At 39.8% G+C, this 72,089-nt stretch overlaps 1 protein-coding gene, 1 long non-coding RNA gene and 1 other non-coding gene across 5 annotated transcripts; all 3 read right to left on the bottom strand.

Moving 5' to 3' along the window:
* Nucleotides 1-5,312: 5,312 nt before the first annotated feature.
* On the bottom strand, nucleotides 5,313-6,277 carry LOC121977546. Its single transcript, XR_006110912.1, has 3 exons — nucleotides 6,034-6,277; nucleotides 5,829-5,906; nucleotides 5,313-5,431 (listed from the first exon to the last, which is right to left on the bottom strand). It is a non-coding gene; the product is annotated as an uncharacterized LOC121977546 (long non-coding RNA).
* A 13,361-nt stretch (nucleotides 6,278-19,638) lies between these two features.
* LOC121978940 lies at nucleotides 19,639-19,744 on the bottom strand. The gene has a single exon (XR_006111258.1). It is a non-coding gene; the product is annotated as a small nucleolar RNA R71 (small nucleolar RNA).
* Nucleotides 19,745-44,918: 25,174 nt separating this feature from the next.
* LOC121975069 (auxin response factor 16-like) lies at nucleotides 44,919-54,586 on the bottom strand. 3 transcript variants are annotated; one of them, XM_042526441.1, is made up of 14 exons: nucleotides 53,962-54,586; nucleotides 53,182-53,294; nucleotides 53,009-53,104; nucleotides 52,872-52,928; nucleotides 52,616-52,771; nucleotides 52,442-52,526; nucleotides 49,789-49,879; nucleotides 49,537-49,710; nucleotides 49,259-49,454; nucleotides 49,019-49,157; nucleotides 46,378-47,906; nucleotides 45,614-45,804; nucleotides 45,353-45,533; nucleotides 44,919-45,291 (listed from the first exon to the last, which is right to left on the bottom strand). In XM_042526441.1, the coding sequence occupies exons 1-13, from the start codon at nucleotides 54,005-54,007 to the stop codon at nucleotides 45,353-45,355; spliced, it is 3,054 nt and encodes a 1,017-aa protein (XP_042382375.1). In that variant the 5' UTR covers nucleotides 54,008-54,586; the 3' UTR covers nucleotides 44,919-45,291. The 3 variants fall into 3 exon arrangements, with proteins under 3 accessions (XP_042382375.1, XP_042382374.1, XP_042382376.1); XM_042526440.1 differs by having other exon boundaries at nucleotides 44,919-45,270; XM_042526442.1 differs by having other exon boundaries at nucleotides 44,919-45,270; nucleotides 49,546-49,710.
* Between the last annotated feature and the right edge of the window lie 17,503 nt (nucleotides 54,587-72,089).

Raw genomic sequence — 72,089 nt, 5'->3', positions numbered from 1 at the left:
TGTTCGGACACTGCTTAGCCATATGCCCTTCTTGGCCACATTCGAAGCATCCTCGTGTGCCCCTGCGACATACTCCTAGGTGGAATTTTCCACAAGTGGCGCACTTGGGATAGCTAGGCTGTTTATTGGCTGGTCCCCCTTTTGGGTAACTCCCTGGTTTACGTTTGTTACTGGAGTTCCCTTTCCAGTTGGAGCTGTGGCCTTGGTGTTTCTGAGTACCTGAGCCTCCTTGGCCTTTAGGCTCTGAAAAGGCTTGCTTCTGCTGCTTGATGCTGTTCTGATAATGCTCGGTGGTCAGAGCACTGCTTACTAGTTCTTCTGTGGTTTGTGGCCTATGAACGTCGCTAGCTACGTTCATTGCTATTTCCGGCCTTAGCATCTTGAGCATCAACCGGACTCATTCTCTTTCAGTGCTGACTAGTTCAGGGCATAGACGAGCCAGTATGTTGAATTTCTTCACGGCTTCCTCAACCGAAAGGTTGCCCTGACGAAATTCAGTGAACTCGTCGTAGTGGCGGTTTGTGACCCGCATGTGAAAGAACTCTTCAAAGAATTCTCTCTCGAAGTCAGCCCATGTCATCTGGTTCACTGGGCGCTTCGCTTTAATTCTCTCCCACCACATACGTGTGTCTCCTGTCAGGCAGAATGAGGCACATTTCACCTTTTCAAACTCTGGCCAGTCCAAAAGCTCCATCGTACTCTCCAGTGTTTTGAACCAGGCTTGGGCATCCCATGGTTCACTGGTACCTGAGAAGTTCTCTGGCTTGATCTTCTGCCACTAGATCAGATAGGCTTCTCTCCTTGCCCTTGCTGCTGGGGCTGCTGGTGTTGTAGGCTGGACTGGTGGAACCTCTATCACTACTGGGGTTGCTAAGTTAGGTTCTGGAGTGATAGTGGGAGTGTTCTGCTGATTAGCCCTTAGGGTGGCTATCTCCTATTGCTGTTCAGCTAGTTGTTTCTGTAACTGAGCCACTACTGCTATAAGGTCTGGGGGAGGCACTGAGTTGTCTGCCTCATGAACTGGTGTCTTTCTAGCTGGGCGTCCTCGTACCATTTTCTAGAGGAATAAAGGACATACATAACTAATACAATAATGTTTATTTAATTACTACTATCATGTTAGATGTTATCATATATGAACATACTACAGCTATCCATAAACATGAAAGCCAAAAACATAAATAAAGTGAGAGGTATTCTTACTTGGAAGCTGCAAGTTCAATGTTGATGTGTGTGTGGAGGAAAATATGGAACTTGCTCTGATACCACTCTGTAACGCACCGCCTTCTACTGACTAGGCTGTAAGGCCGGGGGTTACATTATGCTAAATTGTTCTTGGAATATCACTAGATACCAAGGTGCGGAAAAATTGTAATAATTTAAAATTTCTACTAATTGCTATCAAATCTGGAATTTATATTCCAGATACACTTTTATTATTGTACCTATACTAAAGAAGGAAACTTAACTTCCTATTTGGTCGAAAACCTATAGTTAGACACTTCTAGCTGAAATCAAACATTCCAATCGATCGGCTGATCGATTGGAGTTCTCTGATCGATCCACTGATCGATTCAACATGCTACTGTGCACGAAAGTCCCGTCTGGATCGATCGGCTGATCGATCCATTCTGGCCAATCGATCCAGAGATCGATTCAGAAGCTCTCTGTTAGCGGGATTAATATTCCCGATCGATCGGCTGATCGATCCATGGCCGATCGATCAGCTGATCGATTCATCAACTTTCTGTACATGGCAGATCGCTTCCCAATCGATCGGCTGATCGATTGGGGACCCTCCAAACGATCGGCTGATCGATTGGAGTTCTGATTTCTACGATTCCTGCTACATTTCACCTCTATCCCACATACAACACAATTGTATCAACTTAATAGCATTACTAACTTGCTAAGCATGTCATTACTCTCATCATACCTAATTATTTAACCAGCATCAAGACAACTAGTGGTCTAAACATAATATAGTGCACACATTCATAAGTCATGGCCCATAATACTCTAGAAGTATAGAAATTAACCAAAACTGAAATACTGAGTCCTTAGGTGGACTACTCCCCAAGGATCTTTATTCCAAGTTCCTGCCCACACACATCTTGACGCATTGCCCTCCAGCCTCCGCTAATCCATCTTTCCTTTGCCTTTATCTGCAGTATAAGGAGAAATGAAACTATAAGCTTGGGAGCTTAGTAAGAAACCATCTACCTCACAAAAACATTCATTCGATGAAATCATGCTTTCAAAAGATGCTATTTGAAGTACATGCTGATGATCATGCTGTAAGTGCTAAAACAAGGCATATAGACAATTAAGTCATGCTAACAAATTCTGAATAAAGGAAAACTAACCTTTGTATCAACAAGCTAACTGAATCGATACATAAGTTATGATATTTGTTATAACATTAAGAAAACTAAACTGGAACTAACCTGTATTCACACATCTGGTTTGTGAAATTTGAAAACTATTTATATACATAGATAAAAATACTAATCATGCTGCTGTTGGGCCCGGCAACTGTACTTGCTATGCACGCATCCCTAACTAGACCCGAGGTTGCAAGTCCCGAATCTAGTAGGGTTACTAGGTTATCTAAACTTAGGGATGACTATGGGAGCCCAACCCAAGGACATCTGAGAGTCCAGTACAGTGCCACTGATAAAAGTAAAATACTATTTATAAACTGATTTATCTTACCTTGCTTTTACTAGGTTATCTGAACCTAGAGCTAGGTTATCTGAACCTAGAGGCGACTATGGGAGCCCACCCATTGGACCGTAGTCCCATATAACTGAAGCAAGGCTATGTATGCTATTTAAAATGCATCTATGGCATTTATCTGAGTTATTAAAATGACTACCGTGGCATTTAACTAAACTAGTCATTTTGTCGAACACCTGGTGTGCTCTAATTCTGCATATGACTGCACTAAGAACATAAGAACTAACTAAAGACATAAAAACATGCTATCAGCTACTTATACTACAGGTGAGGGGTTACTCACTTCCTGCGCTAAATATTCTTACAATCCGATCGAAAGATTTCCAGAGAAGATGATCGTTTCGACGATCTTCTTGCGTCTACGCTTCCTTCTCGCGGAGGGGAGTGTCCTCGTATCGGAGTGGTCGCCGGAATGTGCTCCTACGCCCTAGGGATGAAACCCTAGGTTTCTTGGACTTGGCGTGAAGAGAGGGTGCGGGAGAAGAGATGGCGTCGGGTGAGGGTGAGGGAAAAGAGAGTTGTCATTTGGAAAAATAATAACTCCTCTCTTAATTTTCTATTTATATTAAGTGGTAAATACACTCCAACTAAACATTAAATATAATTGCTCCCCTTTCCTTTCAGCACACCCCTACTGGGGCCCCTGGTTATTAAAGTCATCTATAAGTCGTAGGGTTCGGTAGGTCTCGGGTTCAATTCCCGCTTAGGCTATTTTACATTTTTACTTAATTTTGCTACTTCCACTACAACAAAAACAGCAAACGACAACGGATATTATCCGTTGTCGTAGGGTCAAAAAATCATTGTAACTGAGGGTGTTGTAGAATGTATTGCCCTACGACAACGGTTTTGAATCCGTTGTCTTTGTAGACATTTGACAACGGTTTTTATCCGTTGTTATTTATATGCCCAAAATTTGGCTACGAAGGATATGACAACGTTTTAAAACCGTTGTGGTAGATAATTTTAACAACAGAAATAAACCGTTGTGGTAGACATTTTTTACAACGGATATAAACTGTTGTGGTAGAGAATATTTGACACGTTTTATTTTTTTTACAACAGTTTTAATATATTTTACAACGGATAAAATCGTTGTCTTTTATCACTTTTTACAAAAAAATTTCGTTGTGGTTTACCTGATTTTTACAACATTTTTAACTGTTATCTTTAATGTTCATTAATACCAAACAACCAATCTTATTTTACTATAAGCAAACCACCAATGCAAAACTAAATATTTACTACATTAAATCCAAAATAAACATTCGTATATAATTCATCTTGTAGCCACATATACAACATATACAAAATGAGTTGTTACTCATCAAAATACACATGTTTTCCATTACTCTCCATATACATTAAATTACATGTTTTCCATTTGATGTTCTCCATATGGCTTTTAATTTACAAATTAGCAAGGCAAGCTACATCCTAACAAAACTCACTTCTTGCATCAAAAAAACTCAAGCCTCACGAATTGCCTGACCTGCAAGAGAAAATTTAACAAAACTTATCAAATTCCAGAATTCCAAAAGGAGAATGTAATTAACCAATCTGTAGTGCATAGAAGGCAAAATCAAACCAAATGAAGGAAACAAAAAGAGGTGTTTATTAGAGAATAACAGTACATGGAATCTACTAGGAGCAGTGATACCTAGCTTAGCATAGTTTATTAAATAATTAGCACTACATGCAGCTAACATTATTTAAGTGAACTATCATCCAAGATCAATAGAATCCATGCAAAGCGCATTACATCCATTAACATCTTGAAACAAAATATTCATGCAATTTTCTGTGCCATTTTCTAGACTGCATTACCTTTAAGACCTGGTAGGCATAATATGCTTTTCCATTTTGGAAGTAACAAGTTGCCAGGAGCTGCAAATTGACATAAGGAGAGTACAAACAAGAAAAAATAATAAATTATAGGAGGAAAAACAAGATTAAGTCATGGCATATAGATGAAAACCATAAGGAGAGTACAAACAAGAAATTTGTAGAGCAACTCATAAGATACAAAAAGGTCATCATCTAACAATTCACAAAGAGATAACTTCCACATTGTCAGTCCTTGCATAATTCGAAAACAACTAAATAAGCTACTCACACAACCCAGCCATTATTAATTTTGGACCACAAAGAGAGGCAATAAATAAGGGAAATGTCAGTTAATTCTGCTCATGGTAGAAATGCAAGAATGAAGTATTGAGCAAAGGAGATAGCTAGCTGTGAACAAACAAATTATTAGCACTAAGGAATCAAAATCAATAAGTCATGGAGTCACAAACAAAGTGTTCAACCATCTTTTGAAGTCTAGTAATTTATACCTAGTAATGAATATAGTCTAGTACGCAATCCGCTCATTCGGATCGCACTTCGTCAATTTCTTCGTTGGAGTAAATTGTTTTCATGAACTGTTAACAAACCCAGATTATATTAGTAAAAAAAATCAGTAATAAAGAAGCAAAGTCAAATAAAAGAAATTATTTGAGAAAATTGAGAATATGTCAAATATTACCATTGACAACTACTCACATTAAAATCCAAATTCAGAAGAAAAAAAAACTACATCAAAGAAAAAAGGGAGAAAAAAACAAACGAAATTGTCCCTTCTTATTCCCCTTCACTTTGAATCCGAGTCCATACTCTCCATTCCCTTCAACCCTCTTCGCCTCTTCTTCTTCTGTTCAAAACCAATAAAAAGATACTAAATAAATGTTTCTCAATAGAAAATATAATACCGATGTAATTGCTAGAATAGATATAGATATTTCAAGGTGATCAAGAGGGGAAAAATGAACAATAAGTGGAGAGCGAGCCACTGCACCAATGGAACATAACATACGTGGACCCGCTCGAAAGGGCCAACAAAGACATGCTGCATTAAAGACATGCAACAATGAAGGAAAACCAAGGAATATTGTCAAAATTAATAATAGAAGAAAATGGTTGAATACTATCATGCAGCACAACAGCAGTGAAAGCAATCAAAAAAGGTAGAAAATGTTGAAAATTAAGATGAAACAAATATCAGAGCATGAGATTTAGAAGAATGGAAGCAAGTGGACGGAAATGGATACCTTCCTCGTGCATGTCTTCTCCCTCACTTCATACCTTGCCCTTGTCAAATTTGTTAGCCATATACCTGGATAACAGTACTGGGATCCAAATTCACAACAATTAGGAAAATAAAGTTTAAATTTTGAGAAGAAAATGAGCAACAAGTTGTGATTTTGCTGAATCCAAAGAATGGAAGAATGTGGAAGTAGTGTGACCAACACTTACCTGATAGTCCAAAGAAGAGGGCAACATCACCATCTTTGCCCATATTGTTGCTAGAGTGCAGGGAGAGAATGTTTCTTTTAGGCATTAGATAGTGCATCACACCGAACAAACCTTCTTCATCTCCCCGGCATACTGTGTGCCAAGGATGACCATTTCTTTCCTATCAAGATTAAGATCAATGCTGGTGGAGGTAGTCATGTAGTGTGTGTATCGATTACATGGAAACTGGCCAGCATTGTAAATTGTGAAGCAAAAGAGATCCGTTTCAGCCCAAGGCAATAGTACATTACGTATTCTAGTTGTAAATCGGACCAGAATTTCAATAACAATAGCAACAACAACAATGGCAAGTCTTGTATAACCAGTAAACCTCTTTGGGCGGATCAAAACTTCATCAAGAAAAAAAAAAGGGAAAGGAAAGATATTTAGAAATTTAGTAGAAGGAAAAAAGGATTTCTTAGAGAAAAAACATTCCAATGTGATGGCATCATTTGGCTCAAATATACCAACATGATCTGCATATAGAAAGTTTCCAAACTGATGTAGATCCAATTACCGATAATTTCAACAATTGATATATAATTATTATGAAACTGCAGTTGCTTAACTTGGATAAATCAAGGAAAAAATAACAAATAAAACCAAAGTGATGATGTCAAGACCATAAATTAGCTATTGGAAACATAGAGAACACCTATCAAAAAAGACTAAACAAAGAGAACTATGGTAATGTTAAGTAATGTGCAAGCATCCATTAGCAAGTTGTAATGGTATCATTAAAATAAAACATACTACTAGCACTTTAAGATACTATATAGAAAAAACTTAGAAGTTCACAAAAAAAAAAAATCAAGTGCATCAGCCAGATAGGAATACCTCAATGTTGTACTAAAGAGTTATTCACAAATTGAGTTAAGAAACCATATAATTAAATTATCTTCAAAGAGTTATTCACAATAAAAGGGGGAAAAATAGAAAACACTAACCTTCCCTCCTTCTTGGCAGCAAAATCTTTTGTTATAGCACCTTGAATTGTCCCTACAGCTAGTCCCAGTAAAGAAAATTCTGCTGCTTTGTAGAAGAAAGAGTAAATTCTCTTCTGCAAGTCAAATTCTCTCATAGGATAGCTATTCTCAAAAATATTATTGGGAAGTTTCTGAATTGTATTTTCCAAGTCAAAGCGGAATGTATTCCCATATGAATGACAAGGTGCAAGGGACCAAACAATTATTCCATTACAAGTCATTGCAGTAAGGACATTGACAAGTGCCAATTGCCATTCTTGCTTGATTCTACATCACGGAGGAGAACAGATTAATAATCAGAACATATAAAAACATCTCCCTTTTGCAGACAATGAAATTTGTCTAGAACATTAGCATATTCTGTGCCAAGTCAGTCATATCATATTTATGTAAATTCAGATGTGCAAATATATGTCATAAGGCACGTCAAAATACTACAAGTTCAGAAAAGCATAGAAACAGGGATGATTCTTGTGCCACTATCTAGCAAGTAGCACCTAAATTCGGAAAAAAATGAATAATGGACAAGTTCAGTTGCATGTCGCATTAGATCAAATGCGATGTTTCCACTTTATTGAGAGACAATTCTATGAAAACTAAAATAGAATGGAGCTCGACAACACTATACATATAAATATAAAGATCAAAGTTTCTGAATGGATAAGTGTGAGAGGGTGAAGTGTAACAAAATTTCAAGATTTTGCAGGCAAATCTTGCTGATATGCTAGAGAAATGAATTTACCTTGTTGGAAGATGAGCTTTACATGAAAATGTAGTTCTAGCATCTCTAAGCAATTTCCACCACCTTCGAAGAAGACAGTGGAATAAGGTAGTCTATCTCTGTTTTAAATCCCATGCTCAAAATGCATAGTTTGAAATGCTATAGATCCAGGTTAACATTTTTGTTCCACACATGAGATAGTAAACATACTTATGTGAATGATTCTTATTATGCTTCCCCAACACAAAATTATATACCTCGCTCCCTATTTCCATCAATCTCGGTTCTATCACGCACAGAGTGATACTATTACCATGACATATTTATCTCCTGTAAGTTGAATATAAATCTACAAAACACACTAACCTGAATACAACTAGGAAGATTGAGTATCGGACAGATATGGAAACCACAGAAAAGCAACAAGATGAAGAAAATATGAGTATGTTGATAAATATGATTGTTATTGCACTTGCATGGCTATACCTGCTGCGGGGAGTTGAAACCTTCCGGAATAACAAACGCTTCATTATCTAGAGGGATATCGGTAGATGGATATTCTGAACGTACGTATGGACTTGTACTCCCACATAAAACATAATTCGCAGAGCAAAGAACAGCCAGATATAACAAGAGGAGCTGTGAGCTCCAACCACCCATAGGCTTCCAGGAATCGATTGCAATTCTACCCTAAAAGCACGAGACAATGGATCAGTTAGTATCGCCGCCTCTGGTAATCACTTCAAAATACACTTTTTTTATATATAAAAAACAATATAGTAATCTCCAGATCGAAAACACTCCACGAAGTAAAGCAACGAACTCTCCGGATCCAATGAATCCAATAAAACAACACAAAACTCCCGAGCGATTCATCATATGGTTGCATGACAAATTCCGAAGCGATTGAACATCGATTTGGAAAAATTAACAGAGATTTGAAGGAGGAAAACACATTCTTACACGGGCGATACAGAAATAGCGCAGATCCATGAGAAGCAAACTATGAATCCGAAGGCGGAGGAACAAACTGCTTACCGGAGCAGATCCAGAAGCGAAGGAAAAAGGATCGAAGAAGCCAGCGCCACTAAACTGCGATTTCTTCAGAATCGAGAGACGGCTCAAGGAATCTGCAGCTCAAGGAATCTGCGGCGTTCTCCGGTTTCTCCCTCTTGTGCGTCTGGATCTTCGACAGCCCATTGGAGAACGCCTCCGCTCACCAGGAAACGAGAAGGAGCACAACGTCGTATGAGGAGAGGGAAAGATAAATGGCTTAGGTTTGGGAACGCGAAAACACGGCGCCGAAAAGAAAACAGCGAGGGAAAGGAAAAAGGCGAAGGGGGAAATGACCAAATTCAATTACAACGGTTTTTTCAAAACTGTTGTCGTAGCCACTAAAAACGCGGATAAAGACAACGGTTTATAAAACCGTTGTAAAAAGTGTTGTCGTTTTAAAAAAAAATCGCTCAATGACAACAGTTTTGCCAAAACCGTTGTCTTTTATATTTAATGGGAAGTTCAAAGACAACGGTTTTGGCAAAAACCGTTGTCTTTGAGCAAATACGCAACGCTTTCTCTTAAAACCGTTGTCGTAGGGGTGTTGTCGTTTGCAGTTTTTGTTGTAGTGAATTCTGCTATTCCAAAAATTTCATAAAAATATTCTAAAATTCTAGAAAAATCATAGAATATTTCTAAAATTACTTTGAGAATTTTCGGGCGTTACACCCCTTTGATGTTTTAGGACACATCTCTTTAGATAAAGGTACTCCATGCCAAAAATGTAGAAAACCTTTTTTGGAGTTTTGAATGCAAAAACGAGCTAGGAGAGTATCGATGTATGAAGCTTGGGATCGGCACAACATCCTTTTTTTACAATCCCTTATTACTTTGATCCCAAGAATTATGTCCACATTCTCACAATTCCTTCATATCAAACTGCTTGGATATCCATACCCTTACGTCTGACAACACTTTGACATTATTGCCATCTGAGCAAAATGTCATCTACATATAGTACAAGAAATATCATCATGTTTCCGTCACTTTTCTTGTATACACAAGACTCATCCTGACATTGAATGAATCCATAAGATTGGATCACTTCATCAAACCAAATGTTCCAAGATCTCGAAGCTTGCTTCAGTCCATAAATGAACCGATTGAGCTTACATACAAGATGCTCTTTGCCCTTCGCAATGAACCCCTCTGGATGCTTCATATAGATGTTTTCTTCAAGACTTCCGTTAAGGAAAGCTGTCTTGACATCCATTTACCAAATCTCATAATCCATATGAACAGTAATAGATAAAAGAATCCAGATTGACTTAAGCATGGCTACCTGCGAAAAAGTTTCCTCATAATCGATTCCCTCTTTTCTGAGCATACCCCTTCGCAACAAGCCTCACTTTAAAGGTTTCCACCTTTCCGTCTGTTTCTCTTTTCCTTTTGTAGACCCATTTATATCCAATGGCTTTTACACCATTTGGTGGTTCTACAAGCTCTCAGACCTGATTAGAATACATAGATTCTATTTCAGAGTTCATTGCACTTTGCCAAGATGTTGCATCTTTATCTTGGAGTGCTTCATCATATGTCCAGGGATCAGCTTTATGTTCACCAGGGATCAAGTCCGAAGACTCTCCCAAAAATATGAATCTATCAGGTTGCCTAACAACCCTCCCACTACGATGAGGCACTACCTGTAATTGTGCATCATTTGTGACACGTGTTGCAGTTACTTGTGGTATCTCATCTTGTACCGTTGGTATTAAAGTAGAAGTGTCCTCTCTTATTTTCTCAAGAACAATTTTACTCATGGGCTTGTGGTTCATTACATAGTCCTCTTCTAAAAATTGAGCATTGGTGCTAACAATGACCTTCTGATCTTTAAGACTATAAAACAAACCACCTTTCGTTCCTCTAGGATATCCCACGAACAAGCAAACTTCTGTACGTGATTCCAACTTATCAGTGTCTCCCTTCAGCATATGTGCTGGACTACCCCAAATTTAAATGTATTTCAAACTAGGCTTACACTCATTCCATAATTTTATGGGAGTAGAGGGTACTGACTTAGAAGGTACCAAGTTCAGAATGTATGATGTCGTTTCCAGAGCATATCCCCAAGACGAATTTGGTAATTCTGAATAACTTATCATTAATCTAACAATTTCCATAAGAGTCCTATTTCTTCATTCTGCCATACCATTCTGTTGGGGTGTACCAGGTACAGACAATTGGGATTGAATCTCGGCCTCTGATAAGTAACTCCTAAACTCTCCTAAGAGGTACTCTCCACCACGATCAGACTGTAATGTCTTGATACTTTTACCATGACGTTTTTCCACATCAGCCTTGTACTCTTTGAACTTATCAAAGCACTCAAACTTGCGTCGCATCAAGTAAATGTACCCATATCTCGAATAGTCGTCTATAAAAGAGACAAAATATTCGAAACCACCTCTTACCTGAATAGTCATAGGCCCACACAAATTAGAATGAATCAATTCCAAGACTTCTTTGACTCTATACCCCTTTACCTTAAAAGGCCTCTTGGTCATTTTTCCTTCCAAGCAAGACTCGCAGGTCGGAAAGTTTTCCACTACCAATGAACCCAAAGGTCCATCGGCTATTAACCTTTGAATCCTACTCAAGTTAATATGACCCAACCTTAGATGCCAAAGATATGTTTGGTTCATTTCTGAAGGTTACTTTCTCTTATTAGAATTAGAAGATGTGTTATTAATTTCCATTTGTTGCATCATGGGAGTTATTGGATTAAGAGTATACAAATTTCTAACCAACGCACCAGAACAGATAACCACCCTATTTTTCTTGACAACCACTTTGTCATCAAAAGAAATAGAATATCCATCTATAAATAATTTAGAAACTGAAATCAAGTTCTTTCTAAAATATGGTACATAAAGATAATTTTTCAAAATCAAAGTTTTATTCCTATCAAAATATAAATAAATATCTCCCACTACAACAGCCGCCACTCTCGTAGCATTGCCCATGTAGACAGTAATCTCCCCTTCATGTAGTCATCTGGTTTCCTGGAACCCCTGCAATGAATTACAGACATGATTAGTGGCTCTCATATCTACACACCAGGTACCGATAGATAACACCGCTAAACATGTTTCAACAACTAATGAATAAGATATACCATTATTATTTTCCTTTCTACGAGGACAGTCCATCTTCCAATGTCCAGACTGCTTACATGTGAAGCACTTGCCTTTCGGCTTCTTCACACCTGATGCGGTCTAGTCCCTTAAGGTCGAATCACTTTCTTTGTCGAATCAACTTGTTTCTTCTTCTTCTTTCCGCCTTTCGGCTTAGAGGCAGAAACGTTTTCAGCAATATGAACTTGAGAACTTTGATGAAATAGCCCTTCTGCCGCTTGGAGTTCTGTCAAAAGTTCCACCAACGAATAAACCCTTTTGTTTATGTTGTAGTTCAGGCAGAACTGCTCAAAACTTTTGGGCAGCGTTTGGAGAATGATATCGACCTGGGTTTCCCCATCGATTTCAGCTCTAAGGACTTCCATCTCATTCAAATGAGTCATCATCTTGAGGATATGATCTCTCACGGGTGTCTCTTCAGTCATGTTGGTCCTCATTAAGTTTCTCATGGCCTCCTGCCTGGCAGCCCAATTCTGGTGTCTGAAGAGTTCCTTGAGATTGAGCATCATGTCATAGGCAGTGGGTAGGACCTGATGCTGATGTTGTAACACATTTGACATAGAAGCTAAAATGTAACACCACGCCATCTCATCTGCCTTAACCTATTTCCTATGTCTCTCTATCTCCTTTTCACTAGAATATTTATCAAGCACGCTAGGACAAACCTCAAGAAGTACGAACTTGTATTCTTCAGCAGTTAAGACAATGTCTAAGTTTCGTTTCCAATCAATATAATTTGGACCAGTAAGTTTATTTTCTTTTAAAATAACAGCAAAAAGATTGAAAGCCATTTTGAAATCCTGAGAATCATAAAATAAAATATTTGGTCAAAACTTTAGAATTTAAAATAATATTGATTCCTCAAACAATATAATTTAAATTCACCAGCACCTCAAAACACCGTGAATTTCGTATGGTAGATAGTGTAGACGTATACTAATTCAAACATTTGTAAGAGAAGGTTTTACCTATTAATTTTATTATCTTGTCAACCTAACTTTATAATAAATAAAATTAATAGTTGGTTCATCTTTGGTCACACAAATAATAGCAGTGACTCCAATGGGGAGGATACTATTAAATGCACCTAAGTATATATCATTATTTGATACTTAGTCCATTAATTAGGATTGTGCCCCTTCAAATGGAGAAGATCACACATACCTAAATAATTTCCTATAATCATCCATAGAGGAAGTTTGATCTAGTAATCTGCAAACAAACTCATCCGATATGGAGGAAGACACTTAAAGCCAACACGCAAGTTTGAATGCATCACTTACAAACCAGTAATGGAGACCGTGGAATTTATTTAAATAATCCCTCTCCTACTTAGTTATTTAAATTGAGGAATTTTAACATACACACACATCATAGCACGCACATCACATGTTAAATACCGAAAAATGGAGAATAACCATAAGTAAATTTTTTGAAATTTTTAGAAATTTTTTAAAAAAATTTCGGAGCTCGTATAACGAGTTTAAGGGAATCAAATATTGGGCCCTAGGAAAGTCGATTTAGGCTACTCCATTTTAACGAGGAAATGTTTGATTGTCTTTTTATTTTTCCTTTTCTTTTTCTTTTCCTCCCCCGCGTGCCCGAGCCGTCCCCGACGCCATTCCCTTTTCCTTCTTCTCCTCTCACGCCGTCTCTTCCTTTTCCTAAACAGCATCTCACTCGATGGTTCCTCCTCTCCTCGCGATTAAAGTCGTGGCCAAGGGAAGCCTCACACCTATTCTCTTCTCCTTCTTCCTCCCCGAGCCGATCCTCTTCTTCCCCTTCCTCTCCCTCTCCCTCTCACGACGCCGAGCTCCGCGGCACCGGCCACAGCATTTCTTCTTCCCTCTACCCTAGCGCTGGTAGATTGATCCCTCTCCGACTCCACCGCTCAACACCACAAGAGGTTCGCGTCAGCTCCGTTCAACCCAACACCGACGCTGACCCCCCTCTGCCCTAATATTCCCGGCCGGTCTCACCATGAGTCGATTGACGCGTCGATTGCCCATAGACCTCGCTAAATAGAACCTTAGCCGACGATCCACCATCGACGATCTGCCCTTGCCGAGCCTAGTTGATCTACCCACAGCCAATTGATCCTCTTCCATCTACTTCATATACCTTAGTTTCCTGGTGCTGAGCCTTTCTTCCTGCATCACAACAACATCCAAAATGCATCAGAGAGGAAGCTCAAGTTGGAATTCGAGTAAGATGTGTTTGGTTCTAGATTAGCAGGATCTAGATGTATTTTTTGTTTTGTGATGTTAAGCATAATGGTGTGACTTATTGTTGTAGCTCTGGCGAGGAGATTGGTCATTCGTGGATAGCCACTGCTACCATATCCTTTTCTCCCGCTGGTTCCCTAACTTTAGGGTCTGTACTGGACTTCTCCTTTAGTTCAACGTGAAGCCTGGGCCAAATTCCCAAACAGCACTAGTTTGTCCACTATATCGACAGTGATCGCGCTCCGACAGTGGATAAGCAAGTAACCTTTCAGAAATTTATGGTTTGTTGGAGATCAATTCATCGTTTTGTCGTAACGATGTTAATTGATTAAAGGATAGTTGGGTTTATGGTGGAACGACTAGGGTTAAGGAAATTAACCCTAGTTGACCAAAGGATATAATTTAAAAAGGGGTAATGTCAATGATCGATTAGGGTTCTCCCTAATTAGGTTTGGGTATTTTGTTTAGCTGTTAAATTTATTTGAATTTAGCTAAATAAAATATACACATTGATTGGTACAGGACTTTGATTTGAGACGGTGTCTCAATGAGAGATATATTTCGGATACAATCCTCTTATTGGAGGTGGGTACATTGATTTATCTATTTTGATATGTCATGTTGATATGCATAGCAATATTTAACGAGTAGTAATATTTATGTTCATTTCTGCATTGGTATGTCATTATCTATTACCTGAGCATGCTGTAATTTATTTCCTGCTATTGCATTCTTGTTCCTTTGATTATATATGACCTTAGGTAATGATATACCATGCCTTATTATGTTTAGGACATTGATTTATTTTGTCATACCTGGCATGTGTACCTAGATCATATTATTTGATCCATATATCTTTTGGTACATATTTTGGTAGAGATGGATAGGATTAGGATATTTTCATGCTTAGTGTCATGCATTATCTCGCATGATTGCATGCTGTGCGATTGTTGGCTCCATTATTATTGAACACATCGCCAGTTACATGGATCTGCACACACAACCACTCATGGATTAGTGATTTTTATCAGGCAGGGTGTGTTTGTTGGGGTTGCAAGGTTGCAAACATAGTCCCATATTGAAAACACATGGGAAAGATCATGGGTTTATAAGAGAAAAAATATCTTCATTGGCATGAGGCCTTTTGGGGAGAGCCCAAGAGCAAAGCCATGAGGGCCTAGGCCCAAAGTGGACAATATCATGTCATTGTGGAGATATCTAAATTCTTTTCGTATTTTTATGAAAAATATAAATCTGTAAACTTTCTGTAAATTCATGTTTTTATAGTTTGAATGGGTATTTTTCTCGTAGAAGCGAAGCACAAGTGTTTCGGCACTTGTAGGCTTCGACTACCGAGAAGAATTTTCCAAAACGGCAAAGTTTCGTCCCAAAATTTTTTGGGACAGCGGGCTATGGCGCTCTTGGATCGCTTAGGAGCAACTCGCGATGGTTAGATTGCGGGTAGGGGTAATGCCCCTAACCCCGCAAGGGGATTTTCTCCGCGATTGCGCCCGAAATCGCTAATCAGGACCGCCGGGAAAATTTTACTCATAAAATCTGTAAAATTATGAAAAATTATGAAAAATATATAATTTTGAATTATATATTATTTTTGTGATAGTCATGGCCCAAAAACCCAATTCGATTGGACAATTGTGTTGTAATTCATAATACGGCCTGCGTGCCGTTATGTGATGTGTGTGCTTGTATCTTATTTGTATTTATTTTATTTTTATTTTATTCACGACCTGCGCGTCGTGCCTTTCTCTTATATTCTGGTTGTAAATTAGATTTAGACTCGAATGTAACTCGAGTTTCAAAATTGTAATGTACAAAATTGGAGCTGTGGAAGGTCCACTCGAGACGGAGTTACGAGGAGGACGCGTGCAACACAAGGTGGTCAAAGGACGGAGCTTGAGAAGATGTTGACCTTAGGTTGACCATCCGATCTTCTCATTGGCTTGAGAAGATAGTAGTAGGGCCATGACATAATCACAAAATTTAATTAATTGCTTTTGTGTGTATGTGATGCATGCTAGTTAATTAAGTAATTAATTAGTGCCTAGCGATTAGATTAGATCTAAATCATGCACATGATGCACCCTTCGATTAGATTAGATCTATCGAGTATATGATACGCATCATCGTTTAGATTAGATCTAAAACGCGTCAACTCGTAATGCCTACCATGCCGTGATACCTACCACTACCTCGATCGCATGTTGTTGTTGAATCTGCCAAAGCAGAGCAACACATACTATCTTGGTAGGGTACGGAGGGACAATGTTGGTCCCGCCTATCAACGCATGGGTGAGTACAACTCAATTAGATTGAGTATTCCTAGTTTACTCGGTTGGATCAAGTGCAACTATAGGCATTCTTCCAACGGTTGGAAAGGTAGGTCAAAATCACGTTTATATTAACTCTCGGGCGTATTAGCCAAAGCTAACTCGAGTTTTAATATAAATGCGGATATTGATCCTATAAACAAGAGTTGCATAGAGATGTAATTGGTAATCGTTACCTACCGATCATACTAAGTCTTGGGCATATTAGCCAAAGCTAACTAAAGGGTTAGTATGATGTGGATCTTGTCCCACATGAATTATAGAATTCAGTGGGAGCATCAATTAGTTAAAGGCCTAATTAAATGATTAAGAATATGATATATATTTCTGCATTTATTTCTGTTGTAGATTACCATGACGTCGAATACGAACACCTTCTCTCTGCGATCTGTCCTTAAGAAGGACAAGCTCAACGGAGAAAATTTCCTGGACTGGTACAGGAACCTGAGAATAGTTCTCACCCAAGAACGTAAACTGTACGTTCTGGAGCAGCCCATTCCGGAGGCTCCTCCTGCTACTGCCACGCGAGCAGACCGAGATGCTTACAAGAAGCATCAAGATGACGCATTAGATGTGTCCTGTCTTATGCTTGCGACCATGAACTCTGAGCTTCAGAAGCAACATGAGTTGATGGGTGCTTACGATATGGTTGAACATCTTTGTCACTGATGTGCGTAGATTATACACTCTTTTATGCATGTTTTTATGGACATTTACATACTTTGAGCATGCTTGATCTATGCATTTTTATACTTCCAGCTTTCCTTTTAGCATATTTACTCTTTTGGTTCGGATATCTGCTTTTTGTGCATTTTCTGTACACAGGAGTCGATTTGGTGAAGAATCTACATCCTTGGGCAAGCATTGGAGGAAACAAAGGGAGAAAGCACCGGGTCGTGTACCTCACACGGCCCTGCACTGGTATGGAGCTCGGGCCGTGTGGAGTTTGGCACCAACAGAAGTGGAGAATGACATGGCCGTGTGAACTTCACACGGCCGTGTCAAGATTTGAAGCCAACCAGAGCAGAAGCCTTACATGGCCGTGTGGATCTACACGGCCGTGTGAGGTTTCCAGAGACTAAGCAGGCTGTGGCCGTGTGCACCACACGACCGTGTAGCATTTCCAGAGACTAAGCAGGCTGTGGCCGTGTGCACCACACGGCCGTGTAGCATTTCCAGAGACTAAGCAGGCTGTGGCCGTGTGAACCACACGGCCGTGCAGTTTTGGCAGAGAAGGAACTGGACATGGCCGTGTGAATCTCACACGGCCGTGTCACGGGGCCGTGTGGCGCCCGATTCCCTCCTCTATTTAAACCCTCCTTCATGAATTGAAAGGGGATCTCTCCCCCTTTGGGAGAAGACAAGATTTGGTGGTTTCCTCCCATTCTTGGGAGGATTTCTGGGCGATTCAAGGGGAGTTCTTGGCGATTTCGGCTCCGGAGCGAGGATTGGATCCGAAGACGAAGCTTCTTCGTAGATAAGTTTTCTCTTTTCCCCCTTTTCTTGGTTTCTTGGATTGGGGATTTAAGGAATGCTTATATTCTCTATTTCTTCGGGTTTTCTTCCTCGATTCATGGAGTAGATCTTGTATTCTAGGATGAAGGGAGTATTTGTATGATGGATTGATGTAATCTCTTATGGATTTGTCATTCTCTTGTTTCAATGACATTATCTTGCTTGTATCAATTGGATCTTGAACGATTAAAGATGATTTGTGCTTAATTCTCATTCTTGATTAATTGTTTGAATTTCTTATGGACTTTGTAAAGATAAACTCTCACTCGATCATCCGAGGGATCCACGTGACAGGTGCAAGCCCGTGTAAGGACGTTTGAGAGACAATCTTGAAGAGGAAATAGGAATATTCAAGAGAGTAGGATGGATTTTGTGATTAGTTTCTTGTATCTTGATAGATTGATAAGTCGTGGGCTTCTACGTTGATATCCGAGGAAAGCATAGTAATAGGTGCACTTCTGTGTAAGGACAACATAGGTTCATGTCTAATTAATCCTATTTAGATACATTTCTCAGTCCTTAGCCGGTTGTCTATTGCAAGAGAGAACCGGCAACTTTCTACATGTTTAGCAATTGAGGGATAAGAATTGGTGAACCATTTACATTCGAGAAATCATACAAAGAAACCGAAACTCCTAGAATCTCCCTTTATCATACCCCAAAACACTAAACTCTTGTTAGTTGATCTTTAAGATTAGATTTGTTTACCGTACTTTGCTTTTGAAACGATTGGATAGTTGTTTGGCTAATTCGCATTGAGACATTTCTAGTGCTTATTCCAGTCCCTGTGGATACGATAATCTTTTATATTACTTGCGACATTTCCGTACACTTGTGGAGAGCGAACAAGTTTTTGGCGCCGTTGCTGGGGACTGCGCTATAACATTAGGAATTATCAATTGAGTTAGACTAAACATAACATTTGTTTTCCTTTCATATTGCATAGTTGTAACTAATCATTAGATTTCTATTTTTACCTTCTTGTATAACTTTCACTTCTTGTTAGTTCTTTTTGTACAAATTCAATTCTGCATTTTTGATTCTTTTATTTTTCTTTTTCTGTTGAATTGTCATTTGCTATCTTGTTCTTGTGTATGCGAAGATCTAACTTTGTAGGGGAATTCTTTCCTTTTGACCCTGAGATTGATAGAACCTTCCATAAAAGAAGAATTCTGCAAAGGCAAATTGAAGAACAGGAACATTTGAACATGGCAAATAGACCACTTAAGGATTATGCAGCACCCTATGCAAGAGGTTTTCGATCTAGTATTTCAAGACCTTCAGTGGAAGCTAACAACTTTGAGATCAAACCCGCAATCATATCTATGGTGCAGCAGAACCAATTTGGTGGAGGACCTCATGAAGACCCCAATCAACACTTAGAGGTCTTTTATGAAATATGTGGGACCATGAAAATGAATGGAGTTCCTTCAGATGCAGTTAGATTATTATTATTTGGGTTTTCTCTAAGAGATAGGGCAAAACAATGGCTGAATTCTTTAGCCCCTAATACCATCACCACTTGGGAGCAGTGTGAGCAACAGTTTCTTGATAAGTTCTATCCACCAAGCAAAACAGCTCATATGAGGAATTTAATTGCGAGCTTCAAGCAAATTGACTCAGAATCTCTTTTTGAAGCATGGGATAGATATAATAGTATGCTCAGACAATGCCCACATCATGGGTTGGAAAGATGGTTAGTGTTGCACACTTTTTACAATGGTATCAATTATCATACCAAAGTATCCCTTGATTCAGCTACTGGAGGGTCACTTATGAACAAAAGCTTAGATGAAGCCAAAGAAATCATTGAAAGTGTAGCACAAAATCATCATCAATGGGCAAATGAAAGAAGTGGTGGCTATTCCTCTGTAAACCCAACAATTAAAGCATCAGGGAAGTTTGATGTAGATGCAGTCACTCTTTTGTCTGCAAAATTGGACGCTCTTACAAAGAAATTTGAAAATATGGGGACTAGTGCTAATATGGTCAATGCTATTAGTACATCTTGTGAAGTATGTGGAAGTTCAGAGCATTCAAATGACTCATGTCCATTGGGAGCTATCACTGCACAAATCAATCAACTTGAACAATGTGATGCAATCATGAGTTACAATCAAAGGCAGAACAACTCATACTCAAATACTTATAACCCTGGATGGAAGAGTCATCCAAATTTTTCTTACAGAAATAATCAAGATCAAGGACCATCTATGGGGGCAAGACCAAATTTTCAAGCTGGGCAACAAAATTTTCAACATCTATCTTCTCAAGGCTTACCAAAGTCAAATGTTGAAAAGATGCTTGAAGAAATTGTCTCAAGTCAGAATGAAATGAAGCAAGATATAGCAAAGCTCATTCAAAGAATGGATAATTCTGATAAGCATCAAAGGATCCAGGATAGTCAAATTGCCCAACTAGCTTCCTCATCATCCAGAGCACCAGGACAGCTTCCAGGAAAACCTGATGTGAATCCTATGGAGCATTGCAATAGGATTGAGCTTAGGAGCGGACGGACCTTGGGAGACTCCCAAGTGACTGCTTCAAAAGGGATACAAAAAGAAGAAGAGCTCTCTCCTCCTATACCAAATCATATTCAAGCTAAAGAGGAGAGTACCATTGAGGTTGAAGAGACTCTTCCACTGAACCATCAGAGCAAAGCTGTCCCTTTTCCTCAGAGACTTACAATGCTCAAGAAGGATGAAGAATATGGCAAGTTTCTAGAAAAGGTTAAGGAAATTTGTGTAGAGGTACCTCTTATTGATGCTATTCTACAAATGCCTAAATTTGCCAAATTCCTGAAGGATCTCATGTCAAATAAGAGAAGAAGAGGAGAGGTCGAGACCATTGCGCTTAGTGAGGAATGTAGTGCTATTTTTGAGAAGAACACTTCTCCAAAACTGAAGGACCCAGGGAGCTTTTATATTCCTTGCAACATAGGAAAAGAATTTTTTGAAAAAGCTTTTTGTGATTTGGGGGCGAGTGTTAGCCTCATTCCCTATTCAATTTGTAATAAATTAGGTCTCAAAAACATTAAACTTACTACTATGGCACTTCAACTTGCCGATCATTCCTGCAGGTACCCTTTGGGTATTATAGAAGATGTGCCAGTAGAGGTGGATGGGAATGTCATTCCCACAGACTTTGTCATGTTGGACATGGAAGAGGACCCTAGGATTCCTATCATATTAGGAAGACCTTTCCTTGCTACAGCTGGAGCTATAATTGATGTCAAAAATCATAAGCTTTCTTTGGTAATTGGTAAGGAAAAGTTGGAATATGATTTATCTAATATCTCTAACCATGTCTCGTCTCTTTTAAATGCTTGTAGCAGGACAAGCATTTATAAACTTGAGGATTGGAATTTCCATCCTCATGGAAGGCCACCAAATGAAGGAGACAATATGGTGGAAGATGTTGGGAGAAGATCTCCCAACAAAAATGAAAAGTATATCTGTCCTCCAAGGGCGAGGAAAAGAAGTGAATGATAAAGTTTGGTCGAGCTAAGGACCTTAAACAAGCGCTTCTTGGGAGGCAACCCAAGGGTTCTTTTAGTTAGTTTTGATTTGTATTGTAATTTCTTTTAGTTTGATGCATTCTTTTGATTTTGTTTTCAGGTTAGGTGCAAAACAGAGTCAGGCCGTGTGCTATACACGGCCAGGCAAAGGTTGCAGAGAAGGGAAGTGCTTGGGCCGTGTCATCCAGACACGGCCGTGTGGGATCTCCCGAGGAGAAAAAGGTATAGGCCGTGTCCTAGACACGGCCGTGTAAAGAATCCCGAGAGGAAAGATGAAGAGGCCGTGTCCTAGACACGGTCGTGCGAAGAAACCCGTGAAAGAAGAGGTTTAGGCCGTGTCTCAGACACGGCCCGTGTCTGGAATCCACAGAAGAAAGAGGGGGAGGCCGTGTAGATCTACACGGCCCGTGTAGGAGAACTATTAAAGTCTTCCTCCTACCTCGCACGGCCAGATCTTGGCCGTGTTCCACACACCCCCAGCTCTCCAAAACATATCTTTCTCTCCCAATCTCTTAAAAACTCCTCTCTAATCTCTCGAGATCTCTTAGATCCGATTCTCCTCCTCTCTAAGACTTGAACTTTTTGTTCTCTTATCCTAAGATCTTTTGTTCTTTGAAGTTTTGTTCTTTGAGTTCCACAACTCTAGATAATTCTTCCCCTATCTAAACTCATCAAGATGTCCAATATTTTGAAGAGACTTCGCAAAGGAGGTGGTGGATCTAGTGGAGACAAAGAGAGGGAGCCATCAAGGGACAAAGGAAAGCAACCAGTGAAGGGCAAAGGCAAAAGGACTTCATGCAACGAAGGTAATGACAATGAATTCAATATTGTGTTTAAAAATGATGATCAAGAAACTAGATTTGCAATTCTTGTCAATAGAAAGATAGTGTGTACTAGATATATGGACCCAACTGTTCTTGATATGCTTGGAATTAGGGAAGATGTAGATTTGATGATTGGGTTTTTGGATTGGAGTGATATTATGTACACCCATTTGCCTACATATCCTCGTCTTGTTTTGGAATTTTTGAGTTCATTGGATGTCCATTTTACTAATGAAGATGATTATTTTGGAAAAATCTCTTTTAGACTAATGAATCAAGAATTTCTATGGGCATTTAGTGACTTTAATTCTTGTTTTGGATTAACCACCAGTAGCCCTCGTAGGTTTGATCCAAGGTTTAATTGGAATCATTTTTGGAATGCAATAACTGGGTTAGATCAACCTTATGAGCCTTCAAGAGCTAAGGCCTCCCATATGCAAAACCCCATTTTTAGGTACCTACATAGAGTCATGGGTAAAACTATTTTTGGTAGGGGAGAGAGTGATGGGGTGGTTAAAAAGATAGAGCTTTATGCTTTATGGGCTATGCTTTATAAGGTTGAATTTGATTCTGGTTTTCATTTTGTTCAAACCTTATTAAGATCTGCTAGGGCGTCATCGGGATCAATTGTTTTTGGTGGTTTGATTACCCGAATAGCTTGTAATTTAAATCTTGATGTTGATGGGTTGGAAATAATTCATGGTAATGACATGATTGACATTGATGCATGTCTTGCTATGAAAATGATCGTTCGGGATGAGAATGGTTTTGCGTTTCCTAGGAGGAGTGGTTCTCCTCTACCCCTTCCTTTTCCTGAACGAACTACTATTCGTAACCCGGCTAATTGGGTAATTTCTGAGTTAGATTCTGAGGATAACCCTTCTATACCTGGAGACACTCAGCCACGTCATGAGCCCTCGTCATATGGACACCCGCAGCCTTCTAGTTTTATGGAGCCCGCTAGGCATTCTTTTGCATATGGCACGGGATCTTCTAGGTTTGATTTTTCAGATTTTCATACGTCTCTAGAATCACTTCATGAGAAGTAAGATTCCCAACGAAAAATGTTGGAGGGGCGCTTCTCTTTATCTGATGATCAGTTTAGGGAGGTATAAAATCATTTTCAGTTTACGAGGAATTTCCAAGGTCAAGTGGCTGAGTTTGTGCAGGATTATGATACTGATCAGGCTAGGATGAGAGATTTTATGCAGAGCATGATGCTTACTTGCCAACAAGTAGATGCTTTATATGAGTATCATAGATCTTTGGGTGAGATTCCAGGTTTTCCTAGTTTTCCTATTGGCCAACCACGTCGTAGACCTCCTTTCCCTCGTCCACCTCCACCTCCACCTCCTCCACCATATTGATTTCATCGGGACGATGAAAAGTTTAAGTCTGGGGGGGTGTTATGTACTGTTTAGTTTGGTTTTCAGTTTCTTTTTGTTTTTGTTAGTTTTTCATGTTGGTTCTTATTTTCATTGCTTGTTGCTTTATTTTTCTTGTTTTTGAAATAATCATGGCAAAAAAAAAAAAAAATTTTTGAGAACATCAAATCTTCACTTATATGCTTTCTTGGATTCAAGTGAAATGTTAGCACGAGTATTGTCTTGATTCATGATGTTCGAATGATGCTAGTAGTAAACTTTATGTACTTCTTTTCTCTATCTTGGGTAGCATGAAACAAGCTAAGAATCTTATGGTGATGAGTTTTAGTTTTGGTTCAACCTTAAGGATTTTATCTTCACTACACTTGTGCTTGATGCTTGAATAGTTGATGTCATTGAAATAGTCATGATTCATCTTGTTTGCTTAGTACTTGGTTTCCATGGTGATTTCTCAACTTTCATTTTGGTTACTGGATGAGGCTCAAATCATTAAAGCTCATTTGGAAAAATCAAAATATCCCAACATGTGTGCTAAAAATTACATTTGTGAATAAGTTTTGCACAATGCAAACACTTATAAAAAAAAAAGGAAATAAGGGATATAAAAAACAGTTGTCATGAGTGGAATCTAGCAAGTCACCCCTTTGAGACCGAGTTAGGTTACTGGGGAAATGACTGTTTAGCTTCTCTTGAGATTGAGCACACCTTTGAGACCTTGGGTTAGTTGAGAAATATGAACCAAGTGAATGGTGAGTAAGTGCCTATCACTGGTTACTTGTCTTTCACTGGAAACACTAGGAATTCAAATTTGATGACGACTTGACTAGGACATGGATTGAAACTTGAAGAGTGTTGAGTTACTTTTACACTGTGCATAGGATTCTTATGCTTGAACCAAACTTTACTTGTTTCTATGATCATGCTTTCTAATGAAACTTTTTGATAGAGTTAGGAAAGTGCACTAGGTTTTATGAATGTGTTGTAGAGCATATGAATTTAGACTGCGGCATTTTGCTTGAGGACAAGCAAAGGTTTAAGTCTGGGGGTGTGATGTGCGTAGATTATATACTCTTTCATGCATGTTTTTACGCACATTTACATACTTTGAGCATGCTTGATCTATGCATTTTTATACTTCCAGCTTTCCTTTTAGCATATTTATTCTTTTGGTTCGGAGATCTGCTTTTTGTGCATTTTCTGTACACAGGAGTCGATTTAGTGAAGAATCTACATCCTTGGGCAAGCATTGGAGGAAACAAAGGAAGAAAGCACCGGGTCGTGTACCTCACACGGCCCTGCACTGGTATGGAGCTCGGGCCGTGTGGAGTTTGGCACCAACAGAAGTGGAGAATGACATGGCCGTGTGAACTTCACACGGCCGTGTCAAGATTTGAAGCCAACCAGAGCAGAAGCCTTACATGGCCGTGTGGATCTACACGGCCGTGTGAGGTTTCCAGAGACTAAGCAGGCTGTGGCCGTGTGCACCACACGACCGTGTAGCATTTCCAGAGACTAAGCAGGCCGTGTGCACCACACGACCGTGTAGCATTTCCAGAGACTAAGCAGGTTGTGGCCGTGTGAACCACACGGCCGTGCAGTTTTGGCAGAGAAGGAACTGGACATGGCCGTGTGAATCTCACACGGCCGTGTCACGGGGCCGTGTGGCGCCCGATTCCCTCCTCTATTTAAACCCTCCTTCATGAATTGAAAGGGGATCTCTCCCCCTTTGGGAGAAGACAAGATTTGGTGGTTTCCTCCCATTCTTGGGAGGATTTCTGGGCGATTCAAGGGGAGTTCTTGGCGATTTCGGCTCCGGAGCGAGGATTGGATCCGAAGACGAAGCTTCTTCGTAGATAAGTTTTCTCTTTTCCCCCTTTTCTTGGTTTCTTGGATTGGGGATTTAAGGAATGCTTATATTCTCTATTTCTTCGGGTTTTCTTCCTCGATTCATGGAGTAGATCTTGTATTCTAGGATGAAGGGAGTATTTGTATGATGGATTGATGTAATCTCTTATGGATTTGTCATTCTCTTGTTTCAATGACATTATCTTGCTTGTATCAATTGGATCTTGAACGATTAAAGATGATTTGTGCTTAATTCTCGTTCTTGATTAATTGTTTGAATTTCTTATGGACTTTGTAAAGATAAACTCTCACTCGATCATCCGAGGGATCCACGTGACAGGTGCAAGCCCGTGTAAGGACGTTTGAGAGACAATCTTGAAGAGGAAATAGGAATATTCAAGAGAGTAGGATGGATTTTGTGATTAGTTTCTTGTATCTTGATAGATTGATAAGTCGTGGGCTTCTACGTTGATATCCGAGGAAAGCATAGTAATAGGTGCACTTCTGTGTAAGGACAACATAGGTTCATGTCTAATTAATCCTATTTAGATACATTTCTCAGTCCTTAGCCGGTTGTCTATTGCAAGAGAGAACCGGCAACTTTCTACATGTTTAGCAATTGAGGGATAAGAATTGGTGAACCATTTACATTCGAGAAATCATACAAAGAAACCGAAACTCCTAGAATCTCCCTTTATCATACCCCAAAACACTAAACTCTTGTTAGTTGATCTTTAAGATTAGATTTGTTTACCGTACTTTGCTTTTGAAACGATTGGATAGTTGTTTGGCTAATTCGCATTGAGACATTTCTAGTGCTTATTCCAGTCCCTGTGGATACGATAATCTTTTATATTACTTGCGACATTTCCGTACACTTGCGGAGAGCGAACAGTCACCTATATCAAGGACAAGCAAGGCACTGGAAGAGGAACTCCAAAGAATACTTGGAAGATCTTACGAAGAAGAGAAATAATATTTCTACTTCAGGTATACATGTTATAGAAGTCAACCTCTCTTTTTCTTCATCGTGGGTATTAGATACCGGATGTGCTTCGCACATTTGTACTAATGTACAAGCGCTGAGAAATAGCAGGGCATTGACGAAGGGTGAGATAGACCTACGAATAGGCAATGGAGCACGGGTTGTTGCTATTGCTGTAGGAACTTACCATGTAACACCCACGAATTTTTATAAATACATGAGTATTATTCTCATTAAGAGCATGGAAATAAATAAAAAGAATAAGAGAAAAAGAAGAGTAAGAAACAAAATAAAAATAAGAGGTAAGAGGTGGAGGCCAAGGATTGAACCTTGAACCTCCCACCAATAATGGGGAAAGATTAATGGCATGATCACCACTAGGATAGAGAGTAACATATGCATAGGAAGGAATAAAAATGTTAGTTAAAGGAGAGAAGAAAAAAATAAAGCAAAGAGCAAGAGAAAACCAAATTGCTCACCTCTTCTCCCTCTGGGTTAAGAGAAGGAACAAGAAGAAGGCAAGTTGTCTTCCTCACCCTTCCCTCTCCTTATTTTCATGGGAATCAAGAGAGGAGTAATGGATGAATTAAGGGAAAGATTAATGAAGGCATAAATTCCTCTCATGATGAATAAATAGAAAAATGAGAAGTAAATCTCTCATTTTCCTCATTCTTCCTCCTCCTTCCTCCTTTTCTTTTCTTCACCGAGACTAGGAGATCCTCCCACTCTTTGATCCGAGCACTAAGTCAAGTTCTTCTCCAAGGAAGCTAATTTCCAAGAAGAAATCTTCAAGTTCTAGCCCTCTCAAGCAAAGGAAATCAAAGGAGGCACAAGAAGAAGAACCTTCTTCCTTCCTTAACAACTAGAACACTTTCCTCCTTAAGAAAAACCACAAGCGAAAGGATGTAAGTTCCCCTCACTTGTGGTACAATAGCTATGTGATTGTTATGTAAAAATATTGCTTAAAAACCTAGGGTTGTTTCATGAGGGTTTCGGCCAAACAAAAAGAAAGAGTTTAAAGAACCTTGAAAACCAACTAAGATATGTTCATGATGTTGCTTATGTTATGTACCTTATGGTAGGAGGGTTAAACTAATATTTTCATGATAGAATGTTTGGTTAGAACATAAATTGATGAACTTAGATTTTCGGCATAGAAGGAACAAAAGAACTAGAAGAGCTCTAAACCTAAACCAAGCATGTTCCCTTGTTCTTATGATGTGTACCTCATGATAAATGGTGTTGTTAATGTTTTTCCCCCTTGTATGTCAATTTAAACTTGATTCCATATTCATGTATATTCGACCATGATAGAGTTGAGGGCCTAGAAGGGCTTTAACCTAAAAATTTAAGCATGCTATGATTCTCATAAGACAAGATATGAAGCTAATATGACATGCCATGATCTTAGGTTAAGTTGAACAATATTTCTTATGTATATGATGATTCGGCCATTTTAAGACTTGAACCCTAGGAAAGTTTAAATCAAGTCTAAGATACTTATGATCTACTTGATGAAGAGATATGAAATAAATTAATGTTCACATGTTGCTTGAAACTTGAATCCTTGTTCTTTAGCATTCGGCCACAATTGTTTTTAAGACCTAGGATGCTTAAAGTTCTAAACTAAGTGGTCCATGTTATTCTTTGAAATGAATGCTAGGAAAGTTCTTATGGTCTTCATGCTAATATGCCACTAGAAACTTAATTCCCATGCTTACAAGATTCGGCCACATTAGGTTAAAAGGCTTGAGAAGATTGAAACTTAGACTAAGTACTTATGGTGATTCTCATGATATGCATTGATATGTTAGTATGAAGATCAACCTTTTCATGTTGCTTGTAACCTAGAAACATGTTGCTAGGGTTTCGGCCATGTTAGGGTTAAAGGCTTAGAGAACTTAGAACCTAAATCAAATATGCTCAAGTGGTTTCTTATGGAATATGATATGAAAATTGTTAGGGTTGTTCATGCTTATATGTTGTTAATAACCCAAAAGGAGGCTTAATGAGTTTCGGCCAGGTTATGAAAAGGGACCTAGAAAGCTTGGAACCTATACCTAACATGCTTAAGATGCCTCTTATGTCATAAGAAATGATAGATGTTTAGGGTTCACATGTTCTTTTGTTGCTTGATAACCTAAACCATCTCTACATGTTTCGGCCACCACTTGTTACTAGGGTTAGAGACCTAATTGTGTTCTTCCATGAACTTCACATGCAATGCTTTATGATATGTGGAGAGTATGACATGCTGTGATGTTCATTTATATATGTTAGGTCCTATTCATGACATGCTGTGTGCTTGATTTCATGATATGTTATGTGCTCATTTTCATGATATGTTGTGTGCTAAATTTCATAATATGCTATGCGCTTATTTTATGATATGCTGTGTACTTGATTTCATGATATGCTATGTGCTTATTTTCATGATATGATGTGTGCTCAATCTCATGATATGCTATGTGCTCAAATTCATGATATGCTATGTGCCTAAACTCATGATATGTTATGTGCTCAAATCCACGATATGCTGTGTGCTTAAACTCATGATCGGTTGTATGCTTAATTATGCATGTGTTCATGATATGCTGTGTGCTCAAAATCATGATATGTTGTGTGATAAAATATACATGCTTTAAGCTATGCCTAAAAGAGTTATTTCCCTATAAGTGGGATCAAGAGCACTCTTCATGACATGAATATGACATGAGTGATATGGACTATGTAAATATGACATGCTATTTTACTTTTAAGGCTTGTACCAAGGGTGGGCTCCATAAGCGCCCCGGGTCGATGGACTAAGAAACGGGCCTCGTTAGGGATGGGCTCCTAAGTGCCCCTAGGTCGATGGACTAAGAAACGGGCCTAGTATATGCCTTGTAGGGTTCAAGACTTGCTACCTTGGACCTACTAGGACGCGCGCATTTATGTACGTGGTACAAGCCGGGATCCCCTCTTATGTTGAGATTATGTTTAAGTATCTATACTATACGTTTTAACAAGACATGATGCATGTTTTAAAAGTTCACCTTGCATATACTTTTTGAATATGCCATGATGAGTATGATGATCATGTTATGATATGTCATGCTACCTTGTGTTTATGCCATGATTATGCCATGATATCTATGATTGTGCTCATGATACGTATGATGATCATGTATGATATGCTATGATACTTTATGCTTTGATATATGCTTTGTGATTGTTGACATGCTATACGGATTTTGTGAGTAGGAAAGGAACTTACTGAGCCATGAGTGCTCACAGCTTACTTTCTTGTACCACAGATAAGGGCAAAGGTTGGATGAACTAGGGGAGCAGCAGGAGGGGCTAGCAGGATGTGTGTGGTAGTGACTGGCTAAAGAAGAAAAGACCTGCTTTCATTAAATATGAATTGTGCTTAGTTGATATTTTTTTTATGATTGTAACTCCATGACATTTTATCATGTTAACTCCTATATGTCTTGAAATAATGTAAAGTATGACATATGGATTCTATGTTTAAAAAAAATTTACAAGTAAGACTTCCGCTGTAATAAGTTAATAAGTTGCTAAGTAGGGTAAAGTAACCCCCGTGGCCTTAGCAGGAGGGGCGGGGCGTTACATACCATCTATCTTTGCCCTCTGGGCTTGTACTAGAATTAGATAATTGTTGTTATATGCCTGCTTTAACTAAGAACATTATATCTATTTCTTGTTTGGACAAGAAAGGTTTTTCATTTATAATAAAGAACAAATGTTGTTCCGTCTATTTAAACGAAATGTTCTATTGTAGTGCACCTCTGATAAACGGACTCTATATTCTAGACCTTGAGAGCCCTATCTATAACATAAATACCAAGAGGTTCAAGTCAAATGACCTGAACCAAACCTATCTCTGGCACTGTCGCTTAGGTCATATAAATGACAAGCGCTTATCCCAGCTCCATAAGGATGGTTTGCTGGACTCATTTGATTTTGAATCATATGAGATATGCGAGTCATGCCTACGAGGCAAGATGACCAAGACTCCCTTTAGTGGGCATAGAGAGAGAGCAACTGATTTGTTAGGACTCATACATAGTGATGTATGTGGCCCTTTCAATGTTGCTGCTAGAGGCGGTTATAGATACTTCATCACATTTACTGATGACTTCAGTAAATATGGTTATGTGTACTTGATGACACATAAGTTTGAATCCTTTGAAAAGTTCAAAGAATTCAAGAATGAAGTACAGAACCAGCTTGGCAAGAGTATTAAGATACTTCGATCCGATCGAGGTGGAGAATACCTTAGCCATGAGTTTCGTGACTACCTAGCTGAGTGTGGGATTCTATCCCAACTCACTCCTCCTGGAACACCACAGTGGAATGGTGTATCCGAAAGGAGGAATCGTACCCTATTAGATATGGTACGGTCTATGATGAGTCACACTGATCTTCCGATATTCCTTTGGGGCTATGCTCTAGACACGACAGCTTTTATACTCAACCGAGTTCCATCCAAGGCCATGATAAAGACACCATATAGGATATGGCCTGGGAGAGATGCTCAGGTGTCTTTCATGAGGATTTGGGGTTGTGAGGCTTACGTTCGACGTCAAGTCTCAGACAAGTTAGGACCCAAATCCGACAAGTGCTACTTTATTGGATATCCCAAGGAAACTAAGGGATATTACTTCTACATTCCCAGTCAGCACAAGGTAGTTGTGGCAAAGACTGGGGTCTTTCTAGAAAGGAACTTTGTTTCTAGAAAGACTAGTGGGAGCGCGTTCGATCTTGAATAAGTTCAAGATGCGAACAATAGCACTGATGCCTCGATGGAAGTTAAACTGGAACCACAAAGTGTCGTGGATGATGTTGTTCCACAAAGAGTTGAGGAACAACAACCAGTTCAAGTAGACATACCTCTTCGCAGGTCTGATAGGGTACGTCGTCAGCCTGAGAGATACTCATTTCTCTTATCTGACCATGATGACATTATGCTCATAGATGATGAGTCTACCACCTATCAGGAAGCTGTGATCAGACCAGATTCCGAGAAATGACTAGAGGCCATGAGATCCGAGATGGAATCCATGTACACCAACCAAGTATGGACTTTGGTTGATCCACCTGAAGGGGTAAAACCCATTGGGTGTAAGTGGGTCTTTAAGAGAAAGACTGACATGGATGGACTTATCTATAAGGGTCGCTTGGTAGCTAAAGGTTTCAAGCAGATTCATGGTATTGACTATGATGAAACCTTTTCTCCAGTAGCGATGTTTAAGTCCATTCGGATCATGCTTGCTATTGCAGCTTACCACGATTACGAGATCCGGCAGATGGATGTCAAAACCGCGTTTCTAAATGGAAACCTACTCGAGGATGTGTACATGACACAACCTGAGGGTTTTGTAGATCCAAAGTATACTAGCAGAGTATGCAAGCTGCATAGGTCCATTTATGGACTAAAGCAAGCTTCTCGGAGCTGGAATCTTCGATTCGATGATGCAATCAAACAGTTTGGTTTCATCAAGAACGAAGATGAACCTTGTGTCTACAAGAAGGTTGTAGGGGGCATAGTTGTCTTCCTCATATTGTATGTGGATGACATACTGCTCATTGGGAAGGACATCCCTATGCTTCAGTCTGTCAAGACATGGCTAGGGAGTTGCTTCTCAATGAAGGACTTAGGTGAGGCATCCCGCATTCTAGGGATACAGATCTATAGAGATAGATCTAAGAGATTGCTTAGCTTAAGTCAGAGTACATACATTGACAAGGTACTCCTTCGATTTGTCATGCAGAACTCCAAGAAGGGATTTCTACCGATGTCACATGGCATGAGTCTTTCGAAGACTCAAGGTCCCTCTTCTAGAGAGGAGAGAGATCGCATGGATCAGATCCCTTATGCCTCAGCCATAGGATCGATCATGTACGTCATGCTATGTACTCGACCTGATGTCTCGTATGCTTTGAGCATGACGAGCAGATATCAGTCAGATCCAGGTGAAAGTCACTGGATAGCGGTCAAGAATATTCTTAAGTACTTAAGAAGGACTAAAGAATATTTCTTGATATATGGAGAAAATGATGAACTAGCTGTAAAGGGTTACAGTGATGCTAGCTTTCAGACCGACCAGGATGACTATAGATCGCAGTCGGGGTTCGTGTTTTGCATTAATGGTGGTGCTGTGAGCTGGAAGAGTTCGAAGCAGGACACAGTAGCTAATTCTACGACAGAGGCCGAGTATATTGCTGCATCAGAGGCAGCAGAGGCAGTTTGGATTCGCAAGTTCATCACTGAACTTGGGGTGGTTTCTAGCATTGCTAACCCTATTGATGGAGCTATAGCACAGGCGAAGGAACCTCGCTCACACCAGCGGACCAAACACATACTACGGCGCTTCCATCTCATTCGAGAGATCATCGAGAGAGGAGGTGTGAAGATTTGTAGAGTACCTACAGAGGCTAACATCGCAGATCCCTTGACCAAGGCTTTGGCACAGAGGAAGCATGATGGTCACATTAGGTCATTTGGGCTTAGAGCCTACACTGATTGGCACTAGTGCTAGTGGGAGATTGTTAGCTAGAGCCCTAGAGCCAATCATTTGATGATTGTATTTTGGACTTGTTGTATCATATTCTATATAAATAAAGGCATTTGGTTTTTGGTTATTATACTTACTTGTATTTATGCCAAATAAACTAAGTATAATAACGTCCTTGAGTAGACGGTTCTCACCTATATCAATCGGTTAGTTGAACCGATAGTGAGATGATATAGGGAACACTACTCTTAATCATTCCTAGTCGAGTATTAACATTCAGGGACAATGTTAATGCAATAAGACTAGCATGTAGGTCAACTCGATGACTTGATCTCACAAGTCATGGATATAGAGATATCAAGTTGACACATGGGTATGCATTAGAGAATGCATACTGAATGACCCGCCATGAGAAAGTATCATGGATCGTTATATGAGTGTCATATACTTTCTCATATGGCTATTAGTATGACTACTAGTCCTTAGACCTGAAGTCACCATGGTTCCCTACATAAGGAGTTATGTACTTTGGTTTCGTCAAACGTCACCCGTAACTGGGTGGACCATAAAGGCGATTACTGGGTATGTAACAAATTATGCGGAGGGATGTGAGTGATGTAGATGGGATCTATCCCTCTTATATGATGGGAGAGACATCGATATTCTTGATAGAGTGAGACCACAAAGTGCATGGTCATGCCCAAATGAGTCAATATAGGATATTGAGCTCATTTGATTGAGTGAGTCTACTTGGAGTTCAAGATTTAGATTGATTAGAGGATGACACGGTCTATGCCTCACATTGATCAATCTAGATGTCTAGGATTGAAGGACACTTGTCATATATTGTGAGGAGTAATAATTAGTAGTCACAAGGTGATGTTGGATCTCAACATTCTTGTAACTTGGGTAGTAATGATGTATTGCTAGATACCGCTCATTACTTATGTTTCTAAATGAGTTTAGGGGCATTGCCAACGTTACAAGAACCTATTGGGTCACACACAAAGAACAAGTGGATGGAGATTAGGTTCATATGATGAACCAAGAGGATTAGATTCATTTGACGAATCAAATTGGATTAAGAGTAATCCTAATTGGGCTAATTGAGTTGGACTCAAGTTGATTCATGTGTTCAATGAGTCTAATTTAGATTATGACTCATTGAATCAATTTAATTAAATGAATTAGATTCATTATATTAAATTGGCTTGAATTAAATGGTTGGATTAGATCAACCATGAGAGAGATTAAGTCAAGTTTGACTTGACTTGAGAGGAAGATGAAGAGTCAAGTTTGACTTGACTTTATGTCACCTCATTGGTGAGTTGGCATTAAGTGGACCAATGATGATGCTCCACATCATCATGGTTACTTAAGTAAAGTGCCACCTCATGGGAGTTACCAAGAGTTGTGACTCTTGGTATCCCATGGAGGTTACAAACCACTTAATTAGATGAAAAAAAGAGTTTCATTTTTGCAAGTGTAACTCTCATTCAAGTGATCTTCCTCCTCCTAAGCTCTCTTCTTGCTCCTTCTCTTCTCTTGGTCGTGGGTTTCAAGCAAGGGAGAAGAAAGGAGAGTGAATCTAATCCAAGAAGAAAGGTTAGTGAAAGTCACAAAGAGATTTTAGAGGAGTGTGTTCTCTTCTTTTCCTTTCTTCTTCTTCCAATCCTACCCGAGAGCCCTAGAGAGTGCTAGCACACTTGTGGTGCTCTCTTCTCCATCCTTGAGTGTTAGAAAACACTTCTTGTTCGTGTGGATATCACTAGAGAGTTGTCTACGTTGACAACTTCGAGATCCGGCGTACCGTTAGACGAGCGGGATTTGCTAGGGCACGCTTCAAAGGTATAAAATGTTTTTCATTTGTAGATCTACTGTAGATCATAGTTTGAAACTCGTACTCGTATTTTTGAAAGTTTTCTTCGCACGGATCCAATGGCTAGGGGGTTTTGGGGTTTCCGCGACGCGAAAAAGTGATTTTCGCGGCCCGAAAAACCCAACAGTGTTGCAGTAGGTTGCTCTGTCAAGAGCTCCGTTGGTCCACTCATGGGTAGTGAGATGTAGCGTGGTAGCAGGACAGGGATCCCTCCTCTGGACTGGCTCAGAGAGATGAGAGCATTGAGTTCCCCCACTTATGATTTGGGGTAAGGAGGATAGGTGTACTCCGATAGCATCCCGTCCACTCGGTCACTCAGGAGCAGTGATGGCAGAGTGCACGATTGGCACAGTCCTACCCACTCGGTCTCACCATCGTGTGTGAGACGGTTGACTGGCGTCAAGGGTGACCAGGACATGTTGCATCATATGCACTGACTGCATTTATTGCTTGTGTTTGCTACACTTTATATGCTGCATATTTGGTGGATGTATATGTTTGACATGCATACAGGATTTATGATACTCTCTGTCTGACGACCTTGTTATCCCTATACCCAGGTCCTAATTAGTACAGATACTCCTGCTCCTTACAGTTTTACATTTTTCATATGATATATATCCAGGAGACTGTACGCATATTTATTAGTTGTCGTTATTTCTTACTATGCATGTCAGTAGTTACCCGCTGAGGAGTTGACTCACCCCGTTGATATTACTATTTCAGGTTGAGGCTGTCCAGAGGATTTCCAGTCGCTAGTCCCCCCTCCAGATTTCGAGGATTTCCGTTTTTGGATCTTTTCTTTGGTTTTCTTATTATGCTATCGTCTATGTTTCTAGACTTGTATCTTTATGGCACGTTGGATCTTGTATGGTCCTTTATTAACGATGGGTTTTTATTTGAATGTATGCTGGTGATTTGAGTTTTATGGGTGTAGTTGAGTAGGATATAAGATTTGAGTTTTATGGGTGTAATTGAGTAGGATATTTGAGATGATTTTCTTATCGTTGCTTTAGTTTGGTTTGTTTACTATTATACTACGTGGTTGTCACTTTTATTTTATTGTATGTTTCCGGCCGTGTTAGCCGTGTATGGATATGTTGTAGGTATGTCTCAGATTGTCACCCGTACAGGGGAGATGCTGCCGAAATTTCTTCTGGCAGGGACTCTCCCGGAGCGTGACAATTTATTTGGTATCAGAGCCAAGTTTCTGATATTTGGTTTTCGTATTTTGGTTTTGTGTGTTAATCTGATATCAATTTATTTGGTATCAGAGTGGGTTACGATATCTACTTTTCGTGTTCTGGATTTGAGAGTTTGCCCAAGTTTGCTAGTTAACTTGGGTATTTATTTTTCGGATTTGTATGGGTTTCCATCGATTTTCTTGTACGGAATTTCGAGGTTATAAAATGGGGACTGGACAGCGACGGAACATCTCATGATGGCAAATAGGTAAAAAGGTAATTTTATAATTTTTGTTACTTGTAGTAATATCTGAGTTATAACTTAACAGATATGAGGAGATCTACACGGGCAGTATCTGCGAGATGTGGTGCTGGACGGCCACGTAAGAGGACTTTGGAATCTCTAGCAATGGACTCGCTAGAGATCCCTACTGGGGTTGAGCCTGTCGGTCAGGGACAGACTCAAGATACTGCGGGCGTGCCGAGCTCTCAGACTCCGATGGCTTCGTTAGAGGTACCCACCCATACATTATACACTGTACCACTTGTGGCAAACCCGATATCTCCACCAGCAGAGATTGCGGCGTACCCGGCACCACAGCCACCTGGACCTACCGTGTACCCGGCACCCGCGCCCCCAGTGCCTACAGTGTACCCAACACCCGCACCAGCGGTACCAGTTGCTCCATTTCCGGTACCACCACCTACCGTACCTCCAGCCGCGACCACTCATATGGACCCTGCAGTACCACCAGTGGTATATGCCACAGTTTATGTAGTAGCATCGGGAGTACCTCCCTTGGTATATCCAATGGTACCACCTATAGCACCAGCTCCGGTGATTCTGTCAATTCCCACGACGATCCCTACCCACCTCACTGATATTGTCGTGGCACAAGCCCGAATTCCAACATTGGCAGAGTCGATGAAGATTCGATTCACACTATTCCACAGAGAGACTGATCCGAGTGTGGCCCAGTACTGGATTGAGACTATGGAGCGGACTTTCTTCTACATGGCTTGCTCCGAGTGGGAGAAAGCGGAGCTAGCTGCTTTCCATCTACGGATGAGGCCGACACCTGGTGGGATACGCAGCGTTCCATTATTGGTGAGCAGAATATTACCTGGGCGAGTTTCAGAGAGGCTTTTGAGAGCCGGTATTGCCCACGAGCATATTAGATGACTCACCCGCAGAATTTTCTGAGTCTGCGGCAGAACAACTGCTCGGTGACAGAGTACAATGCTGAGTTTAATCGGTTGGTCAGGTTTTGTCCAGAATTAGTTGCTGAGGACAGATCCCGCATGCTACAGTTTGTCCAGGGACTGGATGGACATCTGCAAGTAAAGATTGCTGGCTTTGGTAATTTTTCCTACATAGAGGCATTGGACAGAGCCCTGATGATAGAGTCAGCTCACCAGAGAGCATACCCGGACAAGAAAAAGAAACAGACGGATCGGACATATGGACATATCCAGAAGCCACAGGCTACACAGCAGCAGAGTGGTCGCAGTCGGATAGGTCAGGGAACTTCTGGGGCATCTGGTCAGCCTCAGAAGTCGAGGCGGTCTTCATCAGGACGTTTCCGACCTCAGCAGACCCAGAAACAACCCGCCAGTGACATCCATTGCACCCGGTGTGGGTCCAGAGAGCACACCACATCAGCCTGCACCCCTTGGACAGTCAGCTTGCTATTATTGCAAACTGCCTGGGCACATGAGCCGAGATTGTTTGCTGAATGCTCAGCATATTGCTTCCAGAGTTTCTAGTCATGGATTTCAGCTCAGTCAGACAAGGACTCAGCGAGGCGGGCACAGAGCCCAAACTTCACATCGCCAGCAGAGGATAGCTCCCCCTGCAGTTGCTGCTTATGGCATGCATGGACAGGAACACCCCAATGCCCTCATAATACCACAAAGTTCTGTCGTGGGATCTCCATATCAGCTGCAGCCTCAGCCCCTAGTCTAGTATCTACAGCCCCAGCCTCTGGTTCAGTACCAGACGTAGTCACAACCACCAGTACAATATCAATCGCAATCCTCTCTTCCACCTCTAGCCCCGTACCCAGCACCGCCTCAGTGGTCGGCTCCTGCTCAGATGCAGCAGCCGCTGGCAGTGCTACCACCTCCACCTCGATCAGAGACTGGACGTATTCATACGGTCACTAGAGAGGATGCGCAGCGGACTAACGGATCCATTTTCCATGGTACAATTTTCATTTATGCCTTATCTGCTGATATGCTGATAGATATTGGTAGCTCACATTCTTTTATATCTCATACCTTTATGAGGGAGATTGGTGGATTATCCACAATTAGACCGCAGGGACTGACCATCTTTCTACCATCCGGTGATACTTTGGACGTCACCCAGGAGGTCAGAGGTTGCCCATTAGATTTTGACAACATGATACTTACGGTAGATCTTTTAGTACTGGAAACGGTCGAGTTTGATATTATTCTTGGCATGGATTGACTGTCAGCATATCATGCCACTGTTGATTGTCAGACGAGGGTGGTCACATTCTGGCCTCCAAACCAACCCTCGTGGGAATTCACTAGCATCAGAGACGACAGCATATCGACTATTTCGGCGATTCAGGATCAGAAGCTGCTGTCACATGGCTGTCATGGTTTTATGTTATCTTTGATTAATACTGAAGACGGTAGTAGTTCTCAACTCTCCGACATTCTAGTAGTCCGAGAGTATCTGGATATATTTCCAAAGGAACTACTAGGTTTGCCTCCCAGAAGGCAAGTGGGTTTGCTATTAAGTTGATTCCGGGAACCGCGCACGGCATCGAAAGCTCCTTACCGTATGGCACCAACAGAGTTGAATGAACTGAAGGTTCAACTCCAAGAGCTTTTAGACAGGGGATTTATACGCCCTAGTGCTTCTCTGTGGGATTCTCTGGTATTATTTGTCAAGAAAAAAGATGATACTCTGAGGTTGTGCATAGATTATAAACAGCTAAATGCAGTGACCGTTAGAAATAAGTACTCCTTACCTTGAATCGAGGATTTATTTGATCAGCTTAGAGGTACATCAATGTATTCTAAGATTGATCTGCAGTCAGGATATCATGAGCTGAGACTCAAAGAATCTGATATTCAGAAGACAGTATTCCGTATCAGATACTGCCATTATGAATTTTTGGTAATGTCATTTGGGCTTACCAATGCTCCAGCGGTATTTATGGATTTAATGAACCGCGTCTTCTTAGAGTATCTTGATCAGTTTGTTATCGTTTTCATCGATGACATATTGGTCTACTCGCGTTTCGAGGAGGAACATGCACAGCATCTTCGCATAGTCTTGGAGACTCTTCGACGACATCAGCTATACGTGAAGTTCAGCAAGTCTGCTTTCTGACTATCTTCAGTCAATTTTCTGGGGCATGTGGTCTCTAGAAGAAGTATTTCAGTAGACCCTCAAAAGATCGAGACTGTCACCAGTTGGGAGCAGCCGAAATCAGTACAGGCGATCCGCAGTTTCTTAGGATTGGCAGGATATTACAGATGTTTTGTCAAGGGTTTCTCCCGCATAGCTATGCCACTGACACGCCTGATCAGGAAAGGTGTGAAGTTCACGTTGTCCGAGGCCTGCGAGACCAGCTTCCAGGAGCTGAAGCAGAGATTAGTGTCGGCTCTAGTTTTGGTGTTGCTCGTTGGAGAGGATGGATTCGTACTTTACACTGACGCATCTCTTCAGGGTTTGAGCGTTATTCTGATGCAGCACGGTAAAGTAGTCTCCTATGCTTCTCGTCAGTTGAAGGAGCATGAGAAGAACTACCCTGTACATGATCTGGAGCTAGCCGCCATCATCTTTGCTTTGAAGATTTGGTGGCATCATCTGTACGGCATTACCTTTGAGATTCTCACAGGTCATAAGAGTCTCAAATATATTTTCACCCAGAAGTAACTTAATCTCCGATAGAGGAGATGGATGGAGTTCCTGAAGGATTATGACTGTACCAATAGCTATCACCCAGGGAAGGCTAATGTGGTTGCCGATGCACTCAGCAGGAAGTCCAGAGGGACTTTAGCTTGCCACTGAGCTTTAGTCACACACTTGATTCAGGGTTTCTCCGAGTTGGGCCTTGAGGAGCATGGACAGACAGAGCGAGGTGTTTTGGTTACTATAGTTGCTCAGTCATCGATCAGGATGAGGATCCGGGAGGCCCAGGCCGGAGATCAGTATTTTCAGTTCATTAGCAACCAGATAGCTTCCGGCAGCAGACAGAGGTCACCCAAGATAATGCGGGTATTATATATTTTCGAGGCCAATTATGCGTATTTCCATCTCACCCGGTCAGGGAGGAGTTACTTCAGGAGACTCATCGCTCCCGATTTGCTATCCACCCAGGCGGGACCCACATGTATCGAGATTTGAGGCTTTCCTACTGGTGGAACGACATGAAGAAAGACATCGCGGAATTCGTAGCAAGATGTCTTATCTGTCAGCAAGTGAAGGCGGAGAACCAGAGACCTGCCAGATTACTTCAGCGGATTCCTATTCCTAAGTGGAAATGGGAACACATTACCATGCATTTTGTGGTGGGTTTGCCTAGGACACGACGAGACCATGACACGATTTGGGTAATCGTCGATCGATTAACCAAATCGGTGCACTTCTTAGCGATCCAGAAGACTGATTTCCTGGATCGATTGGCATATCTGTATTGCCAAGAGATCATCAGATTACATGGAGTTTCTTTGAGTATTATTTCAGATAGAGACCCTCGGTTCACATCCCAATTCTAGCAGAGTCTGCAGCAGGCCTTGGGCACTCAACTCCGTTTCAGTACAGCTTTCCATCCGCAGACAGATGGACAGTCATAGCGGACCATTCAAACTCTAGAGGACTTGCTGAGGTCTTGTGTATTGGATTTCGGAGGCAGTTGGGAGGACCATTTGTCATTGGTAGAGTTCGCTTACAACAACAGCTTTCATTCGGCTATCCAGATGGCACCGTTTGAAGCGTTGTATGGTAGGCCTTGTCGGACATCCACCCTTTAGGGGAAGGTTGGAGAGGCCCAATTACTAGGGCCTCATAGAGCTCAGCAGGAGGCAGAGTTGGTCCGTACTATCAGACGGAGGATGTCAGAGGCGCAGGACCGTCAGAAGAGTTATGCTGATCGAAGACGGAGACCCCTGGAGTTCTCTACTAGCGACCATGTTTTTTCTGCGAGTCTCACCCACGAAAGGGGTGAAGAGATTTGGCCTTAGAGGTAAGCTAGCTCCACAATACATTGGACCTTTCCAGATCTTGGAAAGGATTGGAGCAGTAGCTTATCGTCTGGCACTACCACCGTTCCTGGCAGGCGTTCACGATGTATTCCATGTGTCTATGCTGAGAAGATATATATCCGACCCGGCACATGTGCTGACAGATATCTCAATTCCTATTAAGCCTGACGTTACCTACGAGGAGGTTCCAGTACGGATTCTGGATCAGAAAGAGCGTCAGCTGCGGAACAAGACTATCCGGCTGGTTAAAGTCGAATTGCAGCATCATTCGGACGAGGAGGCTACCTAGGAGCTCGAGGATACAATCCGAGTTCGATACCCCCATCTTTTCACTTGAGGTATGTGAGTTAATTTCCGTTCATCATTTATACTATCTATTTATTGTTAGTACTTGCTGATGGTAATAACAAAAATTTGGGGACCAAATTTTTATTAGTGGAGGAGAATGTAAAATACCAAAAAAGGTGAATTACCATAGGGAATTTCTAGAAATTTTCTGAAAATTTTTCGGAGCTCGTATGACGAGTTTAAGGGGATCAAATATTGGGCCCCGGGAAAGTTGGTTTAGACTACCCCATTTTAACGAGGAAATGTTTAATTTTCTTTTTATTTTTCCTTTTATTTTTCTTTTCCTCCCCCGCGTGCCCGAGTCGTCCCCGACGTCATTCCCTTTTCCTTCTTCTCCTCTCACGCTATCTCTTCCTTTTCCTAACTGGCGCTGCACGCGACGGTTTCTCCTATCCTCGCAATTAAAGTCGTGGTCAAGGGAAGCCTCACGCCTCTTCTCTTATACTTCTTCCTCCCCGAGCCGATCCTCTTCTTCCCCTTCCTCTCCCTCTCCCTCTCACGACGCCGAGCAGCGCGGCGCCGGCCACAACATTTCTTCTTCCCTCTGCCCTAGCGCTGGCAGCCTGATCCCTCTCCGACTCCACCACTCAACGCCACAAGAGGATCGCAACGGCTCCATTCAACCCAACACTGACGTCGACCCCCCTCTGCCCTAATCTTCCCGGCCGGTCTCACAAGGAGTCGATTGACGTGTCTGCTGCCCACAGACCTCGCTGAGCAGAACCTTAGCCGACGATCCACCATCAGCGATCTGCCCTTATCAAGCCTAGTTGATCTGCCCGCAGCCACCATCGACTGCCAATTGATCCTCTTCCATCTACTTCCCATGCCTTAGTTTCCTGGTGTTGAGCCTTTCTTCCTGCATCCCAACAACATCCAGAATGCATCAGAGAGGAAGCTCGAGTTGGAATTCTAGTAAGATGTGTTTGGTTCTAGATTAGCAGGATCTGGATGTATTTTCTGTTTTGGGATGTTAAGCATAGCGGTGCGGCTTATTGTTGTAGCTCTGGCAAGGAGATTAGCTATTCGTGGATAGCCGCTACCACCAGATCCTTTGCTCCGGCTAGTTCCCTGGCTCTAGGGTCTGTACTGGACTTCTCCTTTAGTTCAACGTGAAGCCTGGGCCAAATTCCCAAACAGCACTAGTTCGGCCACTATATCGATAGTGATCGCGCTTCGACAGTGAATAAGCAGGTAACCTTCTAGAAATTTATGGTTTGTTGGAGATCAATTCATCGTTTTGTTGTAACGATATTAATTGATTAAAGGATAGTTGGGTTTATGGTGGAACGACTAGGGTTAAGGAAATTAACCCTAGTTGACTAAAGGATATAATTTAAAAAGGGGTAATGTCTACGATCGATTAGGGTTCTCCCTAATTAGGTTTGGGTATTTTGTTTAGCTGTTAAATTTATTTGAATTTAGCTAAATAAAATATACACATTGATTGGTACAGGACTTTGATTTGAGACGGTGTCTCGACGAGGGATCTATTTCGGATACGATCCTTTTATTGAAGGCGGGGTACCTTGATTTATCTATTTTGATATGTCATATTAATATGCATAGTAATATTTAACGAGTAGTAATATTTATGTTCATTTCTGCATTTGTATGTCATTATCTATTACCTGAGCATGCTGTAATTTATTTTCTGCTGTTGCATTCATGTTCCTTTGATTATAAACCATTTCTGATAATTGTGTCAAGACGAGATCATTTATATAATGATCAGAATAAACCATTTACTGAATTTGCTTAAGGTCATATTGGAATTCATATATTGAATTCAAGATTAGCATTATATATATTTATATTAAAATCTGTACGATATTAACATGCGCTCTTGTTAGTAAAGAGAATAGTATCATAGCATGTGATTCATATCACATGTGCTATGACGATAATAAGAGTAGAAAGAAAATAGATCTCTTCTTCTCTATTATGTGAGACCCTTGAGATTATAAGTTAATCTCAATCTTACCCTTAGTAACTATTTAACTGTCTACTTAAAGTTCTAATTAGTATCTACAACTTTAGCATGTTTCCTATTGGCTATGGATAATTCAGTCTATAGAACATAATAAGGAAAGAAACTGATTAGAATGAATAGATTGTAGCTAAAAAGGAAGATTAATATTAATTTACATATTTTCCATCTATTCACTAGTCAACTAGTTATATTTTTTTTTATTAAGTACGTAAAATGTGATTATGAATAATTGTATTGATTAAAAATGTAGAATATATTTTGACATAATAATCATTATGAGAGATTAACGATATTCATATTGATGTAAATGATTAATCTGGTATTAAGATAAGTTATTGATGTCTCTAATTTATTCTATAGAGTAGTTATGTAAGGTGTAACAATCTTCTTAGTAATAATTGTTCAGTGTGCTTGCTATCGTACGAATCATTTTTCCTAAAGTACGGATTAAATGTTCTTATTTGATAATAATTAGTGTTTTGCTTTGGCCTTTGTTACTTGATTATAATATAATTTATATGACTTACATAGCCTTTGTAACTAATTAACATTTATGGATTAACTTGGACTAGTGATAAATGCAGGAGTTACGATGATGAAATGGTGCACCATTTCATCTTAATCCTTTATGAGCAACATTATTATCGCTTGCCTTTATATAAGAGGCGTTTAAAAAATTAAAAGGAAAGAGGATGTGAGTAAATAATTGGCAAAGAACATATCTCTATGGGATTTAGTTTATAAATCTTGAAGAGATTTTTAATTCATTCGTGATTATTCTTCCGACAACAAATGAAGAGCAAGATTTACTACAAGAGATCACTTGAGTTTTACAGATGTTAGTTTTGTTAATCATACAATTAGAATCAACACATTTCATACAAATTACAGCACAAGTGAATCCTGAATTCTTTACACCATTACTTTTAAGGGTGTATCAATAACGCAACTTCCATAAAAACGGAAATAATACTTCCACGGGCTCTTGAATGCTACGATCTCATTTGAATGCCGTTCTTCTATCATATAATAAATGCGCCCTTGGTTAAGCAAAACCATCAGCAGTGCACACAATCTTTTTATTCAACACTCAAACATACAAGCCTATAATCCTTTATAGTCAAATACATTCATTTCCATATCGAAGCATTTTTTATTGCTGTTTCTCATAATGTTAAAATGATATAATCAAACTAGTTAATCTCCTGCACAATATACCTCTGTTGTTGCAAAATTATGCATAAAGCTGTAGACTAGGAAATGATTAATGTTATTTCTTAGGCATACCATACTATGTACAGGTAATGCCACTAGTTCTCTTCATAATTATACCAAATAGTAGTTCTAAGAAAAACTAAAAAAACCAGGCAAACTTCAAGATAGTGCGCCATGAGGAAAACTGAAGCTTCATGTGTTACGCAAGAGTACCAAGCTAGTCAAAGTGTTGCAACGGATCTACAGAAATTCCTTTCCCAAGCTAATCACCTATTGAAGCACGTCATAAACCTAAAAATAATCCACCTTGAAGCAGCATAAAGTTAAACACGTCAATTTGTATTAGTGTTACCTAATGGCGCAAAGATGGAAATGAGGCATCATCCAATTGGCCTCTCCAGACATTGCCGTTCTTGGATCCACTACATGCTTCGTTTCGCACAGATAAGCACGTCAAGTTACCATCCAAACTCATCTGCTGGACTTCTGCTGCTGATAATATTTTAATGCTCTGCACACAAGTAATGAACTCCCTGCGATCACATGAAAAAAGTATTAGTGTCAATAATAGAAGCGAGATAAAATTTCAAACAATTCAATGTAGGTGCCTTACTCCCAAGGGTCATCACCAACAAGTAACGGATCTTTTTCATGGTCTATATATACAAGCTTCCACTCTGTTCCGTGTGGTTCTTCTAATTGCCCTTCTATCCCAAACATACGCGCAAGTTCACGTCGCAGCTCAGCATAACCTTTGTAGCGCGTTACATCAATACATCTTCCAACAGATCCCCGCTTTTGAACCTTCAAAGTAATAGTCAAAACTAGTAATTACAAAGAGAAAAATATATCAGTTAAAAGAGTTGTCTTTGCCTATGAGGCTTCACACCACAATGGATGAGAGAGAATCCTCATTTGAGGAGCGACATAGGTATAAGCCCTTCCAATAGTACCCTTGTACAGATTGAAACTCCCAACCTTTAACCAAATGCTTTACAGATCTAGCTTGTTTAAGACTAGACCAACAATTGTCGGTGATCGTATCTCATGTTGGTCAACTATGCAGTTGCATATTAATTTATAAAAGTCAAGAATTAAATAGTTAAGTTTCCGTACATGACCTTTTCTATTTGACTTTCATATGAATCTAGTATGCTGAAAGTATGGTTGGGTAGAAAATTTCACCTATCAGAGGTCAGTAGTCTTCACTGATCCATCTGTGTTCTGTGATCCTTTGAACATGTAAGCTATTTCATGTTCAGGATTAATTGAACAAACTTAACTAGAATTAAGAGCATTCATATTCATTATTTTAAAAGCAATATAGTAAGAAGCATGCATGCTACATAATTTAAGTATTGAGAACAAATAGCAAACCTTAGTGTAAGTTCGCATCCGAGATGGCTTGTTTGTCCAGACTCTACTAAGAACACCCTCATTGACTACATCAGTTGAACAACCAGGATTAAAGGGCATATCAGCCATGCCAAATGACTGGGAACTGATATCCGCAGTAGACAGCTCGGTATCTACATCTTTCTGCTGGCCATAACCAGAAACTATACTCTGTATCTCCTTCCCTGTACCAAGGCCTCTTGAGAGCAAGGCATCTGGTATCACTCCCAGAAGAAAACTATCCCTATGATCTCGATCATTACCATTTGGACAATTTGAAGGAAGTGGTAAACCCTGCTCACTACCTTCTATGCAGAAGGAGGTTGTAGAAGAAGCATCTAGCTGATCAGCAACAGGTAACTGGTTAGGGAGCTGGATTGACTCTTTTGTTTTTAACTGCTCATGCTTGACCAGAGCTTGAGGTTTCCTCTGAAATTCCTGCAGTAAATTATCCATAGGAGGCACAGCAGTCTCGTCAACCAAAATTGCTGCCCCTTGCTGAGATTTTCCATGGAAGCTAAAAGAAGCAATGTGGTCATCAGTTGAGGGTAAGTTTGCTGAAGATGGACCATCAGTACCCCTGAGCATGGATTGACTTGTGAAAAGTAGAGACTTATGGTTATCTAGGATATTGTTATTTTGCACATGGTGCAATTGCTTTGTTTGTAGCTGCAAGAGTTTGGACCCATCTAGGTAGGTTTGCAAATCTTGCTGCTCTTGAAGATGTTGATTCTGCTGAGCTATTAGCTGCGGTAACTGAGATTGTACTTGAGGACTAAGCTGAGAAAGTAATTGATGTTGCTGAATCTTTTGTAGCAACTGCATTTGAAGAATTTGCTCTTGCTGTTTCTGCAAGAGAGATTGCTGATACTCTAGTGGTTGTTGAGCCTGCAAAATCTGAGGTAAAGCTGAGGGTTGGAGAGAGACCAGGCTTGTTAAAGCAGAGTCCTGTAATCCTTGCTGTTGTAAATAGGTAAGTTGCAAATGTTGACCTGGTAAATGATTTTGAGGTACAATCTGTCCACTGGATTCCTGACGTTGCATATCATCTTCAGGTTCTTGATTAACAACACTTTTTTGTTTCTGAGGTTGAGGCTGCTGTAGTTGCCCCTGTTGTTGAAGTTGTTGCAGATGGACAAATTTTTGTTGCAGTACGGGCATTAAAGAAACAGATGTGTGAGGTGGCAACTGAGTTTGCTGCAGTTGATGAGGCAAGTGCAATTGTTGAGTTTGAGGATTCTTGGAACTCAAACTGGGGGCAGATGCTGGATGCGTTTGGAAACTTAACATTTTTACTGGATCCTCTATTGCAGCCCCATCATGCATAGATGGCACTGTGGGTAAGCATGCTGGTTGAGATGCTGATGTCATTCTCTGCAAATTCTGCTGCATAGACATCCACTGAGCCAGGCTAAGACCAGGAAACATTGCACACTGAGAATCTCTTAAGCCAAAATCATCATTCAGCAATGGCATAACACTTTGGAAACCATTTTCCACATCAAACTCATCTGTAAAATGAGGAATTATCAGCATATATGTAGAGGATGAATTAGTTTATAGTAACAAATGGATAATGTGTAGAAATGCAGAAGAACAAGAAATAGTCCAAAGGTTTTCTATGTTTCAATTACATTAGTGATGCTAGCTATCAAATTCATATTTTCAATTATTGCACAAATACTTATCAGTGATTAACTTTCACATTGTTTACAAAACCAACATACTAATGTTGCACATACTAATTGGGCCATTTCCTAATAACTTAAGACTTTGATATATACCAATTATTAATATAGTATTAGAGTATCGTCATGCTGCCCAAATTTATTCTCCTGTTTTTCACAAGCTAACTCTCACCATTTTGCTCTCTCGGAATGCATGTCCTAGCCTGATGGTGAGGTAGAGTGTTAGTTAACAATCCTATCTCATGAGACTATATGCAGATTGAGGATTATTTCCTAATCACCTAATCTATTGATCAAAATAGTCATTCAGTCAAAACCTGTAAATATCATCGTCTTTGAATTTTTTTTTTTTTTCTTCAACTTCTCTCGTACATTATATACAATTTAAAGCAATTTTTTCTATCTAAACTCTATAAAATTTCTCTGGAAGATATCTCTTTCAAAAGAAATATGGGTAAGCTAAGGCAGAGTCCCTGATACTTGCACAAAAAGTAGTGTTGTTGGCAAGAGCTCACTGATTTGATTAAAAGACAAGGGTAGTTACTGTCATGATCATGAGATTTTATTTCTGTAGTTTGTCTTGCAAGTGGTTATTAATCTCCATATGACAAAGGGAAATTGATTTTCTCTAGAAAAAATAAAGAATAAACTAAAGTTACATTGTGACTGGTTAGCACATAAAAGATATTTTGGACATGTACAACGCAGTACAAAGGAATCAATCTTACAGATGTAGAGCATCATTAACCAAATTTGTAGACCGTTAAGCAATATTCTTGAGAAGCAATTCAATTGGTATTCTTTAAAAGATATTTAGAACTCAGAACAGTTGTTGCCAGTACTTGTATAGATTAAGAGAAAAGTCAGTAGAATAACTTCAAAATGTGCATAAGCCATCTTGATTAAATGGCAACCTTTGGAAGGATGTTGTTTACCTGAAACTCCTGCTGGTTTAGGAAATTTGGGCCTGAAAAAGGGAGGTGGGCATAAATAAAAAGGGGTTGGCACTGGTTCAATTTCCCAAACTGAAACTCGGCTCCGTCTCTCAGTTGCAGTTGATTCATCCCAGCCAACCTGTTGATTCAAAGAAGATAATTTGTGCTTTACTAGAGATCACACATTATAGAAAGGATAATTTCCTTTCTTGCAATGTAAATCTGTAAATATGCACTAACCTGGAGATTGCGCCACTGTGAATTTTTCCACCTTATATGATCTAAGTCGCTAATACCTGTAACAGTACCCATATATCTACGGACTCCAGAGTCCTCACTCTCAAACAACATTCTAAACCGCATGCCAAGAGACACCTGGGTATATACTGCCTTATTGTACTTGGCCAAAGGGATAACAAATTCTGAGGGGCTCGCCCTATACAGACAATGAAAAACTCCATTATTATCCAAACTGCGGAGAAAACATGACAAAATAAGAGCATGAAATATTGGTGAACCTGCAACACCTGGGGTTGTAAAAAATAGTAAATGGGCTATTATTTGTGGCAGCATGAGCAGCAGCAGCAAGGATCCCTATGTGCATACTGTCACTAGATAAGACAGAAGATGATAGAGCAGGTTGTTGTCTATTTGCACGCCGTATACCCAACAAAAGTTGTGACTTCTCATCTCTGAAATTCAAGAGAATGATATTCTTTCTTATGGAATGTGTTAGACAGAAAGGTTACATATCGGCTAATTATACTAACCGGATAAAGAGAACAGAATCACCAGCAGAAAGCCTTTTTGTGCTAACAAACACACTCCATCCTGTAGTGAGTAGATGCCGTTTGGGTTGACCTGCAATGATGACTCATGAGTAGTCAAATCAAGTGAAAAGCCAGAACAATCATTGAAATCTGGAACAGCAGTTATGCAATTTTGGCATGAATTAAATATATGTCAGCTTTGACAAACAAATATAGACATTCATTAAATGACAAGCATTCTTGAGCAATGCATGTTCTTACATAAAATCACAATCACTCTATGCCTGTGCATTTGTATTTTAAATTAGCGTGAAGATTTTTTTGGTTAGAACAATTGTTGAGTTGTCTCATCCTATATGCCAAAGGCTTCTAATGCAAAAAGGTTTTATACTATTACAGATATGTTAAAGCCAAGGATATGCATCTGAACAAAGTAGCATGAATTGAAAGGGAATGCCTTGAGATAAAATATTTCAAATATCAAAAGCATTTGCAATGACAACATTAGTAATCAACAGAGCAAACGCAATAAAGAGTGTTACAAAGGAGACAAATTTTATCACATATTTTTCATTTCTTTTGTGCATGATAGTTGTTAGTGCAATCAATCCTTGGGAGAATTTACTTAAGGAGTAGATAGTTGATGCAACCATACTTAAGTTGGATTGGATTTGATGTAGTTAGCTAAATAATTGGCAATATGTTTAAGTTGCACCAAATTGATATTCTTACTTATGTCAAGTGTGTAGATGCATACTTATGTCAAGTGTGCAGAAATGCGCAGATTGAAATTGCAGTTGCAGTGTGGAGAGAAGTCTCGAAAGAGTGAGCCCCTGGCGGATGGAAGTCCAACTGAATCTTGACAGAGAAGTGTCGGAGGAGTGAAGAACCAAACGAGAAGTCCCAAAGGAGTGAGCTCCTAGTGGGCGAGAAGTCCTAAATGAATGAACTCCTGGTAGTTGGAAGTTCAAGGAAGTCCTGGAAGTGGAATCCCTAATAGCTGAGAAGTGCCAGAGGAGTGAACACTTGAAAAATGAAAGATGGGAGTACAAGTGGATCTTGGTAAACAAAAAATTTCGAAGGAATGAACTCTAGCAAAAGAAGTCCAAAAGGTCTTGGCAGATAAGTTCAAGAAGTGAAACTCCTAGAAAACAACAAGTCAGGAGTGAACTCATAGTAAGTGGATCTTGGCAAATGAGAAGCCCTAGAGGTAGAACTCCTAAGAAATGAGAAGTGGCACATGTAGAACTTCTGGGAGGTTTGACGGATGTCAAAGGTCATTTATGTGGCTAAAGAAGCCGCAGAGGTAGAACTTCTGGGAGGTTTGACGGATGTCAAAGGTCATTTATGTGGCTAAAGAAGCGCTCAAGTGACTTGGATCAAGCATGACTCAAAAGTAGAGCTCTATGGATGGAGGCTTGTCTAGGTGGTCTCAAGGGAAGAGAATGATCAAGCATGGAGACATGTGAAATAAGTGGATTGAGTGAAATATAATTGACTATTGTGGTAAAAGTTTTCAACTCAAACACATACTCGGCCAAAGAACAAATTTTCTAGGTCAAAGTCAAGGCATTAGCTTGTGACCAAGCTAGTTCAATCAACTAATATTTATATCTAGTCGATTGATTAACAAAGTTGACACTATAGTCAACTATCAGCCAGTTGTTTGAGCATGCAAGGGTTTCTCTTGTGCTTAAATCAAGTAAATGGCAAAACAGACAACTAACGTTAGATGAATCGACTGCTAAGTATATTAATTTGTAAGTTGAATTTGAAATCTCTCAGGAACGGTTGGTTGACTTTCTCTTTATAGGATAAAGCTCATGGAAGAAGATATAAGTTGACTAAAAGCACTTGAAGCCGAATAGAACCTCGTCAATTGTGAGAAGGTCGAAGAATTATCCAAGTGAATCTACTGATGGTGTAGGCAGACAACTAATGACATAGTCACCTCAAGATTCGATAATGAATCTTCAAGTGGAATCGACTATAGTTTGAAGGAGTCAACCAATGACTTAGTTCAAAAGACCCAGTTGAAGGTTCATCGAACGGAATTGACTAGAAGGCATTTGAGTCGACTGATAGTAGAATGGAGTCAACTAGTTGTGAAATGATCATTGCAGATAAGATTCCAAGATTGGTGGAAGTCTACTATTTGGGACATTCAAGTAGGCTGTTGATCATTATATTCACTCTATAAATAGCGAGCAAAGCCACTTCGAACAAAGATTATTGATCGTGCCTACTACTCTCTTTTGTGTGCCAATTTCTGTCAATCCACTTTTCTTTTATTTTACATTTGTAGTTCCTCTTGTACTTCATTTTATATTAAACATTTTTGTATGAGGTTGTTCCACCTAGGAAAGAGGAATGTTTTAATTAGAATACAAGAGTAAAAAAGAACACTCTAGACATGACGATACATGGATATAGATGAATCTAAATATCCTACAATGATAAAATTTAATTAACATGCATAATTGCAAAACAAATAAAAAATTTGGCAAATAAATTAATGAGAACCTAATTAATTTATTGAATAGAGTGATACTGAATAACAAATTTTGAGAGAGCATTTTCCATACCTAAAATATAACTACAGTAATACATAGTGAGTATATATCATAAGATTGGGAAAGGAGAGATACATTACCACGATATATGTGCCGAAAAGTCCAAGACACACCATGCAAATCCTTGGCAACCAATTCTTGAGCTGGTGGTTGCATTGTGAAATCCTACCAATATTTATATTCATAGAACATCTTTATGCTTTTGGATCAAAAACAAATAAGGAAGTAGTCAACTGAATGTCAATTAGACATACTAGAGGTGGAAATATTTTTTCTGCAGCACGGCGGGGTACAGAAAATCCACCATGAGTGCTTGTATCACTAGCTGTAAGTGTTTTACAAAAAAACTCAGCTGGTTGCTTGTTTTGTTTCAGACCCATTTCAGATGCCATCATTGCATCTCTGTCATACTGTTGTGACATAATCAAACAATTATAAAAGAAAAAATCTATGCCAGCAAAAATAACGGGTAGAAACAGCATATAACTACTGCAAGTCATCAAATCTTACATTGTTAACAGGTTGAAGAGTCATTTGTGCATAAACCTCATCAGTTTCAGCGTCAGCCTGGAATTGATATATGAACTTTGTAGTTAGACCACCAAAAAGTTGTATAAGAAAGATGAGCAATTTCTCTAGAACCTCACATGCAAAGTGACATCTAGAAGCACACAAATCAGCTTAGAAGGTAGCGAGGGATAGTTTGGTATACTATCAACCTCCTTTTGCATTGAGGCCGCAACCTAAAATTAGAGAGAAATAATGATTTCAGTTAGAACTCACAAATAAGTAACACGTTGAAACCAGTAAGAGGGTATACCTGTTCGCTGTGACCTTGGGGAAAGTACACCACCAAGCTACCTACTGGCGGCAAAGATACCAGCGGTCCAGCACAAGCATGCCATAGCTCAGAATCAATTCTCTTCTTTTCTCCTGCTTCACACAGGTATCGGAAGCAGACATCATAAGAACATTATCACTCTCCCTCCCAGAATTAATACACCCCAAAAGTTCAAAAGTTAAATACAAAAATTGAAAGGTAGCAATAATGCCTGGACCATTTAATAAAAAAAAATGTGAATATCCTACTGGAATATTGCTAAGCGGCCAAGCGGGCGGTCCTGCCGTCCTTATGCTTCACTATGAGCAGCCAATCGTCGTGTCGCAAAACTTGACCACCGACTTGGCCGAACGAGTTGACAAAAATAAGCCAATAAAGACAAAATAGTGCCTTTGGATAAAGCAGATAGCGAGGTTGACCGAGTTAGTGAGAAAAAAATCCAAGGGCAAGAAGATGAAGTTCGTCACAAAGGAGATGTAGACTCCTTTTGTTAGTAGATTGCTGGCGCGTTAAAACTGGAGGCTTTTGTTTATAAGCGGAAAACATCAGCATTTATACTTAGGGATAGCTGAAAATTTGCGCAGTTCCATTACCAGCACCGGTTTTTCTTTTAGAAAGAAACGACGGCAAATCAATAACAAGTAGTAAACGGACAACAAATTAACAAACATATACTCCCAAAACAAAAAACACGAGAATTGTGCTCAAAACCAAAAACCGGAACAGCTACGATCAATGATGAAAAAACGAAAAGGGCACCTTCGAGGGAATCCCCCACTAATCCACAAGCCGCAGGAAGCTTCATTAATTTAGGCTAGGTGAATCCCCAAAAATCACACAGCCGATCTGAAATGCGTTGAAGCAAGAAAGGTTCTTCCTCGGCCCACACTCGCCATTCTTCTTTTAAGGGCAAGAAAGCTTGCACCTTTCCACCTCTCGCTCTCTTTATAGTTATTTTACCCAACCTCCGCTCATTAGAAAATTATTCCCAGTGCGCTTGCGCCGCGGAGGAACCACCAAAAAGGCACCTTTTAGCCATACTACGAACCTTGAGCTCCACAGGCACCCAACTCTACACTACTCTCCGGCCTCTCCTCGCTCAACGCCAATCCCCATATACGCCTAGCACAGACGAGGACTTTGCTTCAGAGACCAGGTGAGCGGCGGAGAGGATAGGTTGCTTGCCGTGCCACAGCTGGAGAGGTTTCCCGACGACGATAGGAACGCCGAAACCCGCCGGATGAGGTGGGAGGAGTGGGGGCGTGGATTTTAGATGGGGTTCCGTGCGCTACTGGTTCGGGTTGGGGCGACATGAAAGGGATTTGGAAGGAGGGAGGGCAGGTACAAAAAAAGAGGTGTCGCCGTCGACTTTTGTCACGTTATTAATCACTTAAACTACAACAACAATATTTAGACTTAAAACTTGAAGAAAAGGGGTGAAATTGTCATTTCAGTAATATTCTATCAGCTGAAGTAATGATCAAGAAGAAAAAAAAAACTTAATGAGAATTTGGTTAACTTATCTGAATTGAAGAAGCTGTAAGCGTCAAAATGCAGTAAAACATATGAAATGTTATTTATTTAAGAGTAAATCTTGCTGCCTTTATTTAAATACATGAGGTCCGCATAAAAAGCTGCGTGGAAACCGGAATCATGCACATGCCTTGGAACGTGTAGAAAATGCAGTAGTAATTCGCTAACTAAAAAATTCTCTCCGTAAGATGCATGCAAATTAATGCTTGGAATTGAAAATAGGAGAGTAGGGGTGGGGTCCACAAAGGGTATGTTGCCACGGCACGGTTGGGAAACACCGCACGCGAAAGCTGGGAACAGTTGCGTCGGCCGTCGGATACACAGCTTTTTGTCGGGCGCTCTCGCTACCCCAAACCCACCCCGTACATCTTCTCCGTCGTTCGCTTCGGGGCCCGCTTGGCATCGTTCTCAGACGTGAGTCATTTTCGCGATACGGCAGCATCACGTCAGCAGCGCAGCTCCCATTCCGGCCACGCCCGACGACGGCCGCCGGCAGCGTTCTCGTAATGCTCTCGACATGGGAAATAATGTTCTAGCTTTCGTAGGCTTACCTGCTCCTATTCGGCCTTCTGGGAAATTGTGCGGTAAACATAGGAACTTTGGAATTTAGGAGGGGATGGAGTTACCCATCACCATCTGTATCCCATCTCCGGAAGATCTCTACTTCCTTTGATCTTGTCATCACTTGGCAGTGTAGCGGGGAAGAATGGATGGAGACAATTGATGACGCCGGCACAAGGTCAACCTTGGATTAGGGTAGGAGAGGAGAGATAGCTGGGGGCCAGTAAGGTCAGTTTAATTCGGAGAAGAAAAAATAAAATAAAATAAAATTTTTACTATTTATTTTATTAAAATTTTAGATGAAAGAAAAATATAATTCATCAATGAATAATTTTAAGTAAAAATTAATTACTTCAAAATTAGATGAAAATAGATTAAAAAAAAAATAATACACATACTCTTTTTTTCATTTATAAAATTATACTATATATAAAAAATGATGTATATATTCTTTTTAACTTATAAAATTATACTATATACCTAAAAAAATGACACATATATTTTTTTTTATTTATAAAATTACATCACATGTATCTACCTTTCTCTATCAAAATAAACAAGTTACAAGCATATAAAAAAAGAATTTTTCATGAGATGGATAGTTGGTTAACGCATAATGATATTGTCATTATGAGATCTGGAGGGTAAATCTTAGCCAATAGTCGGGTATCTACCCTCCCCCATGTATTATTTAACTGTACAAGTTAGTAGTCATCCGTGATTTATCTTTTTCGTGTTGGTCTAAGGATGGGAGGTGTTAGGGATGAACGAATCTCCTTTTATCACTATTTGTGAACAAATATTTTTATCCCCTCAAAATTGAACAGAACGACATTCCTTTCCTTCTCACTGTCATGTCTCTGTCTTCGCCCACAACCACATGAGCGACCTTGCACAACCTGATGCAGCCTACACTGCCATGCGACGACTTCTTGCAAGTGGTCGCCTTGCTCGACACTATGCAAGCAGCCTTGCACAACTGCCAACAACCCTCAAGCGAGTGCATGTGAGGCAGACAATGCTCACCAATCGTGAGCTACGCACGACCCTGCTGTGAGTTGCAAGCGACCTTGCTCAGTGCTCACGAGTTATGAGCATCTTTGCACAGCCACCCCATGCCACCAACGACTTCATTGGATTATTTTTCATCACCCTTCTTCTTGTTCTTCTTCCTTCCTTCCTTTCATATGTTTTTCTTTCTCAAACATTTCTTTTTCTTCTCCCTTCCCTCCTCCCCGAAGGATTTTCTTTCTTTTCCTTTTCTCTTCTCTCAGGGATTTTTTTTCCCTTTAATTTCTCTCCTTCCCTCCGAGTAAGCAAGCATAAGTCTTTAGTATTTGATAATTGATCAAAGTCCTCTCCAACAAAATTTGCTTTCTTAATGGACATCTTACACTCTGTTCGAGACAAATGCAAAACCTAAATATTTCAAACGTTGGAATTTATGATATGAAGTTTTTTCTATTCTTCTGCTGAAGAAACATTGCTAGCAAGTGATCAGGTTTAAGTAGATTATATATTTGATAAAGGAATCAAATTAGGCTTAACATCAATGCTACTCAAATATATATTAGGTGTGTTTACAAATTTGAAATAGCATACATGAAACACAAAAAAAAAATGCTTATGACTTGCGAATGTGATTATGGGATTGATGGCTCAAGGTCCCATTATGGCATAGACTCCTAAGCAAGGAGGATTGAATGGTATTCAATGTGGTTAGGGTTCTTAGTGCATTCAATTGATTGAAAATCTAACATGAAGTACATTCTAGAGAGAGGAGTGATGTGTACTAACTGCAAATGCACAATCATCATAAACTAGTAAAAATTATTATCCTCTGAAATTGTGTTGTTGAGTATTAGTTTACATGCAATAGAGGTTATCTAGACGAGTCAAATTTGAGAGAGTTGTTGTAAAAGAAAGTGAACTAAGAAAATAGAATTAAAAGATAGGAGAGAAAATAGTTCTTAAGATAATTTAAGGATTTTGATTTCACTATGACGATCGTTGACAATGTAATTTTGAATCCCTCTCTTACCATAATGTTAAATCATACTTGAAAATGGTCTATCATAAAGTACACGATGCTCCCTTTTGAGAATATACCAATATATCTACCATAATGTGACCCCTACTTTTATGGTACTCAAACTAAGATAGACTCACTACGCTCTGTAATAGCCTATTGTTTCTTCGAGAGAGTTTGAACTACTTTCGTGAATAAACTCTCAAGTCACGTTCTTATAGGTTCGAAATTAGAGTTCACCTTTCAGTTCTTCCTCGTTTCCCTAAGATCTATGCCAACGTTCGTTAAGACATATTAACATGTTAAGTACGCTAAGAACTGAATCAAGGATAAAACATATCACACAATAAAATAGGATAATAACAACCTACAATTGTTAATTCCATGTCAGGTTACTCCTTAATCCTAAAATTAAAAAAACTACTCCATAATGTTAGAAATATTGGCTATTGATATTGTCATAGCTCTCTTGATGTCATGGATGCGACCTCCTCCTTGATCCCCTGTCATGGGATCAGAGAAATCCCGAGATCACCATATATCTCTAAACCACCGCCCTTTGCTTCCTTTTATAGCCTCAAAACCCTTACAAAGTTTCCTAACATCAAGGACAACTCTAACATAATTTCCTAAAATAAAAGGGTGACTAATATAATTTCCTAAAAAGAATGAGTGACTTAATTTTCCTAAAAATAAGGGGAGACTAACAAATTTTTCTAAAATTAAAGGAAAGTGTTGTCTTGGTTTCCTCACAATCCACAGTCGTGGTGAACACCACGAGATGGTCGTGGTTCGTGCTGGAGAATTTCCCGTCAAGGTACAGAATGAAACATGGACATGGCAAGTGCCACAGCTTGGTCGTGTTCTATTATGGAAGTTCCAGTTGATGCTCTAATGTCAATTCTGCCTCCAAGGATGATCCACGACCATGTCTTATTCCACAGGTAGGCCATTTTATCATGTTGTAATGCGCTCCTTTAGTTTTTCATCTCCAAACAAGCTCCAAGCCAAGATCTTCATGTCTAGTTAATAAAATACACAAAGAGTAGTTATTCGAACTAAACAGATGAAAAATGCAAAAGATAGGAGTCTATGCAAAATATATTTATGTAATACAATAAATGTATGCTAAATGATATGAGAATATATGCATGATTCACATACATCAAATACTCCCAAACTTGAACTTTTGCTTATCCTCAAGTAAAAAATTGATGTGTGTGATTCATGCATATGTTTTCAGTATTATTTAACATGCATTTATTGCATTTCAATCATTTTGGTATTTCTTATCCTCAAGTATCATTTAGGTTGTCTTCTTACTTTCGCATCCATTTCATCATATTTGTTTGGATGACTATGGTTTGTGTTTTACATTAATAAGATGTGAAGATCTTGATGTTTAGAGTGAATTTGAAGATGAAAATCAAAGAAATACATATTACAACATGATCCATGACCATCCCATATTGTCCAACATGACTGTGGATCATCCAAGAAGAAGAGGCAGTAAAAAAGCATCAAATTAGAGCTTCTAGAATAGAACATGGCCTAGTAGTGCTTTTACATGATCATGTTCCTTGCTACTCGGCTAGGACGTTTATACGGAACAACCGAGTTGTTGGGTGTCTATATGTTGGTTGCTACTCGGAAAACCTAATGGTTCCACTGTACAAATATTTTGTACAAAGATCTGAACTTTTTACTAGCTACCATGTGTTCTTTTAAATTAAACTTGGATCGCCTGCGGAACTTAACACGTTTGATTCAAAGTTTAATTTATTTATTCTTTTAGGTTTAAACTTGGATCTCCTGCGGAATTTAACACTTTCGATCCAAATCACCTAGGTTATTAATTCTATTAAATATTAATTTCCAAAATTGGCTTCCAGTACTGACGTGGCGAGGCACATGGCCTTCTTGGATATGGGAGCAACCACCACCGACTAGACAAAGCCTTTTAAGGAAAACTAATATTTAATTTCCTTAAATAACTTTTGGTCAACAAAAAAAAAACAATCAAATCACAAGGAAAAAGAAAAACAAAAGAACACATCATCGAAAATAAATTCGAAATACTAGAATCGCATGCCTCTTGTATTTGGTATTTTTACAAAGAAATAAAACTAGCATGATGCAGAAAAACATTACTAGTTATACCTTTCTTTTGAAGACAAAAACCTCTTGATCTTCTACCGTATTCCTCTTCTAACCTCGGACGTTGTGTGGGCAACGATCTTCCGAGATAAGAACCACCTTTCCACCTTCCTTCTTTCTTCTAGATTTCGGCCACAATAAATTTCTTCAAGGATGAAGAATTTCGGCCACCACCAATGCTCCAAGGGATGCTAGAGACGAGACTTGCTTTCTCTTCTTCTTCTCCTTCCTTGATCCGGCCACAAACAAGAGCTCCACCAAGAAGATAGGTTTCGGCCAACAAGAGGAGAGGAGAGAAATAGGGCCGGCCACCAAAACCAAGGAAGAGAGGGAGGAAAAGAATAGAGGTTGTTCACCCATGAAGGCTCCTCTACCTCCTCTTTTATAATCCTTGGTCTTGGCAAATAAGGAAATTTTAATAAAAACTTCCTTAATTCTTTTTCCATGAAAAGGAAAAATTTATTTAATTAAAAATAATTTTTCTTCTCATTACTATAATGGCCGGCCACACCAAATCTCCAAGCAAATAAAAATTTTAAACACAAATTAAAACTTCCTTATTTGCTTCCGGAAATTTTATAAAAAATTTCTCCAATAATTTTTATCCCTTCATGATTGGTTAAAAGGAAATTTTATAAATTAAATATTTCTATAAACATGTGGATAATTTCCAGAAAGTTATCTCTAAAAATTAAAATCTCCTTTCAATCTACAAATAAGGAAATATATTAAATCTTTTCTTAATCTTTTGTAGAAACTAATAAAAGATAATTATTAATTTTTTAAACTTTCTTTTAAATCATGAACATGGTTAAAAGGAAAGTTTTTACCAAAATTAAAATCAACCTTTTAATCTATAAATAAGGAAAGAGATTTAGCTCTTCTCTTAATATTTTGTAGAATCTTATAAAAGGAAAAAAAATTTAAACTCTCTTTTAAAACATGTTATCCACATAAGAAAAATTTAAAAAAATAAAAATCCTTTTATTTTAATTTGGGCCGACCACACCAAGCTTGAACCCAAGCTAGGGCCGGCCACCTTGAAGCACCCATGAACCAAACTTTGGCCGGCCCTAGCTTGGTCTCCAAGCTAGCTTGGCCGGCCCCTATGGGATGGGTAAGAAGGTGGGTATAGGTGGGTATAGTACTATATAATTAAAGGCTACGATAGGGACCGAGAGGAGGAATTGGTTTTGGTCTCCCGATAAAATTAAGCATCCCGTGTTCGCCTCGAATACACAACTTAATTTTATCAATAATAATTCATTCCATGAGAGAACTATTATTGAACTACCGCACCAATCCCAAATTACATTTTGGGCTCCTTCTTATTATGAGTGTGTTAGTCTCCCTGTGCTTAAGATAACAAATGTCCACTAATTAAGTAAGTTATTGATAACTCACTTAATTAATATCTAGCTCCAAGAATAGTACCACTCAACTTCATCGTCATGTCGGACTAAGTCCACCTGCAGGGTTTAACATGACAATCCTTATGAGCTCTTCTTGGGGACATTCTCAGCCTAGATTACTATGACACATTTTCCTTCTATAATCAACAACACACACTATAAGTGATATCATTTCCCAACTTATCGGGCTTATTGATTTATCGAACTAAATCTCACCCATTGATAAATTAAAGAAATAAATATCAAATATATGTGCTCGTTATTATATTAGGATTAAGAGCACACACTTCTATAATAACTGAGGTCTTTGTTCCTTTATAAAGTCAGTATAAAAGAAACGACCTCTAATGGTCCTACTCAATACACTCTAAGTGTACTAGTGTAATTATATAGTTAAGATAAACTACTACCTAATTACACTACGACCTTCCAATGGTTTGTTCCTTTCTATCTTGGTCGTGAGCTACTGTTTATAATTTATAAGGAACCGATAACATGATCTTCTGTGTGTGACATCACACACCATGTTATCTACAATATAAATTAATTGAATAACTACATTTATCATAAATGTAGACATTTGACCAATGTGATTCTTATTTCTAGATAAATGTTTATACTAAAAGCTAGACTTTTAGTATACATCCTAACAATCTCCCACTTATACTAAAAGACTAAGCTGCCATATCTGCTGCCATACATCTGATTCCCAACCCTTCAACATGCCCATCAAAAGCTCTTGCCTTAAGGACCTTAGTGAAAGGATCTATAGGTCATCACCTGATGCAATCTAGATGGCAACAACTTCTCTTTGTTTATACAATTTCTCGTATTGGGTGGTACTTGCGCTCTATTGGTTTTACTTGCCTTATAGACTTATGGTTTCTTCGAGTTTGCTACTGCACCAATATTATTACAATAAATTGTAATAATCTTTGGACAAACCAGAAATCATATCTAAGTCTATCTTGAGATTATTGAGTCATTCAGCTTTTATGGCTACCACAGAGGCTTGCCATATACTAAGCTTCTATGGTGGAGTCCAGAAAAATACCTATGCTTATCTGTAACGACCCGCCTTCTACTGGCTAGGCTGTAAGGCCGGACCGTCACAATATGCTGTGCTAAGCTATATCCATGACCATCACTAAGTCTAGGTGCGGAAGCTGTACTAATTAAAACTTGGCTAAACTACTATCATTTCTTTATTTTATATGTGCTAAGGGGTGTAATCAAACTATTCATGTCATATATTACCTTCCCCATGGTCAAGGAACTGGAATAAGGGGTTTCCCGCTGCTATCAGGCTTCCCAATCGATCGGTGGATCGATTGGAATGGTCTAATCGATCCAGTGATCGACCCAGCATGCTACTGAATGCAGAACTTAGGTTGGATCGATTCAGCGCGCTACTGTGCTCGGGCAATATTCTGGATTGATCGGCTGATCGATCCAGACTGGCTAATCGATCCAGTGATCGATCCCAGGGCTTTCTGTTCGCGACCGAAGGCATCCAGATCGATCGGCTGATCGATCCAGGAGCTTACTGTTCGCGGTACGAACTTCTCAATCGATCGGCTGATCGATTGAGAAGCCTCCAATCGATCGGCCGATCGATTGGGGTTTCTGATTTCGTACCACCAGTCTGATTTCAGCACTGTTTCGTGCTAAATTCACACACACAAGTTCTAACATGACCATAAACATCCTAATAACACTAACTGACATTCTAAGCAGGAACACTAACAATCTAACCAGGTCTTTCATGATTCATAGCATTAAAATAACTGAAATAAGGAAAGTAACAACTTAATAAAATGTTAAAGTTTCCGATTTATTTCTAGTTCCTCCAAGGTCTTTATTCCAAGTTCCATCCACACACATCTTCATCGCATTGCCCTCCAGCCTCTGCTAGTCTATCTTTCCTTTAACTTTATCTGCAGTATAAGGAAAGAGTATCTGTATGTTTTATGCTTAGTAAGAAACCATCTACCTCACAAAACATGCATACGATGCAAGTTATGCTTTGAAAACATGCTATTTGAAATATATATATACTGAATATGCTAAGCATGGCATGGCACACAACACATAGAAATCGAACTAATCATGGCAATAAAGCTAATCATAACTATCACATTGTATCAATAGGAAATTAATCTGATACAGAAAGCTGAGCTAAGCTAATGCTAGACTAATGCTGAGGCTATACTGCATTCACATACCAATCTTGTGAGAGTTTGAAAACTATATATAATAAGTGAAAATACATAATCATGTTGTTGTTTGGGCCTGACAACTGTACTTGCTATGCGCGCATCCCTAACTAAACCCGGGGTTGCAAATTCCGAATCTAGTAGGGTTTACTAGGTTAGCTGAACCTAGGGATGACTATGGGAGGCCAACCCAAGGGATATCTAATCCAGTACAGTGCCACTTAGAAAGTAAAATATTGAACATAGCTAATTATTACTTGTCTTGCTCATTCTAGGTTATCTGAACCTAGAGCTAGGTTGTCTGAACCTAGAGGCGACTGTGGGAGCCCACCCATTGGACATCTAGTCCTATAAGAGCTGTAGCAAGACTAAATAAGCTGTGAAAATGCTTCCATTGCATTTATCTAAGCTAATAAAATGCCTAAGTTGCATTTTAACTGTGCTAACAATTTATTCGAACACTTGGTATGCTCTAGTTCGCATCCATTGTGCCGAAAGTCTACATACTACTAAACTGAAGCTTAAAATTCATACGAAAGCTACTTATACTGCATGTGAGGGGTTTCTTACCTCCTGTGCTAGGTTTCTTACGATTCAAATCGCTAAATTCCCGGTGGAGACGATCTTCTCGACGATTTTCCCGCGTCCACGTGTTCCTCTCGCGAAGGGAAGCGTCCTCGTGTCGGGGTCGTCGCCGGAAGGTGCTCCTAGAGCCTAGGGGCGGAACCCTAGCCTTTGCTTGGTGCGCCGAGAGAGAAAGAGGAGGGAGGGGGAGGCGTGAGGTTAGGGTGAGGAGGAGGAAAGTCACGAATAAAATCTAATAACTCCTCTTTTAATTTCCTATTTATATTAAGTGGTTAAATTCACCCAACTCAAATATAAATATAATTGTTTCCCTTCCCTTTCAGCACGGCCCTACTGGGTTCACTTGGTTACTAGAGTCCGCTATAAGTCGTAGGACCCAATAGGTCTCGGGTTAAAAACCCGCGTAGGCTATTTTACGACTTCATTTATTTTTGCTACTTTCGCTACTCTAAAAATTTCCTAAAAATATCCTAAAATTCTAGAAAAATCATAGAATATTTATAATATTTATTTTGAGAATTTCTGGGCGTTACAATCCCCCATACCTTATAAAAAGTTTATCCTCGAACTTAGAATAACTCTGGGTACTTCTGTCTCATACTGGCTTCTGTCTCCCATGTTACCTCTTCTGCTGTGTGACTTTGCCAAATGAATTTTACTAATGGTACCTCCTTGTTCCGCAATTTCTTAACTGCTCGGTCTATTATCTGAATAGACCGACTATCATAGCTGAGGTCTTCGCGGACTGGTACCGACTGGGGCTCAATCACCTGAGTGACATATGGGATATGCTTCTTCAGCATGGAGACATGAAATACATTATGGATGGCTGACATCTCCTGTGGTAGCTCTAACTCATATGCCACCTTGCCAACTCTTCTAGTGATAAGGTATGGTCCCACATATCTGGGACTTAATTTGCCCTTCTTCCCAAAACGCATTACTCCCTTCATGGGAGCTACTCTGAGGAACACTGAATCTCCAACTGAAAACTCTAAGGGTCTGCACCGTGTATCAGCATAGTTTTCTGGCGGCTCTGAGCTGTCTCTATCCTCTGGCGGATCTGCTGTATAACTGCTGTGGTATCTGCTACTAGATCTGTCTGAAGTTCTAGTTCTTTCTGTTCACCACTCTCGTACCAGCAGATTGGAGATCTACACCTTCGCCCATAGAGAGCCTCGTAAGGTGTCATGCCGATGGTGGCCTGATAGCTGTTGTTGTATACAAATTCTGCTAAACTCAGATATTTGCACCAACTACCCTTGAAGTCTAGGGCACATGCGTGGAGCATATCTTCGAGTACCTGATTTACTCGCTCCGTCTGACCATCTGTCTGAGGATGAAAAGCTGTGCTGAACTTTAACTTAGTGCCCAATGCTGTCTGTACACACTCCCAGAAGTGTGATGTGAATCTACTGTCTCTGTCTGAAATGATGGTTCGTGGGACTCCATGTAATCTGACGATCTCCTTGAGATACAACTGAGCTAGCTGTTCCATGGAGTAGGATATCCTGATAGCTAAGAAGTGGGCTGATTTAGTTAACCTGTCAACTATTACCCAGATGGTATCAAAACCATTCGTGGTTCTGGGTAGTCCCACTATAAAATCCATAGAAATGTCTTCCTACTTCCATTCTGGGATCTGGATGGACTGCAAAACTCCTCCTGGTCTCTGATGCTCTGCCTTGACCCTCTGACAGGTCAGACAGGTGCTAACATATCTAGCGATGTCTCTTTTCATCCCAGGCCACCAGAAACGTGTCTTCAAGTCCTGGTACATCTTAGTGGAGCCTGGATGCATCGCATAAGGAGTCCTGTGAGCCTCATCTAAAATCTTTCTCTTTAGTTCCTCCTGATCTGGAACACAGAGTCTGTCACCGAAATACACTGCTCCACTGTTAGCCATTCTGAACTCTCCATTTTCTGGTTCTGCTATCCCTTGCTTGATTTTTTGAATTTCAGGATCCTGTTCCTGAGCTGCCTGGATATCACCAAGTAGGGTAGATGCTAAGGTCATAGTAGAGAGCTGCCCCACTATAAGTTCGAGACCGAAATCTATGATCTCCTTCTGTAGGGGCGGTGACATGGCTGCTAGGGGTAGTAAGGTAGCATCAGACTTCCTGCTAAGTGCGTCTGCCACCTTATTGGCTTTTCCTGGGTGGTAGAGGATGTCTATGTCATAATCTTTGACCAGCTCGAGCCATCTACGCTGTCGCATATTCAGATCCTTCTGAGTGAAGAAGTACTTCAGACTCTGATGATCTGTATACACTCTGCACTGAGCTCCATACAAGTAATGTCTCCAAATTTTGAGGGCGAACACCACTGCTGCAAGCTCAAGGTCATGAGTAGGGTAATTCTTCTCATATTCCTTGAGTTGTCTAGAGGCATAGGCAATCACCTTACCTTCTTGCATCAGTACTGCTCCTAGTCCCAATTTAGAGGCGTCACTGTAAATATCAAAGTTGTCTGTGTTTTCTGGTAGAGTCAAAATGGGAGCACTGGTCAATCTCCTCTTTAACTCGCTGAAACTGTGCTCGCAGTCCTCTGTCCACTGAAATTTTCTATTCTTTCTGGTGAGAGCTGTCAGTGGGGAGGCTATCCTGGAGAAGTCCTTTACAAACTTTCTGTAATAACCTGCTAGTCCCAAAAAGCTCCTGATCTCACTGGCGTTCTTGGGTCTTTTCCAGCTACTCACAACTTCTATTTTACTGGGGTCTACCATGATACCATCCTTTGAGATGATGTGACCCAGGAAGGACACCTGATCTAACAAAAATTCACATTTCGTGAACTTGGCGTACAACTGGTTCTGCTGAAGGATCTGCAATACTATTCTCAAGTGCTCTGCGTGTTCTTCCTGAGTTCCTGAATATATAAGAATGTCATCGATAAACATGATAACAAATCTATCTAGGTAGTCCCTGAATACTCTGTTCATGAGGTCCATGAAAGTAGCTGGAGCATTTGTCATGCCAAAGGGCATGACTACGAACTCGTAGTGTCCGTATCTAGTCCTGAATGCTGTCTTGGGTATATCCCCTTCTTTAACTTTCACCTGATGATAACCTGATCTAAGGTCTATCTTAGAGAACACTGCTACTCCCTTTAGCTGATCAAACATGTCATCTATTCTGGGAAGAGGATACCTGTTCTTGATGGTGACTTGGTTCAGTGCTCTGTAATCTATGCACAGGCGCATGCTCTCGTCCTTCTTCTTCACGAACAATACAGGCGCTCCCCATGGTGAATGACTAGGACGTATGAAGCCCTTGTCAAGCAGCTCCTGTAATTGTTCATGCAGTTCCTTCAGTTCTGCTGGAGCCATGCGATAAGGTGCTTTGGAGATAGGATTTATACCGGGAATGAGTTCTATCTCAAATTCAAGCTCCCTGTCTGGTGCTAGACCTGGTAACTCCTCAGGGAAGACTGCTGGATAGTCACATACGACTCGGACTTCGGCTAGCTATTGGTCCTTGTCCTGACTGGTGCTGACTACATGTGCTAGGAACCCCGTACATCCTGAATCCATTAATTTTTGTGCTTTTAGGGCTGAGAGAAACTTCTTGGCTTTTCTCTTCGGTTCCCCGACGTATTCAAACTGTACTTCTGCTTCAGGTTGGAATATGACTTTCTGTTTACGGCACTCTATAGAGGCACCGTATCTGATCAGGAAGTCCATTCCAAGAATAACATCATAATCAGTCATATCTAGCACTATCAGATCACAAAAGAGTTCTCTGTCGGCTATAATGACTGGCACGGCCCGGAGCCAGTGCGTAGACGCCATAAATTCTCCCGAAGGTAGCGTCGTCAAAAACTGACCACTGAATACCTCTGGGGGTACTGCTAACTTTTCGGCGAATGCCCTGGATATATAAGAATGGGTTGCCCCAGTATCGAATAAAACAGTTGCACTTTGCTGTAAAATACTAATCTGACTTGTAACAACTGTCGAGGCATTTGCTACGTCCTCTCTGGTGAGTGAGTAGATCCTCGCATTGGTCATAGCTGGAGGGGCTTCTAATCTGCCCTGGCTGATGTGGGGACCATCTAGAGCGGCCTACATCTGATGTAACTGAGCTGGCTGGCCTCCATACTGAATCGACTGTAGTAGAGGAAGACTAGTCTTGTTTGGGCACTGCTTAGCCATATGCCCTTCCTGTCCACATTCAAAGCATCCTCGTGTGCCCTTGCGACAAACTCCTGGGTGAAATTTCCCACAAGTAACACATTTGCGATAGCTAGTGTAACGCCCCGCCCCTCCTGCTAAGGAGACGGGGGTTACTTACACATACATATACATACCTACTTACTACAGCGGAAGTCTTATTTATAAAAGTTAGAAACATTTCTTTCTTTTTTTTCCCTATATGAATCAACATGACTAATCACCTGGATATATAGAAATCACATAGCATACTTAACATGATTTGTAAGTCATAATGCCCAAACACAAAATTAAATGTCATGGAATCATAAAGTAGTAACATAACTAGGCATGGTTCTTATTAAACAAAAAGCAGGTCTTTCTCCTTTGGCCAGGACACTACCACACACATCCTTCCAGCCCCTCCTGTTGCTCCCCTAGTTCATCCATTCCTTGCCTTTATCTGTGGTACAAGAAAGTAAGCTGTGAGCACTCATGACTCAGTAAGTTCCTTTCCTACTCACAAAAACCGTATGACATATATCAAAATCACAAGACATAACACATGAAGGCAATTCATTATATCATGCAACATATCATAGCATATCATAACATAAGCGTAAGGTATCATGGCATAACATAACATAATCATCAATTTCACCCTGACATATCATAACATTATAATAAATATCATGGCATAATCATAAGGTATATGCAAGGTAAATTCCTAACCATGTATCATGAAAACATATGCAATATGTCCTTTGAAAACTTATACTATACATATTTAAACATAATCTTAACATGATTAGGGCCCTGGCTTGCACCACATACATAAATGCGCACGCCCTATGTAGGTCCAAGGTAGCAAGTCTTGAACCCTACAAGGCATACATACTAGGCCCCTTTCTTAGTCCATCGACCTAGGGGCACTTCGGAGCCCATCCCTAACGAGGCCCGTTTCTTAGTCCATCGACCCCGGGGCGCTTATGGAGCCCACCCTTGGTACAAGCCATACATAAAGTAAAATAGCATGTTCTTACATATCATGGTTCTTATCTCTTCTTGTACATCGTGTCACTTATCATATCATACCATATAGACTTTTGGGCACAAGCTCATCTTAATGGTATGTAAAGATTTGGGCACACAACACATCATATATTTTATGCATAAATTGGGCACACAGCACATCATATATTTCATGCATAAATTGGGCACACAGCACATCATATATTTCATGCATAAATTTTGCACATAGCTTCATCATAAATAATACACACCATAGCATAAGGGTTTCCATCATGTATAGATCATAAGTGTGCATAATTAAACATAGAAGCATGGAAAACTTAAAATCATGGCATATAAGATACATAGAAAACATAATTCGATCTCTAACCCTAATGTCTCTTTGTAGCCGAACCATATAAGTTGGGTTTATGGTGAAAACTTCATCCCAACATGTGAACCCTAAGCAAGCATCACTTCTTATACCATAAGAACTATCATGAGCAAGTTTAGGTAGAGTTCTAGGTTACTTAGACTTACAACTTATCATGGCCGAACCTTATCAAGCATGCATTGGGTTAAAGACTATCATTCAAGCTTGTGAACCCTAAACAACTTCCATAGCAAACATTTCAAGGAATAATATGAGCATGGTTGAGTTAGGTTCTAAGTTTCCTAAGTCCTTCATCATGTATTGGCCGAAACTTGTAGGGTTTGAAATTAGGGTTCAAGTGCCCTAAAAACATGAGAACCTTAAACAACCTTCATAGCAAATATATCAAGGAATAACATGAACATAGTTGAGCTAGGTTCTAAGTTCCCTAAGCCTTAGATCTTGATGTGGCCGAAACATGTAGGGTTTAGAATTAGGGTTCAAGTGCCCTAAAAACATGAGAATCTTAAATAACTTTCATAGCAAAAATATCAAGAAATAACATGAGCATAGTTGAGTTAGGTTCTAGGTTCCCTAAGTCCTTCATCATGACATGGCCGAATACTATAGGATTAAAAATTTAGGTTCAAGTGTCCTAAAAGCATGGAAACCTTAAACAACTTTCATAGCATATATATCAAGGAATAACATGAGCATAGTTGGGTTAGGTTCTAAGTTCCCTAAGCCCTAGATCTTGATGTGGCCGAAACATGTAGGGTTTAAAATTAGGGTTCAAGTGCCCTAAAAACATGAGAACCCTAAACAACTTTCATAGCAAAAATATTAAGGAATAACATGATCATAATTGAGTTAGGTTCTAGGTTTCCTAAGTTATACATCATGTAATGGCCGAATACTGTAGGACTAAAAATTTGGGTTCAAGTGTCCTAAAAGCATGGAAGTCTTAAACAACTTTCATAGCATATATATCAAGGAGTAACATGAGCATAGTTGAGTTAGGTTCTAAGTTCCCTAAGTCCTAAATCATGAAGTGGCCGAATGATATAGAGCATGAATTTAATTTCCATACAACAATAAACATGAGCCCACTAGATTAGCCACATAACATTTCATCAAGGAGATCATGAGCATCTTAGATTTTGCTTTAAATTCTCCTAGGCTTTTTAAAAAAAAATCCAAACATAACCGAACCTTCATGGACATAAATAGAGTTTAACGAAACATATAATCATGGCATATCATAATAGTTTCATGACTTATCTTAAGGAGATCTTGGCATACTTAGTTTTAACTTAAAGTTCTCCTAGGCCCTTAGTTTTTTTACCATGGCCGAATACTCATGGATCTAGGTTTTACCAAACATTTTTAACATAGATAAGTCCTTACCATAAAATACATGCTACAAGAGAATTATTCAAACATATTAATCTAGATCCTTTCATTCTCTATATCCTTCCTTTGATCTTATCTTGGTTAGAATTCCTTCATGATGTTTCCTTAGCTTTCTCTTTCTTTTTATATGCAACCGAATCTTCATAGCAAAATAAGAGCTATTGTACCATAGGTGAGAGGAACTTACATCCTTTCGCTTGTGGTTTTCCTTAGAGAAAAAGGTGTTCTAGTGATAAGGAAGGTGGAAGCTTCTTCTTCTTGTATCTTCTCTTGTTTCCTTTGCTTGTAAGGGCTAGAACTTGAAGTTTCCTTCTCGGTAGTTAGCTTTCTTGGAGAAGAACTTAACTTAGAAATTAGTATGAGGAGAGGAAAGGAGTTTCTTGGTTCGGTGAGAATGGAGAAGGAAGAAGGAGGAAGAAGAAAATGAATTAAATCCCTTTGTTTTCTTCTCTAATCCTATTTATCCCTTGCCAATGAGACATGTCCCCATTCCTCCACTGGGTACACTTATCTTATAATTTCATGGGTGTTACAGTACCCCATACCTCATAAAAAGTTCGTCCTCGAACTTAGAATAACGATGTCAGGTTGTACCGGGCTTTCGGCTGAGTGCATCGGCCACCTTGTTCGCTTTTCCGGGATGATAAAAGATTTCACAATCGTAATCCTTGACTAGCTCGAGCCATCGGCGTTGTCTCATATTTAGGTCTTTTTACGTGAAGAAGTATTTCAGACTTTGGTGGTCTGTATAAATCCTGCACGGGGCTCCATATAAATAATGCCTCCACGTTTTCAAAGCGAAGACCACAGCTGCTAGTTCCAGATCGTGAATAGGGTAACTTCTTTCGTGCTCTTTGAGTTGTCTGGAGGCATAGGCGATGACTTTGCCGTCTTACATGAGTACGGCTCCCAATCCTAATAAGGAAGCATCGCTATACATATCAAAGCCTTTGTTGCTTTCTGGAAGAGTAAGGATCGGGGCACTGGTCAGCCTCCATTTTAGTTCAGTAAAACTCTTCTCGCATTCATCCGTCCATTCATTCTTTTTATTTTTCTTGGTGAGATTCGTCATGGGGGCTGCGATTTTGGAGAAATCCTCTACGAACTTCTTGTAGTAGCCTGCCAATCCCAGAAAACTTCTTATTTCGCTGGCATTCTTTGGTCTGTTCCAGTTACTTATGGCTTCAATTTTACTTGGATCTACCATGACTCCATCCTTGGAGATGACATGACCCAAGAATATTATTGATCTAGCCAGAACTCGCACTTGGAAAACTTTGCATACAGTTGTTTCTCTCGGAGGATCTGCAGTACAATATTCAGATGTTCGGCATGTTCCTCTTAGGTTCTTGAATAGATGAGAATATCATCGATGAAGACGATCACACATTTATCGAGATATGCCGCAAATACCCGATTCATCAAATCCATGAATACAGCAGGGGCA

The sequence above is a fragment of the Zingiber officinale genome, chromosome 4B (assembly GCF_018446385.1).
Source record: "Zingiber officinale cultivar Zhangliang chromosome 4B, Zo_v1.1, whole genome shotgun sequence".
NCBI lineage: Eukaryota > Viridiplantae > Streptophyta > Magnoliopsida > Zingiberales > Zingiberaceae > Zingiber > Zingiber officinale.
This window is presented reverse-complemented; position numbering and strand designations above follow the sequence as displayed.

What these genes read in the sequence shown, in the direction of transcription:
- LOC121975069 (XM_042526441.1), bottom strand. Translation starts at nt 54,007, where the DNA reads ATGAAGCTTCCTGCGGCTTGTGGATTAGTGGGGGATTCCCTCGAAG. An exon ending in CTCTTCAACCTGTTAACAAT is followed by an intron (nt 52,772 to 52,871) that starts GTAAGATTTGAT and finishes ATGTCACAACAG; the next exon opens with TATGACAGAGATGCAATGAT. An exon ending in TTTTCGGCACATATATCGTG is followed by an intron (nt 49,880 to 52,441) that starts GTAATGTATCTC and finishes TCATCATTGCAG; the next exon opens with GTCAACCCAAACGGCATCTA.